We start from the raw sequence: 62,547 nt of genomic DNA, 5'->3' as shown, positions 1-62,547 counted from the left end.
CTGTCCACCTGTTCTCTTGACTCTGTGACCGTGTTCTCCGGTGGACAGAGACAGAGACAGAGAGAGACAGAGAGAACAGCGTCTTTGTCCACGTTCTCTGTGGGAAGCTGGTTTGTGTTTTGGTTTTTCCCATGTGTTCCCCATTTTATCATGGTTTGAAGTTTTTTTTCAATCACATTAGGTATCAAAAATCTCTTCCTCGGAGTATTTGTGAAAATGTGTTTTTCCTATCCGTTTGCGGTCTCACTGATCCAATGTAAGGAGTAATGTTCATGTCGGGCTACCGTGACAGCCGCCATTGACTGAGTCAGATGTCAAATCGTATGAAAGGCACGGTAGCCCAAATCTGCCACTGAATCGGGCACCTGCAGTTTGCATGACCGTTCACATTACTGATAACCGAATTAAAGTCATTGCAGCTCAAATCGGCCTGGGCAAGGCCCTAAATACAAGGTTGCACGGACTTATTTCCACTAAACCTACCAGAATATAGTTTCACGGTTGATTATTTAAATAATTATTCAATCAAAATTTCTTTTTTAATATCTCGTTATCATTTATAAGCAATTTTATAAATCAACTTTCCATTTGCTTGCCTTTTACTAGCAAAATAACTTTTCTAGTATTGGGTCAACATAGTGGTGTAGCAGTAGGAACCACATCTGGCAAAACCCCAATACCTACATACAGCAGAAAAGCAGCCACCAGGTGTCGCTACAGTCGCAGCACAGATGTCGCGCGCGTCGCCAATCGCCAAACTACCGACTTCCATAAGGCTGCATATGTACAGATATGTAACGGAAAGTCGCTCTTAAGGATTACGCTTACATCCTTTGCTTATCAGGTCGATGGTTGGAAATTGGGAGGGTCTCGGCTATTTTCGACCACGGATATGCCTTTATCACATGATCAGGAACATGCTGATAAGCGTTTTATGTGTCATAACAGCACAAAAGTATTTTTAATCATTTTTCAAAAATAGCCGTTCTGCCGTATCTTTCAGTGCAAGGTGCCGTCGGTCATCCCCGACGTGACGTCACGCCGGGGATTTCCAGATTTTCCTACTAGACTTCGACGCCCCCTGGGCCTGGGTACCTAAGTGACACCGGACCGGTCTCAATAGTGGGTTCCCGGGTTCAAAGTATTTTTAGTGGTAAGCATTACTTGGGTGATTTTATGTTTCATTTACATCAAAATCGTGAAACCCCAACAGAAGTATTATTGAAATTTGGCGCTTCACGTAATGCAAATTCACATAACTGCAAAACATGTTGTCAATTCAGTGCACTGTAACAAAATTATCACCATGCATTTATCGTGTCTGGTAATATCACGATATAGGCGGTAGACAGTAACGCTATAATATATTGGTGTCTCCACAAGCCGTTGAGCACATAGAACAAACCCGCTACCAGCGGGCCGCTAACATCTGATACCGGAACGGAAATCCCGGCAATTAATACGGCACGTGCGCCCGCCTCATTACGTTTCACTACCACCGCCGGCACCCGCGGCGGAGCTGAACACGGATACGCTGGACGACAATTGGACAATAACTGATGATAATAGTCCCGCGGCGCCAAGTTTCCACCAATTTGTCGCCAGGTTTAGAGATATTTAACTAATATTCGGAAAGTCCCAGCAGGTGGAATAAGGTGGCACATTTATCTGACACGGCAGTCTCGCTGCTTGATAGATATACATTACATATGTACGTAGGTGCCCTTATTTCGACGAAATCGTGATTACAGGGTCTTTCATAATGAATGTTACTTTTGAACATTTAGTTAGGAGCTCTTAATTTATCACTTCGGCGTGAATTTTATATGCGTATTGTTGCAAATTGATTAGGGTTTTGTCCAAAAAAATAAAAAAAAAATTCACAACGCCAATTTTCCTTCATGGAAAAGCAGAGTATGTCGACACCACTAAAACGCATTACGGATTACGGTCGACGGACAAGTCTTCATCCATTGGCTCTCCCCTGGGTCAACACTGAACCTCAGGCTGTGTAGCGGGGTTTCGCGGCGTTGCGGGGCTAACCGGGCAGTGTCTTCTGGTAGAGATAGAGAGCAAGAGAACTCCGTCGGTGCGCTCCTAGAAGCCCTTCTCTGTATCCTGCCCCTCGCGAACCCGTTCCGACTCAGACTCTATCTTTCCGGGGCGATCAATCATCGGAAACACATAGGCCAGGGTTAGGGAATGGGATGATAATAAATGATAACATAATAACCTTGATCACAATGAAATAAGAACTCAACTCTACATAACCCAAGGTCCCACTCTCAAACAACAGCGCCCTTCCTAGCTTGAGGGTCATCTCCCACCAGATATATGTATCAATCATTCGTCCATTTATCCATCCCCTTATAACCCTGCCATTCGTCCACTTATACCTCGTAATTTACCAGAGCTGACCATCTCCGGTCCCTCCCCTTTTTCCTAACTTCCCCCGGTGGTGCTAGGGCGCGCGCAAAGTCGTTATCGAGTCATTGGCCTTCAATTTCATTTAACCATTATCCCTTCATAACCACAATGTTCCGTACATCAGACAAACGCTTCATAATGCTCACGCTACACAATTAGAGATACGACCCACCACAGATTTCGGCACTCGACCCTCGCCTTACGTGACTTATTGCGGTCCATCCCATCGCCATGTCGAACTACCTACACAAAAAACATAAATGTCCTTCGGCCAGCGGTTCCGAGACTACGGCTCGCAGGACACTGTGTAGTCCGGTTTCCGTGGGGGACTTATTTGAAATTTGAGACCGGGGCTGGGTAACTAAGGTCCGTCCGGGCTGCCTGCGTCGTCTCCGTATAGCCGCGGTTTTCGGGCCAGCCCCCGGCGACCGAAAGGGATTAGTCGTTCGTCGGCTTTACACGAATCCATGACTACCAGTTATGCCAAATTGCCTATAAAAAAAAACGAAAACTAAGCGTACCACGGCCCGCGGTGGGCTTATCTAAACTTTGAAACCGGGCTGGGTAACTAGGTCCGTCCGGGCTGCCTGCATCGTCTCCGTATAGCCACGGCTTTTGAAACAGCACCGGCGACCGAACGGGTTAGCCTCCGTTGGCTTCACACAATCCACGACTACCAGCGTTATAGGTGTCCGAAGCCCTATCTATCCGTTGCTGGTAGTTAAGCTGTCGTCACAGACCTATCCGAAATGACCGCTGCACGGCCGGAGTAAATCGACTAACAGCGGGGTGGCCAGCACCGACTTACCGCGATCACCCGACTCGCATGCTTTGGTATTTAATGTTCACCCCCGTCCTGCAGCATCACACGTTTCTTCGCGGGACATTACTTAACCGGCGGCATACGTCTCCTCGCTGGGACGCCTGGGGTCCTAACCATCTCCGAAACTACCTACGTCGCTTATCGAATGTCATCCTGCGCTGATCACTCAATGGACCGATAGCGGACCTAACCTATCTTTTAAAACCGGGCGGGGTCACTAGGTCCCTCCGGGCTGCCTGCATCGTCTCCGTATAGCCACGGCTTTATGGGGCCCGCGCCGGCAACCGAACGGATTAGCCTTCGTCGGCTATGCACTCATCCTCAATAATCGATCCTCAACTCGCTCTCATCCTTTCCCTTCACTTCGCGACTTATTGCACGTATCCAGGGCTTACCCAAGCGAGGCCTACTATTTAAGTGGGGTCTATCCGAGCTGAGCTTCATTCAGGAAATCCGATTCCTCTACGTGTACAGTCTTCTTCCATTTCACTCGCTTCTCATCTCCCTCCTAACCCGTAGCCGCGTCGGTGGACTTTCCACGCACAGGGGCGTGACGTGCATCATCTATCTCACCGGTTCCGCAATCCCTATTCATCAGATGATTATGCAATTGGACAGGTGCGACTTTGTATATGCGTGGTGCTTGTGTGCGGGACATTGGTGAATTGCTTAGGAGGTAGTACCAGGAATCCACTGGCACGGGCTATGTCAAGGACACTTGGGATATGGTAAGGTAGGAAATGGGTTAGCCGCCTCAGCAGCACATGGAATTCAACCAGTGGAACCCACCAGTGTACAATGCGTTCGGTTAGGTCCAATGTGCGTGCACAGTCCTTGTATTCGAACCGTTGGATAATTTGACGAGGAAATAGTACCAGGAATCCACTGGCACGGGCTATGTCATGGAGCTTTGGAATATGGTGACGTAGGAAATAGGTTCGCCACCTCAGCAGCACTTGGAAATCAACCAGTGGAACCCACCAGTATAAAACGAATTCGGTTAGGTCCAGTATGCTTGCAGAATCTTTGTATTCGAACTGTTGAATGATTTGATGAGGAATTAGTACCAGGAATCCACTGGTACGGGCTATGTCAAGGAATTTTGGAATATGGTGACGTAGGAAATAGGTTAGCCGCCTCAGCAGCACTTGGAAGCAACCAGTGGAACCCACCAGTGTGAAATGCGTTCGGTTAGGTCCAGTATGCTTGCAGAATCTTTGTATTCGAACTGTTGAATGATTTGATAAGGAATTAGTACCAGGAATCCACTGGTACGGGCTATGTCAAGGAATTTCGGAATATGGTGACGTGGGAAATAGGTTAGCCGCCTCAGCAGCACTTGGAAGCAACCAGTGGAACCCACCAGTGTGAAATGCGTTCGGTTAGGTCCAGTGTGCGTGTAGAATCCTTGTAATTAGCCGTTTGATAATTTGATAAGGAAAGAGTACCAGGAATCCACTGGTACGAGCCATGTCAAGGAACTTGGAATGTGGTATAGCAGGAAATAGGTCAGCCGCCTTAGCAGCCCTCGGAAATCAACCAGTGGAACCCACCAGTATGAGACAAGTTGGGTTAGGTCCAGTGTGCGTGTAGAATCCTGGTAATTGTGTACTGTGTAAAATAAGCAGATAAAGAAAACTGATCGTTGTAAATTACTGTGACGAGCCAGACACCTTGAAAACGACCGCTTTCCCGACTGTGTGGCTGGCATATGGCCTGTTATGTTCTATCCTCCGGTCCCTGCCCTTCATCACTTGTCACACTCGTATTACGATATTTACAAGTCCCATTTATTTACATTCTCCCTGACACAACGCTTTTCATTCCTTTACATGCTAAATTTTACGAAGCGTTCTGGGACCAGGCCGTCCAGCAATTGGAACTCACACGCCGCGCGGTGCGGTACAAAGTCGCGTCGGCTGCCCGTCCCTTTCCCGACTCCCCACGGTGCATAATCCCCTCCGTCCGCCTTAATCACCACGGGCGCCGGACGAGGGTCCACTCCACGTCGGCACGCGTCCCGCACCACGCCCATAGTTAAATAATTGACCGAAATCGGACCGTTAAATTAAGCTACCTAGACTGAATGTCCCCAAAATAAAATGAACTACCTAAACTGAATGGCCTAAAATATTGCGGACGACACCAAAAAGGGAATATAATGTGGCTCACATAGCAGTAACGAGGGGGGGGGGGGGGTTACTCGAAGGATTTAGGGACTAGGTGCGCACCCGTGTTCACCGCGTGACCTTACTTGAGATGGAGTCGCTGACGTGATGGTCGTGTCCGTCCATGGCGCCCGGCCCGGCGGCCAGAGCCGCCGCCGCGCCGGCGCCGTGATGCCAGCCGCTGGTGTCTCGTGGGCTGTCCGCGATGTCAGACGAGAGACGTGGGCCGAGAGAGTGCCACCGGCGCGGGATGCGTCGTCCGAGAGAGAGCCAGAGGGCGCGGAATGCGTCGTCCGAGAGGGCTTTTCAGTTCCGTTTCATCAACTTATACTTCTGATGACGTCATACTTCAGAGGGCCGGGCAGCATCACCTTGTCCAATCTCCGTCCTCCATTCTCAGAAGCTGCACTCGGCTCCGCCCTCGAAAGTTCGTGATTTGCTGACAAAGTTCGGTTCCCCTCCGGCCATGGCAGTCGCACCCTTTCACGCAGCGATCGGGTGGAATTCGCCGCCGGCGCTCACGGCGCCTGAGGCGCCAGGTGGCGGGCCTGGCCCTCTGCTCCCCTTGTTTTGAAGTCAGGTCCGGCCAGATGTCCTATATTTTGTCGTTGGCGACCGAGTTCCATTTCATATTGTTTTCGTACAATCCGGGTCGGTCTCCGCTCCCCTTTCTTGTTTTGGTTCAAATCAGGGCCGGTCTGCCCTCCCCTCTCCTTGTTCTCTGGCGGGGTGCCGAGCGTGGGACAGAGTCTTGTTTTCCAAAGGCTAAACTGATTAATGGCTCGAGGCTGGCAGAATGGCGCGTTTCGGTATGCTATTTGTTGGCTTCAGATCCGGGTTCTCATGAAGTGGGGTGGTCATCTATAGAGGACCCCTGTTTGTCAGAGCCGACTGCGCCGTCTGTGTGGACGCCAGCTGGGACGGAGAGAGGGTATCACAGCCGATTTAGCCGGCTGACCGTGTCTGTGCGGCGCTCGCAGATGGCCGTGTTTCAGCTTGTGGCACAGCTTGCAGTTCAGCATGAAAGATGAAAAAAATGTAACGCATCTGCGTTACAGCTGCTCAAGGAATGCTTCTGCCTCAGGTCAGGGACAAGGTTCAAAGAGACGGCCTGTGGTTCCAGCAGGATGGTGCCACAGTGCACACCATGGCAGCTGTTGCGCCAGTGCCTGATCGAGAATTTCGAAGAGCGTGTTATCAGCCGCCTCACCGAGCGACCATGGCCACCACGGAGTCCTGACCTCTCCCCGCTGGACTACTGGCTTTGGGGAGTCGCATTGGCAGATCTGAGACAAAACCCTCCTGCAGCCATCCACTGTGAACCACAGTGGAGAGGTTTACTGGAAGCCTGGACCCAGACGTTGTGAGGCGCGGAGTCGACACCTTCGTCAGAGGGCCGAAACGTGTGCCTTAATTAAGGGCGATACAGTGGAAAATTCCGGAGAAGCATAAAAATGAAAGTTGTGTGTGCAAAAACGCTAATGTGTTTCTGTTTCATGTGATGGTACATATTACATGAGGAACATATATGTCCTGAGAAATAGCTCTTTCAAAAGTAACATTCATTAATCATTATGAAAGACCCTGTAGGTTGAAGTTTATGTCATCACTCATCAGTCAAATTAAAATCACAATTAAAGACGCGCTGCTCCCGGCCAAAAAATCATCAACTTAACTCTTGGCCCACTGCGGCAGCGAAGGCGGCTTGTATTTGGCCACAATGCGAAATCCGACTTTTCGGGCTTGTCCAGAAAAACCTCCCCGTCGCTGGAAGTTTTCCCTTCACATTTATTTCAACTCCCTGCGATCCATTTTTTTTTTTTTGAACTACTCCGCCACCCATTATTAGGTGACCATGAGTGCCCCCACCCTCAGCCCAGCGACTCACAGCACCTTACGTTAACACCAGACAAAAATAAAAAAGGATAAGTCGCGGCACTCCCAGCTAGGAAAATTAAAAAAAAAAAGTAAGCAAAAGAAGTGCGGGAACCGGTTAATAAATAAAGAGAGCCAAAGTAGTCATTGCTGAAAGCAGCGGATGACTGTTCTACTACATCTAAGAAAGAAGTCATACATACATGCATACATAATTGGTTAGTAGAGTGCATTCAGCCTTTCACTCCTAGAAGAAAAATCAGCAAATGGCAATCCAGTGGGGAAACATTTCCGGTCAATTCGAGCGCAGGTCAACAGCCAGACTTTCTAGGGCCCACCAGCTAAGCAGGGCTTGTTGCTGATGGACCCCTTCAAGTCCGGCGTTCCATTTGAGTGGGGAGATTTTACACACACTTTTAACTTCAGATCCAGGTCATTCGAAGTCAGGCGACCAGGTCAGGTCTAGAAGCCTCGAAGGAAATGTGGATGTTAGCCATGGCTACTCCGACACAACGTTTTTTTCGAAGCCTTTAGATGCTGACGTAGGTGTTCAAAAGCATAGCACCTTTTTCTCAGATTTCGCAAATCGTTGACATAGATTGAGGTCAACTTTGCGACCCCTTCATAATTCATTGGTGTAAGGTACTAGGAACTAGAGAAATTGATAATGCTTTTTTCGAGAATTCATGCTAAATGCCGTTACATATTTATTTTTTGTTGCTCTTGCATACGAATTCGTCAAAATGCATAGGTGATACAACATTTGACGAATGAGACCATGTTAGACACACGTTTAACCCTCGCCCGCACATGGGGGGGGGGTTGCCACCCCCCCCCCCCAGGTAGTCTTTCTGCTCTGCACTCAACATTTTTAGAGCTAGAAGGCTGATTTTTCGTATAGCTGCTCCTCTATCCTTTCTTGATGTCCACTGAAAATTTCAAGTTTCTGTGATTTTTGGTTTCGGAGTTATGACCTTGTTTTTCAGGTCATGTCATGACCCAAATGGCCAATTCTCAACATCTTTCACTTGCCATGGGCCTTGTGAGCTTTTGACACCCTGATTTCGGCCTTTTTTGCCAGTCTTACCTCCCACCTATCATGGAACATGTTGTTCGACGATGTACAGGGGTCAAGGTCAGGTTCAAGGTCAACCTAGGTCATCTAAGATAATTCATCATCATCATCATGTATTCTTATGTTCGTCCACATTCGATGGCTTTTCGGAACAAGTGTCAGGTTTACATAAAATCAGGTACCTATTAAAAGTAAAATATGCAGCATAAAAGTAAGATTGCACCCTACACTAAAAATATTAAAATACACATGAAACACGCCTAAAAGTTATCAACACCATTTAAAAAAAGTATCAGTGTCCTATTTAGGTGGAGGTCGTCAGCCACTTTCTCGCCCTTCTCCGACAGACTCTGGCAGAGCGGGACTCTCTCACTTCCGCAGGAGCGCGGTTCCAGAGTGAGACAGCACGACAAAAGAACGACTTCCGTGCGTGTTCACTGCGCACTCGAGGGATCTGCAGCGAGCCGGCTAGAGAGCCCCTCGTGTCCCTGGTGGAGACGTCACTGCGGTGTGCGATTTGGGCCGTGAGGCCGGTTGGCGCTTGGTCGTTATTGAGCAAGTAGTGCATTTGCGATGCGTCGCGCTCGGCCACAAGGTTGTCGAGTGACGGCCACTCCAGTTTCGCTAACAACGGCGTGACATGGTCGCGTCTCCTCGCCCCCTTCACCACCTGCGCACAGTGGTTTACCACTTTCTGTAGCCGATGGCGCTGGGTGGCGTTGCAACCAGCCCATACAGTAGAGCAGTAGGCGAGATGTGGAAAGATGAGCATTTCTACAATCATTTTCTTTACAGACTCCGGCAATTTGCCAGCCATTTTTGATAGGCCTCCGAGTGTGGCATAGCAGCGTCTGACTGTGCCAGACACATGCTTCTCAAAAGTCAGCCCTGCGTCTACATCCATCCCCAGCACTTTCACCGTTGAAGACGGTCTGATTGAAGCATCGCCAAGTTGAACAGAAAATTCAGAGGTTAACAACCTCCTGTTTGACTTGATAAGAATAAGATCCGTTTTAGTGGGGTTAATTTTTAGACTGTTTTCGTTAAACCAACTGTGCGCGGTGGCTACGGTGCGCTCAACACTCGCTTTCAGTTGAGACAGATCGTCGGGTCTACTCCGGTGCAAAAACTGGACATCATCGGCGTACATGACTATTTTGGACTCCTCTGTGTCTATGTAGGACACTAAATCGTTTGTAAAAATTAAAAATAACACTGGGCCGATCAGGGACCCCTGCACCACGCCATGCGTAATGGGCAGCGTGTCACCTGTACCACCTCTCACAGCCTGTCTGCGCCCGCCGAGCCAGTTCACAAACCAGTGGGTATCAATCCCGTACCAGCCGAGCTTCTCCAGGAGCCGGGGATGCCGAACGCTGTCGAACGCCTTGGACGTATCGGCCGTGGTAAGGCAGCCAATGAACCCACGGTCCATGCCGTCCATTAAATACCCAACAGCGTCCAGCATCGCCGACTCCGTGGATCGGAACTGCGTTATAGGCAAGCTGAATTTACTTTTTGTGAAGTTTTTTGACTGCATTTTTGGTAAAAGCTTCTCAGATCATGATTTCATGTAATATGGACCCAAAAACAATCGGTGCACACATCAGTATACACACAGACACACACAGACATACAAACACATATAATTGACCTTGACCTAACTTGACCTGAAATGACCTCAGCAGCAAAATTCTGGTCGGGTAGTGTGACAAAGAGGTTCTAGCTGGCTTGGCACCAGAAAACAGCATCGTCATCGGTATTTGATAAGCAGCGCACTTGATATCCAACGGTGACCCAAAACAGCAATATTTTTTAGTTTGACCTGACCTGGAAGGTCAATGACTGACCTGAGAAGGTAAAACTGGGTATCATTGGATTCGTCTCTTCCCAAAGAATCTTTTTGGTCTTTACTGCTAAGCTCTATCTCCAGCAGGAACGAAATGGCGCGGGGGGGGGTGGCAACCACCACCCCCCCCCCCCCCCATGTGCGTTCTAGGATGGGAAAATAGCATGTGCGGGCGAGGGTTAAGGAAACGTCAGCAAAATTAATTACTAAAAAAATAAAAAATAAAAAAACGTTTTCGCTTGACTGAACAATGAAAAGGTAAAAGTTAGATTAGGCTACGTTAGTTTTAAGGCAAAGTCAGATGACGTTGGTTTGGTTAGAATGTGGTCAAAGCTCCTATTGACTTTTTGAGGCCAGAATATACGCATCTCCTCGTGGTCATCGCGACTAGAATACACAGCAGCTCTATTTGTTCACGAATTATAAGCAAAATATTAGAGTAAATCAAATTAGGAAAAATATTGTTTCTACTGCCCTCCGGTGATCTGAGCAGCTGGAGCACCCTGAATGCACTGAACGACTTACCAGTTACCGGCTACCTGCCACCAGCAACGAACTACACACTCGGAGGTTACCGACATTAGCATCGCAGTCAGTCATCATGATGCATGAGGACTGAGGACTGAGGAGCATAACACTACGCTACAATCACGAGGGTGTCCTTGGGCAAGGTCATGTCCCCTCGACTCACTAAACGCAGGGATCGTCCGGGATTTGAACCCGGGACCTCTCGCACCCTAAGCGAGAATCATACCCCTAGACCAACGAGCCATGAATTCCGGTCGTATAGCCTCCACTGGCGGCTGGCGGTGGCTCCGTTCCTTTCACTAGTCTGACCGCCAGCCCTGGCAGATAGTTACAGCTCATGGCCACGCCCAAATCTCTCACAGACACCGCAGACACACATACACACAGACACAGGCGCTCTCACGTACACACAGACGCGCATACACACAGCCTCGGTCAGTGGACGGATGCCCCCCAATCCCACATACACACAGACACGCATACACACAGCCTCGGCCAGTGGACGGATGCCCCTCAATCCCACATACACACAGACACGCATGCATATACTTTCCTACATCGACAACGAGTGCAGCATCAATGCGCTTTGTTACAACCCCTCAGTCATTCCAAAATATACTAGAATGATAGATTTGCCATAGAGCCACAGCATGAATGTTGTTGTGGTAGTGTTGTTGTAGTGTTGTAGGTGCATGAATGGAAGGTGAATGGAAGGTGCCGGAAGGAGCCGATGCCCGATTATAAGTGTGTAGCATTGCTGAGCGGCTCCGCTGGTTGGGTAATACCTACAGTAGCCACTCCCCGGTAGGACTGGAAGCTAAATCGGATGCTACCGCCGGATATTTGAACATCTGTTTTCGGTTCTATGTAGTTCCAATCACACTATCAGCACACGGTAACTATGTGTGTACCGCCCAGTGCCCGGCGCGGGGGAAGCGCCTATCCACGGCACAGGAGTGGGTAAGGTGACAACTGACAGTCCTACTGAGATCCGGTCAGGGTTCACCACGCCGCGGAGCTGAACAGAGCACATCCCTACCTCTGCAGTGCACACGAGGTGTCGTGACAGGTCGACATCTTTTTAGGCGGGAGCGCCGCCGTTTTTGGTACACCTTATCATACATCAATTCTACACATGTTGTGAAAATTTCAGACCAAGCTCATTCAAGGTCAGGTAACCAGGTCACTTGAAGTGACCTCCCCTCATAAAAACTTTCAATGTCTGTCATAGCTACACCGAGTGACCGATCGCTTTGAAACTTTCAGCGATTGCTAAGAGCAATAGCATGTACAAAATGTTTATCTCATAATTTTGATATCGATGACCTAAGGTCAGGTCAATTTTGCGAACTCCCCATTATAACCCAGCCAGCAATTCGCTTGGGCTGAACTGTGGCAAGCGTCGGGCAGCTTGGGCTTAGCTTGGGTTTGCCCACTTTGATCAAAACCAATGTATTTTTTACTAGGGCTGAGCTGGGGCATGCCGCAGCTATGCCCACGTGCGGATAGCAGTAGCTCAGCCCGACATCTGCCCGCGCATCCAAAACAGGCTTAACTTGGGCGGAGCGCGGGCTGATCAAGCTGGCTGTGTCCTTCGGCTAACTGGAGTAAAGCCGGAGCTTAGCCATACTTGTTCGGCTGTTCGCGCATGCGCAGTTCTGCGCCAATCATGTGCAGCGTTTGTGACAGTCTGTGCGCTGTGCGACGAAACGACACACCGGTGTTGGGGCATTTGGTGGTTGATGTTTGGGCGCGTGTGACAGCGCGAAGAAGGGATAGTGCTCACCGCTCTTATCAAGTGGACTGGCATGGAGTTTTACGGTAGGTAAGTGTATTGAATGGTGCGCTTGATCGTATGTAAACGTCATGATTTTGACTGAGTTTGACGCCATGAAACATGAAGCTGAATAGCTGTTCAGCCTGGCGACTTATACCCTCGCTCAGAAAAGCTGCATTCCGTGCCTTTATATCTTTGTGAAATACCAGCACTTCTGACCCAGGAAAATGAAATACAAAACACAACTATTTATCTACTTATCACCGAGCACGCTCATTCTCTGTCCGCATTTAAAATCAAATGAACATTTTATACGGATCAATGCGAAGTGTTTTTACAGTATTAATGCATCAATAAGTTATTTTTCAAGCAAACATGCAATGTAAATTAAACCAATTAATCTCTTTTTCAGGTACGTACCATTAGAGCAAATGGTTCCAAAAAATGGAATAGTTATACAAACCAGGACCGGGTGGACGCCGCAGTTGCCCTCGCCAAGTGGTTTAGCGGAAACTGCCTGCTTATAATTAAGTAGGTATACCTACAATCTACATATACGGAAACTGCGCCGAAAGCTGGCCGACCACCTACTGCAGATGTGTGTGTGTGGAGGAGCCAGACGCTTCCAAAGCTCCCATTCACCAGAGTGAAGTTCTTTATAAACGATTGTTTGCTTATTGCTTTATGTCTTATGAGCGATTACTTGCTGTCCTTACTTTATGCTTTCAGTTGAGTGTTTAACCAAGTATTATGAACGGGGAGGGAGGCTAGCAGGCCTTGTGATTGTTTTATAGTTTTGATGGCGTTTTTCATGACTCATGCCATATTACTGCTGCAGTTTGCAGTCCACTGTTTCATGTATTTGTGTTTCATTTGACGTGTCTGTAGTCGTTTGAAATATACATTCAATCAAAGTCAACCACTACTTTCCTTTTGCAATGCTCGAGCCTCGATGACCGGTTAACAGAGCATATGAGTGACCGTAACAATTTTAAATATGCATTGAAACCACACAACCTGCTGAAAGTGCATTGGCTGCTCCTTGCTACTTGATCCAGTGTGAAGCAAAAGCAAGATGAAGTCAAGTCGAGACTTGAGAAAACAGGAGCCATCACTCGAGCCGAACCCGAGCAAAGCCACAGCAGTTTGCAATGTATAAACCCCATTCACTTCTATGGCTTAAAACCCTATTAGTGGCAGGCTCCTGGCTACCCCATATTAGTGGCAGGGGGGGCTGTTTACGACCCCCCTTGATATCTCGAGATCTAACCGGCCGATTTTCAAAATTCAAACGGCATTCGATTTGGCTCAACGAGATCTACATTTCTAAAAAAAAAATTAAAAAATGTCAATAGGGGGGTGGAGGGGGGGTAAAAACGGGCAAATTGCAGATACATTTTAGACTGTTTATCACGGCCAGGTTTCTGAACCAATCTTAACGCAACTTTTGCCGATCGATAGAGAATGAACCAGGAATTCACATGGATCCTAAAAATATGCATTTTCAAAAATCATAGGCGGATACAGATCATTGAGATTGGGGGTACACAAAAAGTATAGTAAATAAGGTTTTTGTTGGTACTGTTTCTAAAAAGGGTGGCAATGGTCTTGTCATGTTACAATTTTCTTATGAGAGAACGACTAAAATTGTATTGGTCATGCATAGGCGGTGTCAGGGCACCTATGTTGGGAGGTAAAAAATAACCCCCCTTTTTGGACGCCTGGATCCGCCTATTATAGCAAAAATGTGTCAAAAGAGGATGCACAATGACTTTGTATATGTTATCACATGATACCTTTCATTCACTGTTCGTAAAACTGGTGCAGCATCGTGATCTTCGCCCAAATGACTCGCTTCACGAATAGGACCCCCAATTCCCAGTGCTCTGGAGCCGCCCCTGGTAAAGTTATGAACTTGAAATTTTCAGGGAATGTGCCCAATTTAGTTTTAGGAAAAGTCAGAAAATTTCAGCATCGTAGCTTCAGCGGTTTCGGAGATATTCCCGAAAAACCTGAGGGGTGGATAAAAACAACCCCCCCCCCCCCTGCCACTAATAGGGTTAAGTCGGGATAGACAGGGCACACGGAGTGGGCTTGCCGGAGTTCAGCCCGCTCGGGCCCAGAGTAATCTCCATTATATAAATGGATTCACTGCTCGGGCTTAAATCGGGCTATCGCCAATCGTCGCTCAACTAGGGCTAAACTACGGCTGTCCGGAGCTCGCAGAGCGGGCATACCTCCGGCAGAGCATGGGCTTTAGTCGGCGTATTTGTGTCATACGCCGACTTTAGCCCAAGCCCTAGCCGACTTTAGCCCGACTAAAAATCTCGGGCAATCCGCACTTGAGCCTGCTTGGGCCCGGATCAAAATTGTTGGCTGGGAAGTCAATGGGAGAAAATTGAAATGCGCCTCTTTTGGATTAAAGACATTATAAACACTCCCAAACACCGAATTACAAGTGGTTTAGACACACTGAACTTGAAAATGGTGTCCGTGACCCTTGTTTATGCCCTGAGGTCATCTCAGGACACGAATGGTATCTAACAGTTTTTCGCAAATAACTTTTGATAGAGGCATGCTAGAGCGATGAAAACGCCTTAGATGTGTTCAGCTCGACGATACGGATCAACTGATATGGAACATGACCCTTTCCGGTCAGGTCATGACCTTGACCTGAGGTCAAATTTTCAAGTTGACCTTTCAGGGTCAAGTTATAGTTCATTCGATGCGTCTTGACGAGAGGAACACGATGCCGGTAAAAGTAAGCTCGTACAAGGCTTGGGTCAAAAGTTATTGCAGAAAAACTGTTTTCGAAAAAATCGGCTATTTTTGCAGTTTTTGCCCCTTGCAGGCAAAACCGTTGACGTTAGGTCAAATCTGAGAGAATTACTCAGAAAGGGCGTTAATAGGGCTATCGAATGCGCTTTTCCGCGGCGCTGTAGCTCTATTGGTTCCCGGGTTATGCGTTGGCTTCTTGGAAATTTTCGACATTCGACCTGGAAATCGGCGAAATTTTGCCTTCAATGACCTCTGGTGACCTGACCTTTGACCTGCCCAAAAAATTGACCGAAGAGATTTCGTCGTTATTTTTTACACTCTTTCGAACGCCGCCTTCCGCGTATCGCTACGTGGCCCAGGAGCCGACTTACAAGGGGGGTGTTCAAACACCCCCCCCCCCAGCAGGGCGTGGAAATCCAGGACCCCCAGCAGGGCGCGGGTTAAAAGGTGTAGTATGTAGATCGGGCACGGGCCAGGATCTACATACTACACCTTTTTTGGTTTTTAAGTTTTTGAAATTGCGCCTTGACCCGCGCCCTGGTGGGGTCTGTTTATAACGCGACCTGGTGGGGGGGGGGGCTATTTTTTGCCCCCCCCCCTCGTATCTCCGAAACTACTGGACGGATCCGGAAAATTCAAACGGCGTTCGAAAGGCCTGTCAAATTTGCCGAGAGAAACCAAATTTCATTGACCTCGGGGTCACCGATGACGTCACAGGTCAGGTCAAAGATGAAATGTTTCACCGTTCACGGGTCTGCTAGGGAATGCGCTATAACACCGAGGAAAACGCATTTTGTCGATAATCAGCGATAGGGCGTCAGTTGCCTAGCAGATATGTTGCTATTAGAGGTCACTGACAATACCAGGTCAGGTCACAGGTCAGGTCACCAAGGGTCACAGGTCAGGTCACATGAGCCTAACTTTACTAAGGTTGTGTGATGCATGTTTTATGGCCAATTTTTCATTTCCAACTCAATGGTGTTGGTTATAAGACTATCAGGTACGGCTTAGGTCACTTTCTGGTGAAGTTCAGGTCAAGGTCAGGTCAAGGTCTGGCCAAAAAAGGTCAAATTTTATAGTTGATAGTTTTGCATAAAATGGGTATCGATTCGATGCAGCTCGTCACGGGGAGTCTAATGGTGGTCTTTGTTTTGCGCTACGAGGTCTAGAATTGCTAAAAATTGAGTTGGAAAATTTGACGTCATCAATTTTGAACAGTTTTTTCGCTATAACTTCGCCAAAAAAAAGAGGTATCAATCTCAAATTTGGTATGTGGATAGAAGGCGGTATGGACTATCACATATATTCCGGTTTTTGCGAAATTCAAAAAACTTTTTGGATTTTTTGGCTATTATTTTCAAAAAATTTATTTTTTGATTTTTGGGGTTCAAAATCCAAAAATTTCAAAAATCCGAGATAGCAGTTTTGTAGCCCTGTCAATTCTACAGCTTTTATGTCTCTATCATTTTTCTGTATTTGCAAAGCTCTAGGCCTGACAGCTCTTCCCGCGAAACCCTTTTTTGGGTCGAAAACGGCAGAACATGACGTCACTCTGACGTCATTTCCGGCCAACTTATCATAGCCTTTGGAAAATTTTTTGGTCACAATGTGTAAAATTGGTGTCCGGGAGGGTACTGAAAGTTTGGTGACGATCGGCGCAGCGGTTCTGGAGATATATCGAAAAGTCTGGAGGGGGGGCAAAAAATAGCCCCCCCCCCACCAGGTCGCGGGTTAAAAGGTGAACCTAGTATGTAGATCCAGCCCAGGTACTGGCCAGGGGAAGCAACATAAGACAGAACTGAGAGTGACCTGTCGTTCCGTCACTTACGCGTCTGTAATGCTAATATTTTGAATCCGTCGAGCAGATGCCAGATGTGGCTATAGATTCTGTTGCAAAACAACAATTCTAACAATGGTCTAATGTCTGTGTCTGAAAGTGTACATGGTTTGCACGAGACTCAACCTAGTTTGCAAATTTACTATCAAATCGCAAATAGTTGCATCGACAATCCCAGCCACACCCGAATTGAATTTTAGTTTCAATTTGATCCTTACCAGATAGGTACCTCAATATAACCCAGGTAATACCATCGCCGATTTAGCAGCGCGGTGCCCCCCCCCCCAGTATATCCCTTCCCCCTCCCGGATTATCCATACCCTCTCCCCCTTCCGGTATATCCGTGTTTCTATCGGTGGGCCACTGCACGGGCTCTCCCCGCCGACTCCCACCGCTCTCCCCGCCGACTCCCACGGGCTCTCCCCGCCGACTCCCACCGCTCTCCCCGCGGCTCCCCGTTCTGCCCGTCCCGGCCCGGGTCGGAGGACAGTGCGGGTCCGGAGCCGACCGGTGAGGTCAGCCGGCCTTTTGGACGCGGCCCCCAGTGGGGGGTCGGCCCAGTAGCAGCCACCGACCATTGTTAGCCGTGGAAGGACCCAGTAATTCCTGAGCAGTGTGGGACACCCGTCAATGAGTCACGTGCGAGCATGGTCGCGTGGAGAACGGGCTGACTGTTGTTTTATGTTTTCTTTTAGAAAGCACGAGCTGCCAGGTTTCAGCGGCATTCCCCGCGAAGAATGTTGTTTTGGTCACGCCACGCTACACGAAGGGATTTACGCTACCTACTTCACAAAGTGTAAAACTCCCGAAATGAGTGTCCGTTGCCATTGTTACTATGTCTGTTTGCGGTCTCATTGTTACTCCTGTTCAAACAACAGCAACTATTTCATTGACCATTCACCCTCAATGTCGTGGACTCCCACCGTATCCAAAACTACCAAAACTACCGGCCCGGCCCGGCCAACAGATGTGGAGCTAAGTATTTCTAGCCGGACTGTCTACAAATCAACAATCGTATACTGGACTATCCGCTCAGTGATTAATGATAAATCGGTGAAATGTGAGGCCAGCATGAAGCCGTTTGGCAATGCGCGGCGGCTGTTTCCCCCTATTGTTCTCGCCTCTCGGTAGGTGGTTCTGGTACCTATACGTAAACCACCGCAGTACCGAGGCGGGGTGTCCCCAACCGCTAATAGACAGCGTAGGCTTCCTTTTCGCTTCGGTGACGTTCTATCCTAAAGTCTCAGCTGTAATCGTATTCGGTAATATCTAGAATAGGATCACTCAAACTTCTGCTAGCTGACGTCACACGACTGAAAATGATTCCGGAGCTCTGTCTGTTAGATTGAGATCCTGAACAAGTTTTGGAAGGGGCCACGCGGCGAACATACGATCACCATAAGACTGGACTCCATCATTTGTCTACCCGTCACAGAACCAGCACCGCTGCTGGTCCCTGCCTGACCCTTGCAGCCGCGCGCAGAAACAAGGCCAGGTCAGATCCTACCGAATGGGAGTCTGAAGTCAACAACCAGGAAGGACATGCAGTCATCGACTGCGACCATCGGACGGAGCTGCAGCCGACAATTGAGATTCGGTAGAGCACCTAACTCGAGAAAGTGATGAGACGAGTTATTGGACGAGCGAGGCAGACTCAACACCATTGAAAGATGCATGACAACATTATGTCGCAAACAGAGACATCTAAATCTTCGAAGTGTCCTCCGATTGGCCAAGTGAATAGGCAAGGTAAGGCTGAAAGCAGTGCCTACTGCCTATCTACCGCAGCGGGTTCCTCGGCCGGAGCGTCACGCCTTTTGGCCAGCGGTCCTTCTGGCATCAGTGACGAGAGAGGGCTGCGGCCGGCCACACGAAATCCGAGTCCCGAGAGAAAAATACAGCCATCTTCTTACTCGAATTGATTAAAATTATCACCCGTAGGCCGTAACGGGTAACCGAGGCGTACTGTTGGGACAATCCGGAGCGTAGCTACCTACGTAACGTAGTGCCACTCCCAACCAGTACCTACCTACTGCTCATAGGTGGGCAAGTCCGTTAAATCGCTAACCCGTTAATAAACGGAACTAAATTTTGGGTTAACGATTAACGGACTCGCTAATTTTTCCACGTGTAACGGACCGTTTTAGTTCCGTTACTTTTCGGCTCCGTTAATCGTTAAAATTTAGTCCGTTAATCCGTTAATCGTTACTTTTATTTCGAAGCAAAAAGTTTACTTTAAAGTTACTGGTGTGTATGAAACCTTCATGCGGCGAAGTTTTTCCTTTCTGGGTCTGGCAGCATTTGATTTATTTCAGTTGTGGCCAAATAACACAAGAACACAAGTTACTTGAGTGCGCCTCTTGAGCTGTTTGTGTGCGCCTCATCTCTGGTATTCAGTGTGTTGCGGCAATATACGTTGCAAATTGTGATGCACACGCCTGTCATTGGAAGTTGGAACGCTGCCTGGCTGAGAGGCGGAGAGAAAGGGTAGAGCTGTTTGTCAGGCGAGCTGAATCGTCGGTAACGCAGGTTGAAATCGGTCGCAACTCGCATCACACATATCATCACCATGTATCCACATATTATCCATGCCGTCACCGAGCAGGCGCAATTGTTGGCAGGTCTTCGAGAGCAGAACCGCGCTACGACAAGTGAGTGGCGCCTAGCCGTTAGCGTATGTTGGTCGAGTTTTCCTCAGAAAAAAAAAATGCACAAGCATTTTCATATTGTTTATTACCGTGTAAAATGTTAACGATTAACGGACTAAAGTAACTTCCGTTACTTTTGTTGTGAATTAACGGATTATCGTTTAACGGAACTAACTTTTTAGTTAACGGATTAACGATTAACGAAACTAACTTTTTGATTAACGATGCCCACCTATGCTACTGCTGAGTATGGCGCTGCATCCGCCATCTGAACGACGGACCTCATCAACGATCCTTCAGGCTTCTTTCAAAATAGCTAACAAATATAGGTTCTGTATTCTGAACTAGAGGTGGCAAAAGGTGCAAATTTTGGGAAGCAGACTCGAACCAGACCCGACTGGACATTTCTGGTACCAGTCGGACTCGGTCTAAGTTGGCATCGGAACCAGTTGGACCCGTTCCCCAAAAGTCAATTAATACAAATTATTAGTAGGTATTAATAGTTGCATCACGTAAAACAGCCTTTTCCTATGGGGAACACTCATGAGCTAGTGTGGTAAAGAAACATAGGTAGGTAGGGGAGAGCGGGGTCATTTGGCCGCCCGGGTCACTTTGGCCGCCCCATGTCTACGCGTTTTGACGGTTCCGAGCGATTATTTTTGTATATGGCACCATCCGCCGTCATAAGAACTACTTTGGAAAGAAACTAAGGAAACTCGACGACGCCCAGTTTTTTGTAAATCCAACGATATTTGAATTTTGGCTAAAAACGTAACTTTTTCTTCTTTACGAAAAGTTGCATGGTGTCCCTTATATGGGTGACATCAAAATTTTAACTCTATTGGTAGAACAATCTGGTGATTCAGGGAGCTGTCTGACCCTTTTGCAAGTTTAAGTAACAATTTTTGCTTGTCTGTGGACCCCTTTTGCTAAAAATGTAATATTGGGGTAAATTGGCCGCCCCATACGGGGCGAATTGGCCGCCCAGTGACTCGGTTGATTTTTTGCCTATTCTGCGAGCGACGCGCTGCGCTGGCTAAGTTCTGCCGCTGAGGATGGCAATGCGGCGCAGTCTAAATGCAATGGACGATCTAACCAAGATGTCCGCTGATTGGCTTTCGGCACCCGGCGGCAGATGGCGAACCCGGGACGTCACATTGACCTCTACCGGTGGCGCCGATTTTTCGTCGTGCCCTAAGACGCCACCTTCACGCGGAAGAACATCCGCGGGTTAAGAGCTTCGAAGCGGCCGGGATATCCCCGCTATACCGGGATATCTTCGACGACGAAGACTGCGCCGACGGCGGTCTTCGCACCGGTTGTCGCCCCAGCAGCTGCGCATCAACGTTCGAAAAGCCGGTCGGAAGAAAGGGCGTTCTAAAATCATGACTAACAGCCCGGAGCGGACGGCTTTGGAGGACGAGCAACAGGCACGTATGGCGAGGAGCAAACAGCGGGGTCCACAAGCTGGACCGTCGAACCATCGAACGTCGGGAGCTGAACCGTCGAAGAAACAGGGGCGCAAAGGTGAAAAACTGAAGCGCAGTGATGACTGGACATGTGTCCATGTCGTCGGGACCGTATTTTACAGTGGATGTGATCTGAAGTGCTGGGTCGAAGACTGCTGGAATCGTTTTTATTTCGTGTTTACGACAGAGTTTGAAATAAACAAACAATTCGTGCACAAAGGACTTTTTTGCAATGCGATTGTCTAAAGCAATCTACGATTTGGCAGCCATTACAGTTGGCCGTTGTTATCACTGGGCAGTGCTCAACTCATGAGTCGTAAGCTCGTAAATCAAATGTGGCTCCTCACTTGCACTGATTCAAATGAATCGAGTGTAAGCCTAGTCCTTTGAAAAATTAGGGATTTCAGGCGAATCAACGACGAGTCACGATGCTCATCATTTGTGTCAGCATTGGGGCATCTGAATCGTCACATCAGTCATGCGTCGAGTCAATCCAGAATTCATGAGTTAACCTTCCAGGCGGTGGGGGGGGCATTTTTTTTGCCCCCCCCCCTTTAGTTTTTTCGATATATCTCGAGAACCGCTGCGCCGATCGTCACCAAACTTTCGGTACCCTCCCGTGAGCAGCTAGCGCACATGGTGACTAACAATTTTTCCAAAGGCTATGATAGGTTGGACGCTAATGACGTCAGAGTGACGTCATTTTTGCCATTTTCGACCCAAAGAAAGGTTTCGCGGGAAGAGCTGTCAGGCCTACAGCTTTAGAGATATAGAAAAATGTTTCAGACACAAAAGGTGTAGAATTGAAAGGGCTACAAAACTTCAATTTCGGTTTTTCGAATTTTTTGGATTTAGACCCCCAAAAATTAAAAAATAGATTTTTTGAATATAATAGCCAAAAAATCAAAACAGTTTTTTGAATTTCGAAAAAACCGGAATATATGTGATAGCCCCTACCGCCTTCTACCTACATACCAAATTTGAGATCGATACCTCTTTTTTTGGCCAAGTTATAGCGAAAAAACTGTTCAAAATTGATGACGTCAAATTTTCAAACTCAATTTTTAGCAATTCTAGACCTCATAGCGCAAAACAAAGACCACCATTAGACTCTTCGTGACGAGCTGCATCGAATCGATACCCATTTTATGCAAAAATATCAACTTTGAAATTTGACCTTTTTTGACCTGACCTTGACCTGACCTCCACCAGAAGGTGACCTAAACCGTACCTGATGGTCTTAGAACCAACACCATTGAGTTGGAAATGAAAAACTGGCCATAAAACATGCATCGCATAACCTTAGTAAAGTTGGGCTCATGTTGTGACCCTTGGTGACCTTTGGTGACCTGACCTGTGACCTGACCTGGTATGACCAGTGACCTCTAATAGCAACATATGTACTAGACAACTGACGCCTTATCGCTGATTTTCGACAAAATGCGTTTTACTCGGTGTTATAGCGCTTTCCCTAGAAGCCCCGTGAACGGTGAAACATTTTATCTTTGACCTGACCTGTGACGTCATCGGTGACCCCGAGGTCAATGAAATTTGGTTTCCCTCGACAAATTTGACAGGGCTATCGAACGCCGTTTGAATTTTCCGGATCCGTCCAGTAGTTTCGGAGATACGGGGGGGGCAAAAAATGCCCCCCCCCCCCACCGCGCGGAAGGTGGCTGGTAGGCCCACCGCCTGCCGGGTTAACCCTATTAGTGGCAGGGGGGTTGTTTTCATCCGCCCCTCAGGTTTTTCGGGAATATCTCCAAAACCGCTAAAGCTACGATGCTGAAATTTTCTGACTTTTCCTAAAACTAAATTGGGCACATTCCCTGAAAATTTCAAGTTCATAACTTTACCAGAGGCGGCTCCAGAGCACTGGGAATTGGGGGGTCCTATTCGTGAAGCGAGTCATTTGGGCGAAGATCACGATGCTGATGTATTATAACTGTATGCACCAGTTTTACGAACAGTGAATGAAAGGTATCATGTGATAACATATACAAAGTTATTGTGCATCCTCTTTTGACACGTTTTTGCTATAATAGGCGGATCCAGGCGTCCAAAAAGGGGGGTTATGTTTTATCTCCCAACATAGGTGCCCTGACACCGCCTATGCATGACCAATACAATTGTAGTCGTTCTCTCATAAGAAAATTGTAACATAAAAAGACCATTATCACCCTTTTTAGAAACAGTACCAACAAAAACCTTATTTACAATACTTTTTGTGTACCCCCAATCTCAATGATCTGTATCCGCCTATGATTTTTAAAAATGCATATTTTTAGGATCCATGTGAATTTCTGGTTCATTCTCTATTGATCGGCAAAAGTTGCGTTGAGATTGGTTCATAAACCTGGCCGTGATGAACAGTCTAAAATGTATCTGCAATTTGCCCGTTTTTACCCCCCTCTACCCCCCTATTGATATTTTTTTTTTAGAAATGTAGATCACGTTGAGCGAAATCGAATGCCGTTTGAATTTTGAAAATCGGCCCGTTAGATCTCGAGATATCAAGGGGGGGTTGTTAACAGCCCCCCTGCCACTAATAGGGGTAGCCAGGAGCCTGCCACTAATAGGGTTAAGCACAATCTTGGGCGTCAATATTTCAGGTTATCTCAGCTCTGTAATAGGTATATCTCTGAATCACATGCCCGGCCAAATGACCCCACTCCCCCGGCCAAATGACCCCGGTACCGGGGTCATTTGGCCGCCGTGCAGTCTTTGAAAGAACGGTTAATTACCACCGAAACGAGATGTCCCGGCATGATGCAAGTAATAGGCCAGAACAACAATTGAACGCCCCACACCCCTCCATGGATAAATCGACCAAACGCGCACTGGTTTTCTCAAAATATCGTTTTTACAAAAAGGCGGCCAAATCGCCCCGTTCTCCCCTACACGAGCAAATGTTTTCTTTCCATTCACTTCAATATTTTGCAATCATGTGTAGTGTGCAAAATGTATGGTTTATGGCAGGACCCGGTTGGACCCGTCAGAAAATTTCCAGGAACCGGTCTGGACCCGTATGGGTCCAGCAGACTGGTTCTTTGGACCGGGTCCCCGGGTCCACATTTTGCCACCTCTATTCTGAACTAGTTTTTTATGATTGAATGTTTGATTATCCCTGTTTCTAGTCAGACTTCATAATTCATGTCAAAAATCTGAAACAACTAGGCATATCAAATGGCAAATGCATCACCAAACCCACCTTTGCTCCCCATCCTGTTTAGTACAAAATGGAAATATTATTGGCTGAGAAATACTTTATGTTAAGGCCAGTAAAATTTGTGCCTAGTTTGACATACGTGTACCATTGCAAAAGAGCATGCTTGAATTAGGGCAATTATGGCGCAGTTAATATAAATGTGTTTTTCTTATTCAAATCTGAATACGTCATTAGATAAAAGAACAATAAAAGCAAAAAAGTGACAGAGTATGTGTCATTCTCAAATATTCTAGATTAGTTTGCAAACATAGCCAATGAGTAATAAAAAAATCATCTTTTTTCTGGAAATTCACATGTTACAATAAATAAAAGTTTGTTATCGACGCGACAATTTGTTGAAATGATGTGACGTATTAAAACCAAACGAAATCAAGATCGAAAGGAAAATAGTTCTCATTCTCATATTTTCACTCGCTCCATTTCGAGGTTGGTGGTGTTGTTGGTGAGGTGGAGGTCCGTGCTGCGTGAATAAGTTATCGCGATATAGGGGCCTTCTGTCGAATTTTGTGCCCCTTATTAGACGTGCAAGTGCTGATTGGTACCAGGAAGCTCAATTAGCTGCAGTTGCAGTAATCAAACGTGTTTTGCGATCAAAATGAAGGAAAACGAGCCAGTCACTCATGATGCCAAGTCGCTTTGCAAAGCTTTTTTGGCTGGAGGTAAGCATGTTTTAAGTGATGTTTTGAGCTGTTAGAGTTTGAATACCAAGAACTTATTGCATGATATTTCTGTCCATACCAATTTTCCATAGAAATAATGTGAAATGGGCACATTCAGCCATAAGTGTATTATTTATTTCAATTTGTTTTTACTAGGTATCTGTAATATCAATTTTAACCCACACCAAAGCTATGTAAACCAGGTGAATGCTCTTAACGTAAAAGTGTTGAAATTAGTAGGTAGCTGCGATTGGGGCAAACTAGGTGGCCGTTGGGAGATGGAACATGATGGCCGGAGACGGGGTTAAATTGTTGTCGGCATTTAATGCTCAATGCAATTACTGCAGCAGCCATTGCTCTGGGTACTGGGTAGATTATTGTTCTCCTATTTCCAGGTGTTTTGGGAGGACCACTCCAGTTTCTCCAAGACTGACTGTTTCTCTCTTGTTGCCAGGTGTGGCAGGAATGTGCGCCAAGACCACGGTGGCGCCACTGGACAGGATAAAAATCCTCCTGCAGGCCCACAACAAGCACTATAAGCACCATGGTGAGAGCTATTGACTGTCCGCTCAAACACTAATAAATGACCCTCGCCAGACCTATTGGTTTTCTACATACATTGCCGTTTTACCCCTGGTGGAGCTAGCCTGTCGCAGAAAAAACGAGCATGTGTTACAAGATGCAGAGATTGGTACCCAATTTTTAGGTCCTAGGTCAACCGATGACCTCTGAGGTCAGGTCAAGTGCCCCAAGGTACGGTTCAGTTTTTGGTGAATAACTTCGCAAAAAAATGGCCGCAGAGCCGCGATTTTGGCAGCATCATGTTCGCCTTGCTCAGGCGCGTCAAATGATGTACTTTTTGTTTGGGTCAGGTCAACTTAGGGTGTTGACCTCAGGTCACGGTCAGCTCAGCACCCCCAGGTCACGAAGTTGGTCGAAAGAGGTCATGTCGCATTAGACCTGTCAAAAAAAACCAACTTTTCGATGGACAAGCTCCCCTGATGTTTTCCCATTGCTAGATGGCCCAATAGCTAGCACACCGAATTTCAGCCCTCTAGCTAAACCCTCGACCCTAGCGCAAGAGCGTCAAAGTTTTCCGGTGCGAAGTACACAGAGAAGGCCATTCTCCGGTGCGAGTCCTGCAGTTGTCGTGTCAGCAGCACTACGCATAAATGTAAAATAATGTGTGGTGAGATCCGTGTCATTGTCTGACACATCGACACATCTTCGCTCGTAAACTCGGCACAGGTGGTCTAACCCGTCTGATTTGTATTGAATAATACATTACCTAGGAATGGTAATGACACAAAACAAAACGACAAACACGAAACAAGTAACAACTGGCAAATCATTATGTCACTTTTCCGAGGTAGGCAGCTTTATCCTACTTTAGATATAAGGTAACCAAAACACAGCGTCTGGTTTCCACTGCTGCTCGTATTTGGTACGAAAGACATATGTTGATGAAACGATAAAACAAATGCATTTCTCAACAGACGATAAACAACCTAAATCACATCTTTTCTGTCACATTACAGCCAATGAAAGACGCACAGCACTGATCAGTCACAGAATCACAGTCTCATGGCCTCAGACGGCGGCTGACAAGGTGGCTTTGCTGTAGTCTGGGTACCGCTGACGGTGCGCCTCCACAACCTGTAGCAGCTCCTGCAGCTCGAAGTCGGAGGTCGTGATGTGGCCGCCGAAGTCACTAATGAGCTTTACTCCGCGCTCCGCAGTGTCGTTTGTGACCCGCAGGTGCAGGACGAATGTCGCCAGGCGATCAAAGTCCGGATCACCGTCCCACGGCAGCGGCTTTCGCAGAAATCCCGCGCTGATGCCGAGGACTCCGAACACTGTGCGGGATTCTGGTCCGATGAAGTCATCCAGTTCCATTGCCTTCACTTGGCCGGCCTCGGTGGGCAGAGTCGGGAGATCGGGCTTGTCCATTCTGGTTGCGGTTGCCTGCTCCGTCGCATACTCGTGTATGACGTCTGCCATCCGCCGTTTCGTTGGAGGATCCACCAGGGAGCTGACCAGCGCCAAGGTAACCAGCTCCTGCGTGAGGTACCAGGTGTGGCGACCGTACACCTCCATTGCCGCCTCCGCTACCTTAGGGTCCACCCTGCGGAGAACGTTGAGGTCCTGGTACCTGCTGAGGTCGCTGACAGCGGCATCCACAGCTGTTGTGCAGGTGAGCCACTCTTTGACGTAAAAGAGGCAGACAAACACAGCGAACCGCCGCAGCTTGTCGTGCATGTCCTTGGAGATGATGCCCAGCTCCAGTATCTGATGTCGGAACAGAAATTTCAGGTCCATTTGTTTATCCGCTTTATCCCTGAGCCGATCCTGCTGAATGTCCCGCACGGCGGTTTCGGTTGTCAGGTCACACAGTTTGTTGATGAATGTCTCGAATTGCCGCCTCTTCTTCCTCTCAATCGCAGAATCCCGGTTCCTGCTCTTCTTCAGCCCGGCCCACTGGTTGTGCAGCCTTATGATGACGTCTGTAGCTGTCGGGGCGGACAGTTGTAAGCGTTGCAGCAGCGTACAGAGCCAGCGCTTCATCGGCGACCTTGGACGCCATGCCTCCTGATGCTGACGACGCCTACCTCGATTTCCTCCAGGTAGAAGAGCCGTTGTAGACATTCTCTCCTGGTAGGCAGCTGGGTAGGGCGAAACGCCTCAATGGTTTTACCCACAAGCCATATGCTGGCTCTGCTTCGGGATCGGCGTGCTGGATGAGCCTTCCCCGATCTCCTCGGGCTGGTAAACCCAGTTTCTCTGCCGCCTCGAGTGGTCGGCATGGCACGAACGAGTGGCCAGGAACAGTCTGAAAGCGAGAGAAATAAGATGGGTCCGACTCCATTTCTATTACCGGTATACAAATGAATCCGAAATGTATCTACCAAAAATGAGCACGATTTAATTTGAAAGCGACCATCAATTAAATTATCTATATTAGCTGCTGGGTTATTGCAGCTGTTTTGTGTGAAGATTTTCATGGGAACCCAGCATAGCACAAAACAGAAAGCAGCCCATATTTAAAAGTGAGATGTGGAAATGAAACGACTGAAAATGTCCACTATTCATGCGACAAAACAAATTAGTGCTTTTATCGTTTTTGGTGCATATTTTATGCTGACGAGGCAACATTAAACAAACACACTAACCTCAGTTACGTAGCTGGTAGCGGTGCAGTAGAGTCGGTGGACGTGGCGCTGCGGTGCGGTCGGTGACCGGGGGACAAGTGACCGCGCCGACCGGTCGCGGCTCCCAGGTCAGCGTGGTCACGTGACCCAACCCCTCCGGTAATATGGCGAAGGCGGCACAGGGGCGGCGCGGGGATATAGGTGGGGGGGGGGGGGGGGGGCGCAGACCATGACACGGATCTCACCACACATTATTTTACATTTATGCGTAGTGCTGCTGACACGACAACTGCATGACTCACACCGGAGAATGACCTCTGTGTACTTCGCACCGGAAAACTTTGACGCTCTTGCGCTAGGGTCGAGGGTTTAGCTAGAGGGCTGAAATTCGGTGTGCTAGCTATTGGGCCATCTAGCAATGGGAAAACACCAGGGGAGCTTGTCCATCGAAAAGTTGGTTTTTTTTTTGGACAGGTCTAATGTCGCATATCATCATTTTATTCGGCAGGTCTTCCTGAGTCCATTGGTGGCTTTTGAATTTTGGTGGTGAATTTTGAGGCCTGGTCGGAATCGGCTGACAGAACTTTGACAGCCGAGAATAAGCCCCGCCCACACCACGCTGCTGATGGGCTTGTTCATAATCGGCTGACAGGAAACGTCAGCCCAGATGGCGCTGAGATGCTAAGATGGCGCTCGACAGATAGGGTTGAGAGTTGAGACTTGAGGAGAGGTAGCATTTTCGCGCTTTTTTCAACGACTATCTTCCGTTAGTCGTTACATTATATTTCTGAGGTTTATTTGCCGAGGCTATAGAAAAATTACAGGATTGATAATTGAGGCGGTGCTGGCATTTCGATTTGTAGGTACTGTTTTCAGGCTGACTCGCACATTGCGCCATGAAAAAGAAATAATTGCTATCTTTCGCGAAAAATATTTAATACAAAATACGTCAAAAACATCGTATATAAAAACTAACCGACTGCACTAAAAGCTGCGCTTTGACTTACATGCGCCACTTTCGAGCCACTTTGAATTTCGGCTGACGTGCTGCTGCCTTCTCCCAGCAGCCGAAAAGCCGGCTGTCAGCAGAGGTGTGACGTCACAGCGCGGGAAGGCGTGATACGTCATCAATATCTCAACCAATCAGGGGCTTGGATCTCAGCTGACAACAGCACAGCAGCCGATTCCGACCAGGCCTTTGAATATCAGCTGGTAAAATTCCGAGATCTTGGGGGGCGGAACACGAAACCCCTTACGGGTCGTAGGGTCCGCCGATAGCCCTACGGGACGCCGGTTAACCCATGTGATCTGATGTCACATGTCCAGTGCCTTCCCATAATCGATTGCCACATGATCAATTTTTGGTTTGACAATGACCCTTGCCTAAGATAATTCTCAAACATCACAAGATTTTCCTCAGCTGCCCATTTCTTCAGTGTTGACACTCCTGTGTTTCGGCAGGCGTGTTTAGCGGCCTGCTGAACATTGTCCGTCAGGAGCGGTTCCTGGCGCTCTACAAGGGAAACGGCGCCCAGATGGTGCGCGTCTTCCCCTACGCCGCCACCCAGTTCGCCGCCTTCGAGATCTACAAACAGGTCAGTCAGCTGAGCCGGCGGACGGCGACAAGGCCGAGGGGCAGGTTCGAACCTGGGTAGGGATGGTGTTTTAGACGAGCTCGCTGTAACGGAGCTGGGACGCATATTGTTAGTTTGGTTTTCTAGGCGGGGCTTTGAACAACCATGAACAATGTAACCTTAACGGCCTAACGTCGGTCACTTGACTAGTAAATAATGCGGTCCCTGGTCCAATCGGTGAACCCCACTCCTGGCTACAGACTGTGGGAACGTTCGTCACTTGTACCGGTACCGCCGTGTTCAATAATCGCACTATCATCGACCAACTACTGAACCCCTCCGCCGGAAATGGCCCTCCAAAACCCGGCGTATGCTAAGTGTGCAATGATGAGTGTCACCGCCGGACGCGTGGAATGACCTCAGGGGCAGCAATAGGGACTATGTCCCTTTGTAAAGTATTATTTTTCCCTTGTGATCGTGTGGGTGCTGGTACTACCATTTTCTTGCCGATATGCCCTTACATCTGGCCTCCACTATGGCCTGTTTGCGATGTTTAAACTAAGATTTGCATTTTGCATACAAACGACTGACGTAGGTATACACCCGTCAACTCTCTGCGGATATACCTACCATTGCCCAATGCCCTGCCGACCTTGCAGGTTCTTTGTGACCTCGCGGGCTGTGGCTGACGGATCTGCGTCGTTAAAACGTGATCTGCAATATTGGAGGCGCCCAGTGCTGTGACGCACGTTCGGTTCTGTGACGTCTGTCCTCAGTGGTGACGAGGAACAGGCTGAGAGAGTTGAAACCAACTCTAGAGCCTTGGCAGTCTTGCCTGCAAGGCAATTGTTTCCAGGAAGTGGTCCTCTGCAGACTCCGTATTGGTCACACATACGCGACGCACAGCTATCTCCTTTCAGGAGGTGAGCAGCCTTTGTGCAACAGGTGTTCCGTGCCTCTAACCGTCGCTCACGTTCTTTTATCTTGCCCACTCTTTGAACGGAACCGGACACGCTACCTGGGCTGTATTGCTCCTGGTACCACTATCCGCCACCTACTGGGTGACGAGTCACCCTGGGTTTTATCCGGCAATATTTTTTCCTTTATCCGTTCGGTCAACTTCCAAGTGATTTACTCAACCTGACCCAATTCCTCTCTAGTCTACTTTTCTAGTCAGTTGACTGTTACGACGCTCTTGCGTTGTGCTATCTTACCTTGTCGTTTTTATCAAGTCTTTTACTTTCTAGCCTTGGTATATAGAAGGTCTCTTGCAGTGCTGGAAATGAGGCCGCTTTCTGGTCCCGGCGTTTTATTCTCCTCGCGGGTTAATCCCGTCCAGCGTTTAGCCTTTCGGGACCCACTCAGGGTCGCGGTTGTTTTCGCCGCTCGCCCCGTCGAGATGCAAAGTTCATAGTCACACGAAGCTTATTTAGAGCCAGGCAAACCAGTCTAGTCTGGAGTTACTGTTAAATGTATGCATATAGATGAAAGAAAAATGTTTTGTAGAATCGATTAGTTTCGAAGTCTGATATTCAGAGGTCCCAAATAAACTTCGTGCGACTATCAACTTTGCATCTCGAATGGGCCGAGCGGCGAAAACAACCGCGGCTCTGAGAGGGTCCCGAAAGGCTAAGCGCTAGACGGGGCTAACTCACCCGGAGAATAAAACGCCGGGACCAGAAAGCGGCCTCATTTCCAGCACTGGTCTCTTGTTTTGAAACACTTGTTTTATTAGTGTGACGTTATGGGCGCAAAATGACCTTCGCAGTCGGCGCGCCCTAAAGCCCCAATAAACAACAACTACGTCATCGAGCACGTGATGCTGTATGCAAACGTCTTGTTGGACAGACGCGCCAGTGTTAACTTCATTTATTAATTCCAGATTCGTTCCTGTGCATAAACAGGGCCTCGGATACGTATTTTTTCCAACAAGCTTCTGTGCCTTAACTGCCCCGGTGACGTCTTGCAATGGAGTAGAGGTCTTGCAGATGTTTATAGTTGGCATTTCGTCCCGTTCCCAAGTTAAGATCTCAACTCTACAACGTTTCAGCCCGTCATCGTTAAGTGCTCTAGTTGCCAGAAGGGATGTTTATTTTAGCTCAATTAGCCATCTAACTGGCGGACGTCCTGATGTAGTAATTTGTTTCTCTGGGCATTTACGTATTGTCTCACTTGCGTCACATTCAGGATGGCTACTGGGCACTCGCAAGAACGCATTGCATCCCCAATGAGCTGGCCAACTCGCTGACATGTGTGAGACGTGGCGATGAATAAACACTTCCAATCGTCCCTTAGAGACGCTGATGCAGTCCAAAGTCGCACTGTTATGCCTGAAACAGACTCTTTCTGCAGTCAGGAAATCGCATGCGAGAGCCTATTCAAATACATGGAAGCACGGTCGCATCAATCGCACGCACCTCCCCGATGTGATTGATGCGGGAAGAATTATAATGTATTTGAATAGGCTCTCGCATGCGATTTCCTGAACGCGGAAAGAGTCTGTTTCACTGTTTCAGCCTTTAGGCAAGCGTGTGACGCCCGACACTTCCAATTACGTTACCTGACGCGAGACACTGAAGCGAGTTATCCATGATCGTGCGTTATACTACTGATACTACTTACTTGCACAGTGTATTTGTGCTGTTCACGACAGGTCTGATATTCTTTTTATTTTCGGCATTGTGATCCCAGTGGTACAGATAATTTGTGGCTTTTGGTACTACCAAAAGATAGTGACTACATAATACTGCAGCGTCATGGTTACGGATGCGTTCGTGAGCCACTACAACAATAAATAAACATTATTGGTCTCGGAAAACTGTGTCAGGGTCGCGGTCGTAGGTACCAGATGTGAGGATTCGCGATTAGGGTCCCCATAGCAACAGCCTTTTGAACTTGATGGATGAAATGATAACGATTTTCATTTTATTGTTTGCTGAAGTCCAGCTGGTATATACATCCTAAGTTTTTGCCACAAATATACCTATCCTCAGCGAGGACGAGCATTCTGGAAACAATGCTCAAGCCTCAAGTCCAGTTCTCTGTAAATTTCTGTTCAGCTCGCACCCCGCGGCCTCCCGCCGGTCGAGCCAGACCGTGTTATTCGCCGGCAGCCCACCGCGACCTGTTTACACGATCTCCTCGCGATGTCTGCCGTGATAACTCCAAGCCGCTCCCGCAGGTAAACGCTTGTGCGTGATCGGGGCGATGACCTTGAACCCGGGCAGTCAGCTGTTGTAGTTTTATGACGTCATCTATGCTGGCGTGTCGACCAACGACTCGCCGGGACCGTGTTGTGAGTTAGAGTTTGCTATCCGTGACTGCGCTTACTGGACTCTGTTTATGCGTAACCGAGCCCAACATTGTCCGAATTGCGGCGTGGCAGCGTGATTTCCAATGGTGGTCGAGCCCGTCGTAGTTTAAGCTCCCTTCTTTTTAGGCACTGAGCGGCTCCTTTCCTGTGTGTATGTATTTACCGCTGTACCACCACATCCCGTCCTTCGTCACTGTCGAGTTTCGCTGGATTCGTTAGTCGTCCGAGCCACTGCGGCTCTGTCCCGTGGAGCGTCGCCCCAGACCATATGTGGTAGCATGTCGCCTCACGTCTCTGCCGTCCGTCCGGCCGGGCGGCCGTCTGAACGGTGGTCTCAGTTGGAACGGTCTCAACACCTTTCGTCTCTGGCCGTCTGGCCGATCGTCGGAACGGTCTCTCCCACCCGGTTTCCTGTCGTCTGCCGCCGACCAGTCCGTGGCTGAGCGGTCAATCGCACCTTCCTTCCGCGGTCTGTCGTCGACTGAAGCGGCTGGCACGTCTGTCATCACATATGCCATCATGGCACGTCAGCACGCCACCGCTCATCCAGGGGTGCACTTTGCACTTTCAACCGGTTAGCTTAGCTGAGGGAAATTAATGAGCACTGGAACATGCCTTTTTTCTACGCCAATTAACACATCCCCAAAATAGGTATTAGGCATGTACCGTGCAGTGATTGCTACAAGTTAGCACGCTGGTTCGCTGAACAGTTAGTGAAGCGAGCAGTGTTAGCTGTCTAGTGACCAGTGTTAACGGTTTAATTTACGGTGTTTAACCGTTTGACGGCCCGCATCGGCTGGTGTTGGCGGCACGGTGTCTCCAGCGGCCGGCGCTGAGTGAGCGGCATCTGTCGCACGTGTAGCGGGCACCTGCCGCGCTCCGGTGAATAGGCCCCTGTCGGGTATCCAGGTCGGACGGACCAAACGGCCAGGGAGGCCGGTCCGGGTGTGGTTCCAGGTGTGGTGGACGCTGCTCTGAGGATGGAGGACCCTGATGGGCTATCATGGATGCCTGGCATTCCTGAAATGCTGAGTGTTGTTTGAGGTGAGACTTGTTTTAGTCCCAGTGCCACCGCACTTAGTGCGGCTTGCGTAATGAGTGAGACTTTTGGTGGTTTTGCCCACGGGTCAGGTGTCCCTCAGAATGTTCGGCTCTCCTTTTTGTGGCGTGGACGATTATCTAGTTCAAGCTGCATCTACAAGGCAGAACCACCACTTTCAAGTCATTTACGAACCGTCAACAGCTGCAATAGTAGTGACTCCAGTGGTGGACCCCCTTTTGGCCACTGGATTGGACTTCGTTTATGGTCCTCAACCACCAGGCCCCATTTCGAACACCCCACGCCGAGCCCCCGGCACTCCATGGTCACTAGCTGCGGCGGTCCGCAGTTGGCAGGGTGCACGAGCTTTGTCGCCCCGGGGCCGGCCAGCGTCACTATTTTATAGACGACGGCAGCTACCAGCACCTGGCACAGCGGCTGGGGGCTGTGCCCCAGGCCAAACCTCCCTGGAGGTGGCGATATCACTTCAGAAAGTCCTCGCTTCTCGTACAGTTGTGCTTTTACGATTTACTTGGGTTATTGAGTCACTTTTTGGAAGTGATGGAACGGATTTCAGTTTCACTTACCGTGGAAGGCGCTTTTACCATTGTTCCGTCAACTACAATGTAAAGTTCTCGTTAGGGCGTTAAATGACGTTTTGCTCTCTAATTCTGTGTCTCGGTGGCTGGCTTGTATTATCTGTCTCCGCTTTTTCGAGAACACGTAATGTACTGCTTTTGTCCTACTCATTAGGTCTTTTCTACTGTTCCGCAGTTATCAGCAGTAGGTGATAAAGATGTCAACGCGGTGACTGGACATTGTCGAGGTTATTCTCTAAAGCCGTGATATAACTTTCCTAATGAGTTTGCTAATATGACCCATATTTAGCACAAATTTCCCATGTAAAGCAGAATCAAATGCTGTTGCAAACGGATCGACCTGAGGCTCATTGCGTCCTTGGCGGACAGCCAATTGTTGAATAAGCTTGCTCGCCATATTTGACATCATCGATGACCCGACATATGATGTCAACACATTCAGATCCACATTAGTAGGATCTCCGTCTGGAAGTAAGTCGAATATCGGCGCATCTCCCAGCATTTTGCGGTGTTCACATTACGGAACCTCCGCTGAGCGTGACAGAGCACCATCTGCCCACTGCCGGCTCAGCTGAATGTCGGTCAGACTCTGACCTTGACCGGAATTCAGTCGGAACGAAACTGGCCACGTCACGGAACACACGTCTGGAGCCCGGTGGTAGAGCGGCCGGAATGCAGCAGCGACAGACGCGTGTAATCACGGAAACACACGTCTGGAGCGCGGCGGTAGAGCGGCTGAATTGTGCCCGCGACAGACACGAGCAGAGATGTCACGGAAACACACGTCTTGAGACCGGCGGTACAGCTGCCGGATTGTCTCAGCGACAGATGCGTGTAATCACGGAAACACACGTCGGGAGCCCGGCGGTAGAGCGGCCGGATTGTGCCCGCGACAGACACGGGCAGAGATGTCACGGAAACACAGCCGTCATATATTGAGACCGGCGGTTGAGCTGCCGGATTGTACCAGCGACAGACGCGTGTAATCACGGAAACACACGTCTTGAGACCGGTGGTACAGCTGCCGGATTGTCTCAGCCACAGATGCGTGTACTGATGCCACATTGGGAAGGCGAAATGCCCGTGCGATTAGGGGGGATGCTGTGTGTCAAACGCCTCCCTGGGCTAAGTTGTATTTTGCACGTTTGCTTTAGTTATGCTGCTCCTTTACATTTGCAAGTATTTATCAAATGATTTGTCTTGCTCGGGTCTGCAGCTTGGCTTCTTGTAAAGCTCCCAATGCATCCTCACGGAGCAGGCTGAATGTGAAACTCTGAGATGGCACGTGCAGGCCTACGATAGCTCACCAGACACCACTGCCATTATATAAACAGATCAGAGACGCATTATCAGCCCGAGTCGGCACCAGGTCAAAGTCAGACCATAGGGCGGTGCAGCGGCGCAAACTGCACGTGGCGGGCTATCGCAGGGCTGTTTATTCGCGCCGCTATTTATGTAGCGGCCACGCGGCACCTGAATACATTTGAATGGCTGGGTGGCTGGTAGTAGTGAATGGCGGCGACAGATCGACGGCGTGTTTGGTTTGTATATAGATGCTAGGTATCGAACCAGCAGCTGGTGAGGTACCGCAAAGACACACTCGAAGCGCGTGCTCGGGCTGGTACCTATGGTGACATAGAACGTTCATATTTTTTTTTTTTTGAAAATAAACTAGTTCAATGTGTTAAAATGTGGCTGTCGCATTCATACTTTTCGTCTGGCATCCATTAATTTCCTTCGTGTACCTATTAGGGAGGGACGATGAATGTTTTTCGTGGGCTTTATAGAATGGCGATAGTGAGTGTTAATTTCTGACAAATCTAGCATGGGGTCCACGGTGTCGCGTCGTCTTTGGATTGATCCCTGGGCTGGGAGGCAGCTATCCGACTTTGTTGGCTCAATTAACTGGCGAGGGTCAGGACGTGACTGACGGGTCACACTACCAGAACTGGCCCCGAGCTAGCTGTTAGGAGGTCCTCAGGTGTCGCACTATTGAACACACCCAGTTCATTCAGAGTATTTCTACACAGCCCGGCGCACAGGACAAAAACAGCAGAATACGGGCCTGGCCCATAGATACTGTCCTGAGCCTCAGAATCCTCCCAGAGCGCGCCGGCGCTCTGCACCTCCCAGTTTTGGTCAGACATTACATACATCTCCTGAAGATGGTTGATTCGCTCAGATATGCAGCATTCCGTCCTCTCCACTGGCCCTTCCGTGGTTCTCCAATTCAACATATTTTACTTCCCTCTGGTCCCCGCAGCCCTCCAATCCAAAACAGTTCCTTGTCTCGCACTGTTGCTCCGTGGCCCGGCAGTCCAGTCCACCCCCTTGCTCTGGTCCTGTCCTCGAGACCAGCATTCTTTCTGCTTCCGCCCTCCGTGGTCCTCCATGGTCCAGCCTGCCCTCCCCTCCCCGCCGGTCCTCCATGGTCCAGCCTGCCCTCCCGTCGGTCCTCCGTGGTCCTCCATGGTCCAGCCTGCCCTCCCCTCCCTGCCGGTCCTCCATGGTCCAGCCTGCCCTCCCGTCGGTCCTCCGTGGTCCTCCATGGTCCAGCCCGCCTCCCCTCCCGCCGGTCCTCCCTGCCGGTCCTCCATGGTCCAGCCTGCCCTCCCCTCCCCGGCGGTCCTCACGGGTCCCGTTGTATGCGACTCACCACCGGAATGCCTAATTCATTGACCACGTCTCGTATCCAGGCAGACGGCGTGCGTACAACGCGGGCCCGCGCCACACGCGCTGGATCACTGATTCTACGGAACGCGAATTGTGGGTGGTTTAGCTGCTCGACGTCGTGTGTTCAGAAACAGACGAAGTGTATGAGATATGATGAATCGCTCTTTTTGTAGTGATTTGATGGATTGCTCATACAAAACATAGTCCGTACAAATGGACGACGCTGACGGCTGGCACGGCTGTTTCTCAGGCGTAGACCTGTGTCGTAGCGGTGTGTGAGAGCGGCCCGCGGTGGCCTATATCGGCGTCCCGTTATATGGAAGGAAGGTGGGAGGCGATCGCGCGACGTGTGGACTCGGGGGGAAGGGGGATGGAGAGAGGGGGAGGAGAGGTGATGGAGAGAGGGGGTGCGGGCTGTGAACGATTGTGAGACAGGTAGAGAGGAAGAGAGAGATTAGTAATTCAGCAATGCAGAGAACGAAAATGAAATGGGGTGCATGATACAGGAGAAAGCTGACTAAGTTTTTTTTTTTCTTATAAGACCCAAGTAATACGTTGATAAGTATGCCATTGTTACTGATTCGTGACAAGGAATATTGCCAGAGATGCTCTTTTGCCAGCCAAATGTAGGGGAAGTGCTATGAGACTGAGAGATGGATGAAATACTCTGAGTCATTTCCGGCTGGGGGTCCTGGATTTCCACGCCCTGCTGGGGGGGGGGTGTTTGAACACCCCCCCCCCCCTTCTAACTCGGCTCCTGGGCCACGTAGCGATACGCGGAAGGCGGCGTTCGAAAGAGCGTCAAAAATAATGACGAAATCACTTTGGTCAATTTTTTGGTCAGGTCAAAGGTCAGGTCACCAGAGGTCATTGAAGGCAAAATTTCGCCGATTTCCAGGTCGAATGTCGACAATTTCCAAGAACCCAACGCATAACTCGGGAACCAATAGAGCTACAGCGCCACGGAAAAGCGCATTCGATAGCCCTATTAACGCCCTTTCTGAGTAATTCTCTCAGATTTGATCTAACGTCAACGGTTTTGCCTGCAGGGGGCAAAAACTGCAAAAATAGCCGATTTTTTCGGAAACAGTTTTTCTGCAATAACTTTTGACCCAAGCCTTGTACGAGCTTACTTTTACCGGCATCGTGTTCCTCTTGTCAAGACGCATCGAATGAACTATAACTTGACCTTGAAAGGTCAACTTGAAAATTTGACCTCAGGTCAAGGTCATGACCTGACCGGAAAGGGTCATGTTGCATATCAGTCGATCCGTATCGTCGAGCTGAACACATCTAAGGCGTTTTCATCGCTCTAGCATGCCTCTATCAAAAGTTATTTGCGAAAAACTGTTAGATACCATTCGTGACCTAAGATGACCTCAGGGCATAAACAGGGGTCACGGACACCATTTTCATGTTCAGTGTGTCTAAACCACTTGTAATTCAGTGTTTGGGAGTGTTTATAATGTCTTTCGTTCAAAGGAGGCGCATTTCAATTTTCTCCCATTGACTTATAATGGGGAGGTCGCAAAATTGACCTGACCTTAGGTCATCGATATCAAAATTCTGAGATATACATTTTGTACATGCTATTGCTCTTAGCAATCGCTGAAAGTTTCAAAGCGATCGGTCACTCGGTGTAGCTATGACAGGCATTGAAACTTTTTATGAGGTGAGGTCACTTCAAGTGACCTGGTGACCTGACCTTGAATGACCTTGGTCTGAAATTTTCACAACATGTGTAGAATTGATGTATGATAAGGTGTACCAAAAACGGCGGCGCTTCGCGCCGCCGTTTTTGAGATATTCGCGAAAAACCACAAGGGGGGGGGGTGTTCAAACACCCCCCCCCAGCAGGGCGCGGGTTAACCAATGTTAATGTACATAGTACATACGTAAGCGAGCTGACGTTTAGAAACTACTCCCGCATCACCAAACGTACAGGAGACAATAGTTGTCCCTAGTGTGAGGTGCTATTAGAATACTATTGTCATCACACAAGGGTCATGCTGCTCTTATGCTGGTTGCGGCTTTTCATTTGACCCACGCGAATGGCTCCCTCTGATTGAATGGCTCACTTTGATGGGTGAATGATCGTTTATTCAAGAGCACATGAGTGAGACCCCTGTGAACATCTGATAGCACGTGTATTGAGTCTGATAAGGGTCCTCCAAGCTGTCTGCTGTGTTCGGTAACTGACCTACTGTGGGATGTTTGGGTACATGTTGTGTTTGGGCGAGGATAATTCCGTATGCTTCTTGGCGTTGTCACCCCGACTCCCCCACCCCCTAATTGTCATGCACCTGTCACCGGTGGGCGGTGGGGAGCACCCACCATTCCCCCCCCCCACACACACACACACTTATTGTGAGGCATCGTATCAATTTATCTACCTACCTTCTGTCGGGCGTGTGGTCTCGATCCCGGCACAAACCGGCTGCTCTACTGTCACCATTTCTCAGACGTGAAGGCACGTCCCTCCCCCTCCCCTCACAGATGACCCGCTGGTCAGCGGCTAACTGTTCCCCGCCGGGAGGCGACATGTATGCTAACGCAGACGTGAGAGAATGCGGAGTTAAAACACACGGAGTTTGTACTAGCTTTGGCGGTAAAACTGCTCTCTTGCCCCTCACAACTGATTTCTAGCCACGACCAACGTCATAACCACTTGTAGACAATTTGGAAGCGTTACTATTGGTTTCTGAATCCTTCCTAAGCTAATTACTAAACCCTGGCTGTGTGGTCGGCACGTTCGTTGATGATCCGTATGTGCGAGACATTGCTGAGATCCAGCCGCGTCACTGACCGCTAACCGTCCCTCCCTCCATCTGTCATTACAGACGCTCCGCAGTCCGCAGTCTGCTGGGCCCCAATAGTCACAAAGGCACGTTAGTCTGGTCTCGGAGATTGACTCACTGTCCCTCTCTATTCACAGACTTTCCGCAGTCTGCTGGGCCCCAATAGTCATATAGGCACGTTAGTCTGGTCTCGGAGATTGACTAACTATCCCTCTTTGTTCACAGACTTTACGCAGTCTGCTGGGCCCCAATAATCACCTAGGCACGTTAGTCTGGTCTCGGAGATTGACTAACCATCCCTCCCTGTTCACAGACGTTCCGCAGTCTGCTGGGCCCCAACAGTCACCTAGGCACGTTAGTCTGGTCTGGGAGATTGACTAACTGTCCCTCTCTGTTCACAGACGTTCCGCAGTCTGCTGGGCCCGAACAGTCACATAGGCACGTTAGTCGGGTCCCGGAGATTGACTAACCATCCCTCTCTATTCACAGACGTTCCTCAGTCTGTTGGGCCCCAACAGTCACCTAGGCACGTTAGTCTGGTCCCGGAGATTGACTAACTATCCCTCTCTGTCCACAGACATTCCGCAGTCTGCTGGGTCCCAACAGTCACATAGGCACGTTCGCCAGTGGCTCGCTGGCCGGGGTGACGGCCGTGTTCTTCACGTATCCGCTGGACACGATCCGAGCGAGACTGGCCTTCCAGGTCACCGGGGAGCACAAGTACACCGGCATTCTGCACGTGGCCAGCTCTATAGTGAAGGAGGTGAGTACCCAGTACTGCACGAGTACACCGGCATACTGTACGTGGCCAGCTCTATAGTGAAGGAGGTGAGTACCCAGTACTGCACGAGTACACCGACATACTGCACGTGGCCAGCTGTATAGTGAAGGAGGTGAGTACCCAGTACTGCACAAGTACACCGGCATACTGCACGTGGCCAGCTCTATAGTGAAGGAGGTGAGTACCCAGTACTGCACAAGTACTCCGGCATACTGCACGTGGCCAGCTCTATAGTGAAGGAGGTGAGTAGTGAGTACCCAGTACTGCACAAGTACACCGGCATACTGCACGTGGCCAGCTCTTTAGTGAAGGAGGCGAGTACCGAGTACTGCACAAGTACACCGGCATACTGCACGTGGCCAGCTCTATAGTGAAGGAGGTGAGTACCCAGTACTGCACAAGTACACCGGCATACTGCACGTGGCCAGCTCTATAGTGAAGGAGGTGAGTAGTGAGTAGGGTGTGTCACTAATCGCAATGCAAGGTGCTCCATCGATTTTATTGTGCTCCACTCATGTGGAAAGGGCGTGGCATTGTTAATTTCCCGCAAATTTTAACCCCCAGGCGGCGCCGAGCGAGAGAAGTTTGCCCTATCTCACAACATAGGCGACCCTAGCGCCCCTGGCGGCTGTTTGCGAAACTAACAGGCCGTTGACTGTATGGGCTTATCCCTGCTTTCTGTAAGCGCGTCTAGGGACAAATAATAGTATGGGCAGATTGCAGAGAGTGCAAGCTAATGACGAATACCTATAATGAATACAATATATTGTCACAGGGGCCCAGGAACATTCTTCAAGTTGGGGTGCAAGCCCAAAATACCTGACATGACGCATATGAAATAGTAGCGTAGTCAGGGGGTCCCAGGAGGCACGTGCCATCTAGTCCCCCCCCCTATCGCATTCAGAGGACCCCTCGGGTCGGAGGGGCTCTGTGGCACCAGTTTACCGCTCAGGGTCTATGCTGGCCATATTTCGATTCAGAAAGAATAGGGCTCGTAACAGCACCTCGTGAGTCCAAAGAAGCCTCACTAAATTGTCCATGAGGGTTACACGCCGGCTTCTGAAGGCTACTGGCGGCCTCTGAGGGCCCTTTACCGGCCTCTTATGGCCGCTAGCGTGCCTCTGAGAGTCCTTGCCGGCCCAAGAGGGGCCATATCTAGGGCCTTACGCCAACCTGTAATCAGTAATGGCCTCACACCAATGTCTCAGACGGCCCCATTACGACGACTGTGAGACTGAGGGCCCTCACTGGTGCTTCTGAGAGCCCACCCGGCCATAAAGACCCCTGCGGTACCAACTGACCTCTGAGGGTCCACGCTGACTATATTTCAGCTGAGAAAGACCTCACAGGTCTCGTAAGAGCACCTCATGAGCCCCTAAGTAGCCACACTAAGATCTCCGTCAGGGTCTACGCCGGCTTCTGAGGATCCCATAACGGAGACCGTGAGGGCCCTCAGCAGGGCCTCTGAGGGTTCACAACCAGCACCTCTGAGAGACCCACACCAGTGGTTCTAAGGGCCCATAAGGACACCACTGAGGGTCCCCCAAGCCAGTGCCACACCATTTATGCAACCCTATATTGGTGGCTCTGGGGTACCCACACCTGCGCCAGTGAGGGTTCGGCAAAAGCATATCTGACGGCCACCTACCTGCAACTCTGAGGGCCCTACATCAGAGACTGAGGGCCGCACTGGCGTCTCAGAGTACCTTGTCGGTATCTAAGGGCCCCACAGGGCTTCTGAAGATGCCGCCGGCCTCTGTGGGCCCCTTGCCGGTCTGAGGTCCCCCTCCCCGGTCGTTGAGGGCCCCCTGCCGACTTTTAAAGGGTTCGCACCAGCAGCTCTAAGGGCCACACACCCACATGTAACGGACCCACACCAGTGTCTCTGAGGGTCCACAACGGCGTCTGTATTCTGTGAGGACCCTCACCGGTGCTTATGAGTGATTCACACTAGCACCTCTGAGGGGCCACACGGGCGTATGTGAGGACCCCACACCAGTGCCTCTAAAGGCCCCTAATTGGAGGCTCTGAAGGCCCTGCATCGGTGATACTGAGGGTCCTACCAAAGGCACAACACAAGCCATTAGTCTCCTTCTGAGTCCCACACGTCGCCCTCCCACCATAGGCGGCGGAACGGGGAGGGCACCGGGGCACCGTGCCCCCTCTGATTTGGGCATTTTAACATTAGCCCTATGGGCGTTGCATGGAAAGAATGGGACCAAAAGTCGGCAGTGTCCCCCCCCCCTCCCTCCACTTAATTGAAGGTGTTCCGCCGCTACTGCCTCCCACCGGAGCGAGTAAACCTGTATCAATCAACGACTTTACCACCGTTGTACGTCATAATGTTCTCATCACGCCAAATCAAATACCATCCGGAACCAAAATGGTCCAGTATAAAATCTGACCTACCAAAGTTATGATCAAGTTCAGATAAAATCAAAGTGGGATGATAATAGCAGGTGTTCTTAAATCGATGCCGAGTCAGCAGAAACCATTCACTTCACATGCAAGAGAAATACCTTGTGCTGATGTCTATATAAAAACAGACATGTAGGTCCATAAAAGGGTCCATAAAAAGTCCATAAAAAATAAAGAGATCCTTCATCGTTGCATCAATGTTGAGGGGGCGGCGCCCTCTCGGCTCTCAAGTTGGAGGGGGGGGGGCAAGCGCCCCCACTGCCCCCCCCCCTGTTCCCCGGGGTCTATGCAGTGAACGACGCTACAAAAAAAAAACATGTGACACCTAATAGCAGGCACTATAAACATGCGCTCGTACGTATCCCGTCAGACCAGGACGGGGATCGGGGGTAGTACTATGCAATATACATTAACACAGAACTATTTCGTGCTTTAAGATGCATAACATCACATTTTCACCAACATTCTGAGTGCCAGACAAGCCAACAGCAAGGCGTCATTTCGGTAAAATGCATTTAATGATGATCGTAAGCTCACAAAGCATAGCGGGCGTGTTAGTTCAAAACATTGCCGCTAGGGGCGCTGAGGTCGCTAATGCTGAGAGATAGGCCAAAGTGTCGGCGGTCGGCGCCGCATGGGTGTTAATATTTGGGGGAAATAAAAAATGTCACACGGTTTCTACGTGTCTGGGGCACGATAAAATCAGTGGAGCACCATGTTTTGCGAAAAAAGTGCCCAAAATGACACACCCTAGTAGTGAGTACCCAGTACTGCACAAGTACACCGGCATACTGCACGTGGCCAGCTCTATAGTGAAGGAGGTGAGTACCCAGTACTGCACAAGTACACCGGCATACTGCACGTGGCCAGCTCTATAGTGAAGGAGGTGAGTACCTGCAGCACTGCACAAGTACGCCGGCATTCTGCACGTGGCCAGCTCTATAGTGAAGGAGGTGAGTACCCAGTACTTACCGAGGACATGCCGTGTAACTGTCTACTGTCCGGTAGGTGGCATTCATTAAAGGGACTATCCCACCTTTAACATGGGGTTTGAGTTGAGATAGCCAAGTTTGCGGCGAGGTTCAGAAACCACTTTCTATCTAGGTTGCAACCCCCGCGGCCTCTTGGTGTTGAAGAAATTCGTTCCCTTCATTTGAAAATGGGCCTTGTACAAGGCCCTATCTTCAACATGGAGCGACCGTTAGTGTGACGTCACCTCGTTTAGTCATTCTGATTTAAATGGGTTTGTTCGTTGAAAAATCGCTTAAAACTTGGTCTGAACTTTGTTGTGGTGCCTACAGAGTAAAAAGAATCAGCTTTATGACAGTAATGTGGCCTGGGGACGGAGGTAATTTTGGGCTGTGACGTCACATATTTGAAAGTTTGTGTTTGAAATATGGGAAGCCTAAGATGTTTAATGAAAAATAAATGCCAGAACCGTGTTCCTGGTCATCCAATCTATAAAGTCGGGCACAATTTAACTGGTTTTAACAACATTTTAGAAGGTGGGATAGTCCCTTTAACTCGTTCATTCATTTACTTATTCGCTCACTCGCCCATTTTTCATGTATGTATTGATTCATTCATACGGGTTAGCTTACTGATCAGGTGCAATCAAAAGCGACTTAATTCATCTAATGAATACTTGTTCCTGTCGCGGATGTCTTCAGTGATCGATCGAATACATGTTTGTTGAACTGAGTGTTGTCTGTCTGTCTGTATGTCTGTCTGTCTGTCTGTCTGTCTGACTGTGTTTGTCTGTCTGTCTGTGTGACTGTCTGTCTGTCTGTCTGTCTCTCTGCCTCTGTCTGTTTCCAGGAGGGCGGCCCGCGCGCCCTCTACCGCCGGTTTGCCGCCACCATGTGTGTCTGTCTCTCTGTCTGACTATGGGGCTGACTGTATGTCTGTCTCCCCGCCACCAGGAGGGCGGCCCGCGCGCCCTCTACCGCCGGTTCGCCGCCACCATGTGTCTGTCTGTCTGTCTGTCTGTCTGTCTGTCTGTCTGTCTCTCTGTCTGTCTGTCTGTCTGTGTGACTGACTGTATGTCTGACTGTATGTCTGTCTCCCCGTCACCAGGAGGGCGGCCCGCGCGCCCTCTACCGCGGGTTCGCCGCCACCATGTGTCTGTCTCTCTGACTGTCTGTCTGTCTGTCTGTCTGTCTGTCTGTCTGTCTGTCTGTGTGACTGACTGTATGTCTGTCTGTCTGTCTGTCTGTGTGACTGACTGTCTGTCTGTGTGACTGACTGTATGTCTGACTGTATGTCTGTCTCCCCGCCACCAGGAGGGCGGCCCGCGCGCGCTGTACCGCGGGTTCGCCGCCACCATGTGCGGTATGGTCCCCTACGCCGGCCTCAGTTTCTACATCTTCGAGCGGATGAAGTACCTGTGTATGCGCTACCTGCCCACGTACACGTGTAACCCGTGTAAGGAGAACACCGGTGAGTCATGGTACACGTGTAACCCGTGTATGCGCTACCTGCCCACGTACACGTGTAACCCGTGTAAGGAGAACACCGGTGAGTCATGGTACACGTGTGACCCGTGTAAGGAGAACACCGGTGAGTCATGGTACACGTGTAACCCGTGTAATAAGAACACCGGTGAGTGGTGCACGGCACGGGGGAGACACGTGGCATAGGGCAGGGCACGGGCGAGGGAGGGAGGGGGAGACACTAGCCGGACTGCCGAACCCGGACGTCCAGGCTTTCACGGACGGCTCGGCCACAGCCGGCACAGAACGAGGCGGAGCAGGGGCAGTCTATAGGAGCGGCAGGGAAGTGAAGAGGATCCGAGCGCCAGCGGGGCGCTTCACGTCGAGCTACACAGCGGAGCTTATCGCTCTACGAGAGACACACAAATACATCGAGTCCATCCTCACCGATCAAGACCCTGCACTCAATATCCAGCTGTGCACCGACTCCCTATCATCCCTCATGCGTCTGAGGGAGGGCCCGGCCAACCAGACTGAACGGGTCGCTGACCAAGTCTGGCTATCCCTCCGGCGACTAGGACGACGCCACCGCGTGGACCTTCAGTGGGTTCCCGGTCACGCGGGAGTCGCCGGCAACGAGATCGCCGATGCCGTGGCCAGGGAGGCCGCTGAGCTGCCGCAGGACGGGACACCCATCACCTTCGCGGCGGCCAAGAGCCTGCTGAAGCGCCACGTAAGCAGAGTGGGTGGAGACTCCGACCGGCGCCCGCGACCCGCCCGCACCTAAGCCACGACTACCACGATGTCGTCGGCCCGGGCAGGGTCAGGCTGGCAGACAGGCTCGGCCTGTCTAGGAGAGAGGGCACCGCTCTGGCGCGCCTCCGGACCGGCCACTCTCCTGCCCTGCAAGCGTACCGTCACTTCATCGGGGTGGAGGAGGACGATGGGTGCCCGACCTGCGACGGCGGAGTCAGGGAGGACGCGGAACACTTCCTGACGTCGTGCTCCGCGACGGCCCGCGTCCGTCACGACGTTTTCGGGAGAGAGGACCCGACGCTGCGGGAGGTCTTCGCTGACCCATGCCGGGTTATCGAGTTCCTGCGGCGCCTGGGCCGACTATAGAGCGCCCACGGCGCTGGACACTATGGCGGGGTGCTGGGTTCTCCGGCCCTACCCGGCGTCTGAGTCCGCCGGAACCCGTCCGGGGGCCTGCTGCCCTCCCTGCGCGGACGTCGCAAGTGTCGCCCCCGAGGGGGGCTGGGGCCCTCCCGGGCCCCCCATGTGGGCCCACCGGGCCCGACGGCCGGAACGACAACAACAACAACGGACGCCATTTAATTGCGTCCCAGAAAAGCTATTTCTGGCACCTAAAAGCTGACTCGCCCCAAAATTGGTCCTCAGCACCTATTTGGTGGATACCAGCACCAATCATGGAAAATGACCTTAATTAGCTGTTTCTGGCACCTATTCATCGGTACGCCCTACTCTTTTTTCTGAATCTGGCACCTAAATGCTGAGCGTAGCACCAATCTAGTAGAAAAATGAACTACTGGCTGGTAGAATCATGTTGTTCTGGTATAATGACCCCTGGAGTCTAGCCTAAAGGTTGCCAGTGCAGCTACACTCTAACCCCGCGTTTGATGTCTCTCGGACGGTGAAGATTCTACGCCGTCCGGCCAATCACGTTTCATAACCGCAGCCGAGCCCCCGCTGACCTTGGACGGGATTGGCCGGACGGCAAAGAATCTTTGCCGTCCGGGAGACATCGAACGCCGCCTAAGACAGCCCCGTAGTGATCTCAGCATTGTATATGACGTTTAAGTAAGCAAATAATATTGATTTGTTTGAAAAACAATGTCATTTAAATATTTAAAAGTATTTATTTGTAATGCTTAAAGGGAAACATTTTTGTGAGTAATTGTCTCGATTTTGACCATTAAAACGGGTATTGTATTTTTGACGTCATCAAATAGCTCCAAAAAAGAAATGTACTGTTTTCATTCCGTTCAAGGCCGCTGAAGAAACGCGGGATCTTGCGTGGGACATTGTCCGTTGTTTGCCGCGCAGAGTTGTGCCGTGGTTGTGCCTTTTTCATCCGTTTCTTACTTATGTCATATGTGTGCATGAAGCTTTGATTTTGTTTTTGGTTATTGTGTGGCCGGTCAGTCAAACGCCCCTGTAGAAACCGGATGCTGCGTTTGATCGAGATGGAGTCAGACGATGATTGCAGGCCAGAAAGCTAATAATATTGAAAAGAGGGCCGGTTGCGTGGCATGTCTGTTCAGAGTTGACATTTTGCTTTACTCCAGTTTATGACCTGAGAGCCTGGCTGGAAGTGACGGATCCAAACTTTTCACGTTAAAATGGCTGAGGGTGCAATAATCTCTAGTCTCTACATAGCGGGCTGGTATAGGAGCGTCTTGCTATGCTGCACCATAGCTGGCTAGTGATTCTCTTTTGGCTAGAAATGGCATTAATCATTATCTCCACTGGCGAAAATGGCACTTGACATCACCGAATGCAACGTCCATGTTGTTAGGATACATAAAATCAGGAAGATTACGCGAATTAGGTAGGCAAACGTGGAATAAAATAGGTGCTGGATGTTTTGGTTTTGGTGCTGAATCAGCAAACAGCAAATACGGAGTTCAACTAGACGATCTGGCAACTTTAGGCTGTGTGGAAGCAATTAGGTGCCAGATTCAGATATTGGGGTCGAATAAGCATTTTGTGGCTGATCAGCAATTAGGTGCCAGAAACAGCTTTTTAGGGACCAGAAACAAATATTCCCCAACAACAACAAGGGAGGCAGGGTGCCGCTTCACTCGTGCAGCGTGTAGAATACGAGCCCGATATCATAACGCACGTGCCTATATTGTGACTGACGGAGTGAACAGAGGACGGGTGTCTTATTGAGGCGCTCTGAGGGGATAATTTGGATGGATTCTTTGTTTTGAACTTATTCTTTGGAGCGCTCTTGCGAGGAACATTATGAATATTAGAGAGAGAAAATATATGAAAAAATGACCTCTCCTCGACATTTAAAATTATTTGAATGGCCAAATATTTTTGTATTGATATTTCGACCAACAGGTCTTCTTCAGAATAAGACAATGTACACAATTGTACGAGAACGAGAATACAATAATTGATGCAGCAGACTTATTCCCGCGGTTTTCAAATTCAAAAATTAGCGCGGTTTATCTCGCGCTCATAAAACAGTGGTACAACCTTTTTAACAACTTCAAAATATCACAGAATATGCATGAAAACACATCGCTTGACACATCGAGTTCAAAGGTCAACACTCCAAAGTCAAAGGTCAAAGCACTAGGTTCAAATGCCAGACAAGAAGGTCGAGTTCAAGGTTAGAGTTCAACGTATTCATGACCATCAAGGTCAAACCATAGCCAGATAATGTAAATTATTACGGAGCGAGCGAAGCGAGCGTAGTCTTTCCTTAGATTAACGGAAATTTCTGAGTATGAGCGGCCGGCCGGCCGGCCGGCCGGCCGGCCGTGGTCACGCTTTTGCGAGGCTTATATCTCAGCAACCACTTGACCGATTTACACGCGGTAATTTTTGTAGGGTAGCTTCATTCCTTCTACCAAGTATTGGACTATTCCCGATGCATGTGGGTGACCCCTTATGCACGTGCCACGTGCAAAACGAAGAGGTGTCAGTTTTGTAATTGTTGCAATATCTCGGTAACTACTTGGCCGATTGCGCTGAAAGTTGGCATGTAGGTAGGCACCCACTAGGCACTGCATATACATGTGCCAGAGTTGGGGTGCTGCTGCACGTGCGCACGTGCAGGGGTCGTTTCCAGATCTCGAGAACGGCTGAACCGATGGCGCTCAAATTTGGTACACGGTTAGGGACCAGTTAGTAGGGTGCCGTGCACAAGCCAGTTGGGACCCATTTTGCACGTGCGCACGTGCAGGGCGCCGCTCCCAGATCTCGAGAACGGCTGGGCCGATTGTGCTCAAATTTGGCACGTCGCTAGAAACCGGTCAGTAGGGTGCCGTGCACAAGTCAGTTGGAGGTACCCCCTCGAAATTTCGCACGTGCAAGACTCACACCCTCGCTCGCTCCGTTAGTCGCCCCAAAAGGCGCTATACTGGTACAATATACACATATATACAGATCTTCATACACACTGATTGTTCACAAGTCCAGTAAAGCGCATTACAAATTTAGCAATACAAAATTGGCCATAGGGAGCATTTGACATTTCCACGATCACACTTCATACATTTCCAAATCTCTACTCACCCACATTTATATCTACATGATAGGCCATGAGGACACATTTGAGTTGAGCCTTGGGTCAAGCTGCCTGATGAGTAGTGATTCCGCTATTTTGCGGTCAGGATGGTCTCTTGCCCGGTACAAAACTTCAACATCTATGTGTGTGAGGTTGCCTGTAGTCTGTGGGTGACAGGTACGAAAATGGTCTCCTAAGGGTGTATCCTGTTTTTGGCTCGTCATATCACGTAAATGTTCATTGAACCGCAGCCTCAAGGGCCTTTTCGTTTCCCCAATGTACTCCATTTGACCTACATCCGAAGCACAAAGTTTGCAGTTTAGCCTATAAACTACGTTTTTTTGTGTGCATAGTCCGCGAAAATCTGTCTTACATAGATTACAGCTGTTGCCGCCCGGGCATTGAGGTTTGGAAAAGGCCGACCGCACTAACTGTTTCTTTAACTTTTTATCATTACGCCATGCTACTTTCACGTCCAGCCCCGATTTCTTGACCACTTTTTTCACCTTGCATAGCAAATCCTCATCGATGTACGGTAAGGTAAGGAAGCCATCCTCCCCCAACGTCTGTTTCGGTGCCCTACCCTTTGACCTCGCTTGTCTGACCTGCCTTAGAAGTTTTTTCAACAGCTGTGCCGAATAACCATTACCCAGTAGCAATGCCCTAATCTTGCTCACTCCAGATTCTGCCTTACTTGTGCTGGAAGCATTGTTGTAGGCTCTATGGAACATGTTCCTAATCATGCTATGCTTAGTAGCTGAGGGGTGTGCTGAGGTAGCATGTAACACTATGCCCGAGTTCGTTGGTTTGATATACAGTTCCGTCTCCAATTTGGCCCTACCTGCCTGGGATGTCTCGATAGTAACCAAAGTGTCCAAAAAGGGCACCCCTTTGTTATCTTTAGTGAAGTCCAAGGTGAAAGCTAGATTTGGATGTATGCTGTTCAGATAGTCTACAAAGCCTAACAGCGCCTCCTCCCCATGTATCCAAATGCCTGCATAGTCGTCAATATATCTTACCAGAAACTCAGGTTTCAGAGCTGCGTTTCCGAGAGCCTGCTGTTCAAACCTATCCAGAAAAATGATGGCTAAAGGTGGCGCACACGGGTTTCCCATGGCTATGCCTAGTTTCTGCCTATAGTAGCTATCCCCGAACGAAAACACATTATTGTTTAGGCACTGCTCCAAGAGGGCACAAATATCATCGTACGTTAAACCAAAAGTGTCAATATCCTTGCCATGAGCTAACAGTTTTTAGCTAACAGAAGCCATAGAAGCGGTTAGAGAAAAACTGTTAGCTCATGGCAAGGATATTGACACTTTTGGTTTAACGTACGATGATATTTGTGCCCTCTTGGAGCAGTGCCTAAACAATAATGTGTTTTCGTTCGGGGATAGCTACTATAGGCAGAAACTAGGCATAGCCATGGGAAACCCGTGTGCGCCACCTTTAGCCATCATTTTTCTGGATAGGTTTGAACAGCAGGCTCTCGGAAACGCAGCTCTGAAACCTGAGTTTCTGGTAAGATATATTGACGACTATGCAGGCATTTGGATACATGGGGAGGAGGCGCTGTTAGGCTTTGTAGACTATCTGAACAGCATACATCCAAATCTAGCTTTCACCTTGGACTTCACTAAAGATAACAAAGGGGTGCCCTTTTTGGACACTTTGGTTACTATCGAGACATCCCAGGCAGGTAGGGCCAAATTGGAGACGGAACTGTATATCAAACCAACGAACTCGGGCATAGTGTTACATGCTACCTCAGCACACCCCTCAGCTACTAAGCATAGCATGATTAGGAACATGTTCCATAGAGCCTACAACAATGCTTCCAGCACAAGTAAGGCAGAATCTGGAGTGAGCAAGATTAGGGCATTGCTACTGGGTAATGGTTATTCGGCACAGCTGTTGAAAAAACTTCTAAGGCAGGTCAGACAAGCGAGGTCAAAGGGTAGGGCACCGAAACAGACGTTGGGGGAGGATGGCTTCCTTACCTTACCGTACATCGATGAGGATTTGCTATGCAAGGTGAAAAAAATGGTCAAGAAATCGGGGCTGGACGTGAAAGTAGCATGGCGTAATGATAAAAAGTTAAAGAAACAGTTAGTGCGGTCGGCCTTTTCCAAACCTCAATGCCCGGGCGGCAACAGCTGTAATCTATGTAAGACAGATTTTCGCGGACTATGCACAAAAAAAACGTAGTTTATAGGCTAAAATGCAAACTTTGTGCTTCGGATGTAGGTCAAATGGAGTACATTGGGGAAACGAAAAGGCCCTTGAGGCTGCGGTTCAATGAACATTTACGTGATATGACGAGCCAAAAACAGGATACACCCTTAGGAGACCATTTTCGTACCTGTCACCCACAGACTACAGGCAACCTCACACACATAGATGTTGAAGTTTTGTACCGGGCAAGAGACCATCCTGACCGCAAAATAGCGGAATCACTACTCATCAGGCAGCTTGACCCAAGGCTCAACTCAAATGTGTCCTCATGGCCTATCATGTAGATATAAATGTGGGTGAGTAGAGATTTGGAAATGTATGAAGTGTGATCGTGGAAATGTCAAATGCTTCCTATGGCCAATTTTGTATTGCTAAATTTGTAATGCGTTTTACTGGACTTGTGAACAATCAGTGTGTATGAAGATCTGTATATATGTGTATATTGTATAATTTACATTATCTGGCTATGGTTTGACCTTGATGGTCATGAATACGTTGAACTCTAACCTTGAACTCGACCTTCTTGTCTGGCATTTGAACCTAGTGCTTTGACCTTTGACTTTGGAGTGTTGACCTTTGAACTCGATGTGTCAAGCGATGTGTTTTCATGCATATTCTGTGATATTTTGAAGTTGTTAAAAAGGTTGTACCACTGTTTTATGAGCGCGAGATAAACCGCGCTAATTTTTGAATTTGAAAACCGCGGGAATAAGTCTGCTGCATCAATTATTGTATTCTCGTTCTCGTACAATTGTGTACATTGTCTTATTCTGAAGAAGACCTGTTGGTCGAAATATCAATACAAAAATATTTGGCCATTCAAATAATTTTAAATGTCGAGGAGAGGTCATTTTTTCATATATTTTCTCTCTCTAAGATTCTTTGTTTTGTCTATCTGTTGGGCTTACTGAGTGAGTCGGAAGGACATGCAGTGGGAAATATGATGTGCTGCAAAGGTGCTCAGTGTTCCAGGATCGAAAGGCATGCCTTTAGTAGATCCGGAAATCGGAGCTGTAAGCTGTTGCGTCCCTCAAGTTAAGACTCGCTTACAGAGCTCTCTGAGATTGTGTTACATCTTCGAATCTCGAATCTGACTGTCAGGTATTTCATATCCGTAACGTAACCAATGATTCTATAGTAAACTTTTTATCCAAAACTTATTCAAAACAAGTGTTTGGTATTTCAGAAGGAATATTTGATAACTATTAGCTCCCTGTGTCGCCACTAGAATCAATTCATTCATCAAATCACACCGTCCAGTTCACCTCTTACGTCGGCCCTGGTGTCAGCGCCGCTAACCCGTAGTTCCCCGCGCCGCCGCCAGGTGGCCTGGTGCTGGCCGTGCCTGCCAAGCTGCTGTGCGGCGGAATGGCGGGCGCCTGTGCGCAGAGCGTCAGCTACCCGTTTGACGTCACTCGGCGCAGGATGCAGCTGGCCTACATGTCGCCAGAGACGAGAAAATTCGGGTGAGTTGGGCCGGGGACACTCGGCGGGTTGGGAGTGGGGAGGGCGAGTCTCACTCTGGGACACTCACGGAGTCGGGAGTGGGGTGAGGCGGGAGTCTCACTCTCACCGAGTCGGGAGTGTGGTGAGGCGGGAGGGTGAGCTGTGCTCAGAGACTCACTAACTCTGTTAGTTGGAGTGCGGCGAGTTTGTAGGGGCTAGTGAGGCGTGGTTAGAGGAGGCATTGGGGATCGAGTTTTGGTGTGCTGTAAGTGGGCATTTCTCTGTAATGATGTGTGGATTAGTTCGGAGACAAAGGCTTTGGGGTTTGCTGACAGGGAGAGTCTATTATCATTGCAAAATGTGTTTGTTTTAGGTCCGATTAGAGTAAATATTCAACAGATTATAACCAGATGGCTGATGAACAGCTTTTTCATTGTGAGACAATCTGTAAAAAGGTCTTCACCAGACAAATCACGATGTGGTCTCGGAGCGGTGCGTTAAGCTCAGCTCATTTCAGCGGTCATCGTTTAGCGCAGCTCATTCCTGCGGTCATGCAGTCGTTTATCCAGTTGATGTTCACTGGCGCCTTGGCTCAGTTATAGAATACTTGTTTATGCTTAGCTGGTGCTCTATGATATAGCTCCGTTTTTCCTCACGTGCTGAATGTCGTAGTGAATGGTGTTGACGTTTTTCAGGAGCCCAGGGAGCGTCGAAGGTTCAGATAGGGATTTAACGTTCCCGCGTGGATTGTGTTGGTCCTGATGTTTAAATTTGCTGAGGAATCTTTCAAATAGGGATTTGAACACTAACATATCGATTGAACTGCGGGTAATCTGGCGCTCTTGATTGTTCGGGATTGCCTTGAAGAGCCTTACTCCGAGGATATCTGAACTTCTTCTAAATATTTCCCTTTTATGTGCACCGCCTTTTCTACGGTTTTATCATTGCATGCCACCTGGTCATTTTACTTTGAACGCTCCTATCACATCACTCACTTTCAGAATGCGTCTCACTGTCTCTTGTAAACTGTGTCCCCATATCTGTGCTGTATTTCTCTTCCACCGGCTCCTGATCTTCACATGACGGGGGCGCCCGCTCTCTCCCCGCCCCTTGTCACCGCTGAATCTCACGCCATGCCCTGTGTCTGTCAGTCCATGACGTCACTAATGCCGTTTTCTTCTTTCATTCTGGCGCCCCTCTCCGACCTATCACACTGCGGACTACAGCGAGTAAGTGTCATGTCGTGTCGTTAAAATAGCGGCTTGGTTTGCTGGTTAGAATTATGCTGTCTGGTCTCGCTAACAATGCCCATGACTAGGCTGTTTGGCATGCTATCTAGCGCGTCTGGAATGCCGCATGCTTTTGTTCTTGGGCTTACTTATGGGAGGTGTGGTGTGAACGTTTACTCTAACATGTTGTTTAGTACAAACTGATGGTTGGCGTCATATGGACCCTTCTAGTCGTAGTCCAGTCCCTCCCTCTATCTACCGTCCTTTGCTGTGTTTGCATGGGGCGTTTATAAACCAATGTTACAAGTAAACCATTTCGTTTGAATATTACCGGTGTTTTTATAGCATCGGCTATCATAAGTATTCAAACAAAAGTTTAGTAGTGCGTTTTTGTGTTCTGCCCAATTTTCAATTTAGTGTTCTTGTGTATTTATGTTTTATCACGGTGCGACTTTAACCCGCGCGGGGCTGGGGTCTCCAGCCGAACGCGCAGGGCTGGGGGGGGGGGGGGGGGGAATTTTACCCCCGTTATCTCCCGAACTAATGGTCCGATTTGGAAAATTCAAACGCCAATTGAAGGATCTCATCACGAACAGCTAAAAACGTGTACTTTATTTAAAGTTTAAGGTCAAGGTCAAGGTCAGGTCAAGGGTACAAATTCCAAGTTTCTACAGTATCGGCCTTGCACCGTAGTTGCCGAAGAATGGAGTCATGGACTGAGACTGATTGCCCAAAACGTGTGCTTAGGCTACCAAGACAATATTCGTTGCATACAATATCATTCAGAGGTCAAGGTCAAGGTCAGGTCAGGTCAGGTCAGGTCACCAAAAACAAAATATAGAAAAGGGCATGTGCGACACATGTTTTATGGGTCATTTTTTCATAGAATTCAATAGGCTCACTCAATAGGTGATATGGACCACATCTGGATGAATTTCAGGTCGAGGTCAGGTCAAGGTCAGGTCAAGTGAGGTCAAATTTCGAAGTTGGTTGTTAAGGCCTAAAAAGGTGTCTATCTGATGCAGTTTTTCACGGCGAATCGAAAGGTGCTATTTTGTTTCCGTACGAGGTCTAGAAATTCCAAAAAATTCATTTAAAAAAAAAATTGTTTGTCGTGACGTCATAAAATTTTGAATAACTCCCACATTTTTGAACAGATTCTTCTAAAAATTGGTATGTAGGTGCACATGGATCACTTCTCTGACAAATATTCCGTTTTTTATACACGCAAAATTTTGGATTTTATAATTATTTTCCCAAAAAGTCAGTTTTTTGAAAAAATGGGCCAAAATCAAAAATTTTCAAAAAACCGAGATAGCCATTTGATAGACAAAGTAGAATCACGTATAACCTTATTGTTACGTCTTGATTCCCTTAAAAATGAAGATGTTAGCGGCGTTTCAAATTTTGCCGTTTTTTTAGACGAAAATGGCGAACATGACGTCACTTAAACGTCATTTTCTCAAACAATTTCCGAACGATTTCGCTCAAATTTTCAGGGAACGTGTCACATTGATGTAAGAAAAGGTACTGAAAGTTTGGCGGCGCTGCGCGCCGCCGTTTTTGATATATTGCAAAAATTCGCTAGGGTGGTAAAATTTGCCCCCCTTCCCCCAGCCCCGCGCGGGTTAATACGTGCTCATCATAAACATTAAATTAAGAGAAATAACAAAAAGTAGCTGTTGACCATCGAGTATGCACGGAGTTGGGTTTTTGTATTCATATCGGATTGCAGTTGTGCTCATTTTTCATTTGACTTGGATCGTTGTAGATGTTCTGTCGTTGAAGGCATCTGTAACATAGAAGCCAGAGGAAATGCCAGTTTAAATGCACATTGCACGGCATGAGTTGCTGGAAATGCTAACTTAATTGCTCTTTAACCCTCGCCCGTAAACGGCGATCTGCCACCTTCGCCCATGCAGGGGGGGGGGGTTGGTGCGACCCCCCCCTTGGCGTTTGAAAACGGAGCGTCGTAGAGCTTAGCGGAAAAAAACAACGGATTGCTCTCGCCGAGATCTCGCGATTGGTGGTATATTTTTTGGTCCTAGGTCAACATTTGACCTACTTTTGACCGGTCAAAGGTCAAATTTTCGGAAAAATAGATTTTTTTCATTTTTCCGCGGCGATTGCGGCAAAACGGTGGGAGATATCGACTTGAAACCTTCACTATCGTGTTCCTTGATCAATTCTCTATCGTTTGGTATGTATTTCGTTTCCCTAGCTCTAAAAATGGCGCGTTGGGAGCGCCGGAAGTCGGCAAGGTCACAGTCGGCGGCAGAAATTCGAAAAATCAAAATTTAAATTTTTGAAATCTGATTGTATTTTTGGATTTGGAAGGTCCATTTGCTCCCTATAGAAGCTAATATTGCTGCATATTCCCATTGAGGTGACAAGAATTAGCAAAATAGTGGTTCGGGCGCTTTTCAAAAATAGTACCGGACGCTGTTCCTCTTGTGACGTCATAGCTCCGTGACCTGACCTGACCCGGTCAAGTTTCTTATACCATATGATAGCCAATACTTGCCCCAACATGCATGGGAAGTTTCATCACGATCCATCAACCGATGTCCGTACCACCGGCAGGAAACCTCGGGCGTTGGCACTCAGTTTGTGAAAATCCGGCCGGAGGCTGTTCCCTTTGTGACGTCATAACTCCGTGACCTGACATGACCCGGTCAAATTTTTTTTATCAAAAGATGCGCAAGGTTTGCCCCATAAGGTACCCAAAATTTGGCGGCGCTGCGCGCCGCCGTTTTTGCACTATTTCCGAAAAACCTCAGGGGGGGGGGTTGCACCAACCCCCCCCCTACATGGGCGAGGGTTAATTTGCAAATGCTTTAAGTAACTTGTATATAGTTCGCTGCTCTAATAGCTACATAGATTGCCTATTTCTAATCACTTTTGAAAGATCGATTTATCTCTCAATAAGATTTTTATATCCCCTTTGTATATTTGTTTCCAAATGAGGTGGAAGTTTTCTATTTACGTTTCATACAATGCATAGCTATGCTTTTTGATGCATCCGTCCGATGCCTATGGCCCTGCACATTCGGATGATATTGTGTGCCAGATTTGATAGCATTTTTTTATTTGTAATTCAAGTCTTCCCATCTTTCTCATTGTATCGTTTTGCTCACCATGGTGGTAAATCTCCCTCTCCACTTGTATTAAAATAAACTCCATAGTCATGTACGTGATAAAGTCTCCCCGGGCTGGATTTGAACCCGCCTCTCTCTGTTGCAGCATGGGCATGGTGCAGACGCTGCGTATCATCCACAAAGAGAACGGCGTGGTGCGCGGCCTCTACCGGGGCATGTCCATCAACTATCTACGAGCGATCCCCATGGTCGCCGTATCTTTCAGTACGTACGAACTGATGAAGCAGACCCTCCACCTCGACACGGGCATCAAGGTCAAGGTCGGCTAGTGTGACGTCAGTGGCGTCCGGACCAATGGCGAGGCTCGTTCAAGTGTCGTCATCGGAGGCAGAGGTCGCGGGGTAGGAGCGACTGTACGAGCTAGATCATGGGCCAGTGGAACAACAGGGGTCAAACGGGCTGGGTAAGAGTGAACCGAGGAGATGGATCATTGCACGGACCTCTCGGTTTTCTCGTCATTGACCTCTTGTCCAGGGGGCGTAGCTGCTATTCCCTGTCGGTTTACCGAGGTGCTGAACGCCCGGCAGTGTTGGGGTGGGGAGCGGATCGGTTGTTCGGGACGCTTCCATTTGCGTGAATACTCAAATATTATGGAACTGGGGACAGCACTGAGGGCAGGGGAAGAGTTTGAAATAATTTCGGGATAAATGACGCACCATTCTTGCAAAAATCAAAATGACAAAAAGAAACTAATCTTAAAATAATAATTTGCCAATTTCCTTTACTGTGTCACTATTGAAGGAGGCCGAAAACGTATACCGGGAATTTTGAATGTTTTTTTAAGGTACGTTACTCCAGCACGAGTCGTTATCGTACATTTATCCTTGCACCTTGTGTCCTGGGCATGAGCTAAGACTGTCCATCCGCCAGCGGGAGGATGGCCCTCACCTACCCCGCGTGCCAGTGTTATTTATTACCGGGAGCGAGTGGGCGAGACAGATCAAACGCGCACAGCGGACCTACGCCTGTGTCACTCGCACATTGTTACACAATTGCACTACACTGTTGTACTTGTTATATGGGTGCTGCGAATGTTTTTAGTGAGAGATTGTTGGCTCTTTATGGTACGCACTGGTGGGATGTGTCTGTTTTATTGTTTGACTCGCGTCAGACCATTTTGTTCTGAAGTGTTGGAACCGTTTTCTACTAAATGTGTCACTGATTGTGATGTTTGAAAAAAACGCGAATATTTCTCGTACTGCTGTAAAGATCATGGCAAGGCGCAGGCATCACTAAGCATCATCATAAAGATCAGTAAATAAAGGGCAGTCTATGGAAAATGTCACGCTGTGTCACCTTTCATGCACTACAGCCAGTTAAAACGTCTCTTGACATATACCTTTAGGCTAGTCTTTCTCACTTGTTTGCTCTGTTTTATCGTTCCGTTTTGGCCTGGGTGTGGTACATCCGCCCGATTTTACAGATTCCTCCCCTCAAGACTCGTCCACGTTTGCCGCCTGTTTGCTCGACAGTTAAATCACCTTTTGTCTCCATATAACGCTGATCATTACACCAGGGCGAAGCTCAGGGCGGGCTGTTAAGTATCGGGCTGCGACGCCTGGCACGTTTGTGCTTTAGCTCATTAGGGCTTCCCCTTATCTCGTCGAAATGCGCGCCTCTGTGTCCGCACTACGTTTTGATGGCACCATAGCTTTGTCTACTTGTCTATCTAGCCGAGCCGTGACTTTGTGTGGCGGTCACCGAGGTGTATCTGTCCGTCTGTCTGTCTGTCTGTCTGTCTGTCTGTCTGTCTGTCTGTCTGTCTGTCTGTCTGTCTGTCTGTCTATCTGTCTGTCTGTCTGTCTGCGTTTGATTGTGTGTGTCCACCTGTGCCAGTTGTTGCTCACTCTGATCCTACCCACCTCCCCTGTGTACAGTGGGTCTATTTAAGATCTCCATAGCCACCACGTGGCGCTACGGTCGGGGTAGGGCGAGTCCAAATCCCGAGGGAAGTGAGGTCACCGGTCATTGTGGGGGAAGGAGGGAGGGGGAGTGACGCGGTATCACGGCGCATGGGGCGTGCGTAGCGCCGGGAGTGGGCCGCCCAGGGCCGCCCGCCACTGCGCCGAGGCTGAGGGGAGGGGATGATGGTTGCGGGTGCGTTCACTCCGGTATGGTGGTATTCTGTTCATGTGAAACCAGCAAGAATGCGACTGAAGGGAATCATTATCTCAAACAAACGGGCAAGCCAGAGGCAGCGTCAGTTCCAGCCAAAATGTTGAACAATGATAGGTAATTGAAATCTAGGACGCATTCATAGCATGCAACTATTCAGTCGATAGTTGCATGATGCTTTTCATAATGCATGATGAGACTGTTCTAAACTGTTATTTGAGTTAGATATTTTTCATTTGGCAAGATCAGTTTGGCGGGTTTTATCGGGTCGAAAAGAATCAGAAAAGAAAAAAAGATTTGAAATGGCTCCAGAAAAATGTCTAAAAATATGTTCTTAAAAAATGAAACTTTGCTAAACATTTATAAGCGATAATTTTGACTTTTTGAGAGGATATTGGGGAAATATATTCGGGAAAGATGTTATCGTGCTTATCTGTGTTGCAGTAGAAGGAAAGGTTTGGTTCGTGTCGAGATAAAACCAGACCCGGGAGTGGGGCTCGAACTCACGACATCGCATTCAGCTCACAGGTTACCCAACCTCAACGCTACGAGCACCTATCGCCCTGCGCAGCTTTCTCATTGTTTCGGCCACAGTGTCTGACGTCTGTCAATGTCACGAGGCGAAACCCCAATTTGAATATCCGTCCCGGTAACTCGGTCGGTAGAGCGTTGGAATCCATGTGCCATGTGGTGAGAGCGCACGTCCCGGTTGCAAAAGTCCGGGTTCGAAACGCGACGTGTGCTTGACGTTTTTGAGCGGCTCCTGACGGGTATGGTTGTGGTTGGTGGCAGGCCGCTGCCAGGCGAAGTCAGTGAGGGGACCACCGGCCGTGCGCGGCTATGTGCGCACGTTAGAATTTGGACTCTAAATTCTGCCGTAGACCAGGAATTGCTTGATCGGAGGGTAGAGAGCAGGGTCAACGCAACAATCTCAGCTTAGCGGGGACATTGTCCTTGTGATTCCTTTCTTTCAAAAGGTTCGGGCCAAATTTATATTAAAAAAGGGGGAGCCGAACTAGGTTGGGCGGGTTGAACCCGGTTGAACCGTTGTCTTACACCCAATCATGGTCAGCCAAAACAGAGGCTAATTTCGGGTCAAATATTTCTATCAACTGATCTTATTGATTTTAGCTTACACGTATAATAGCTTTTAGCTTTTTAAACTCCAGACTTCATGCACAAAAATGAGGCATTCGTCCACTTTTCCTCATCTTCTCTTAGCGATTTGATTTGACCTTAAATTTGATCTTTTGATTTGATCTTCCTCGCAAAAAAAAAAACACCTGCGTGATAGGTAATTATTTGCCAAAGGGCGCTCTACGCATGAAACACCAGCCGGTCAAAAAACTGGCGAACGATACGATCTTTCTATTGCTTGAATTATATTCAATGAAAATTTCAGGAGACATTGTGGTAGACGCTGCCGCTGTCCTTGCAGGTTCCCCATAACCAGTAGTCCAGCGGGTTGAGGTCAGGACTGTGAGGAGCCCACTGCTTTTCGCTTCCCTTGGTGATCACGCTACAAGCTTTGTTCATGCAAGATGTAGCGCCAACCGCACACGGCCCGAGAGACACTGCAGCTGCTCCAAGAGCTCTTCGGTTGCCGCGTGATCTCCAAGGGAAGCGAAAAGCAGTGGGCTCCTCACAGTCCTGACCTCAACCCGCTGGACTACTGGTTTTGGCTTTTGAGGAGCCTGCAAGGACAGCGTCTATCGCAACAAGCCCGGTAGCCTGAAGGAGCTGCGTGTCAGCGTCGATCAATACGTGCGTGAAGTGACAGCAGGCACCGCGGAGAGGGTGAGCGTCAGCTTCTGGAGCGCGTTTCCGGATGGCCTTCAGCTTAGCGGTGCCCACTTCAAGCACATGCGCAAATAAAGAGACGCACAGATCCCGTTTTTTGAAATGATGATGACAACGTCAGTTCGATTGAAACTTTTCCATAAAATCGGTAACATACAATTTGTCAAACGATTTTCTTTAAGTTGTGAAAGTTTCTTTTTTGTATCTTTTACCACTTTCGAGAAATTACTGCTTAAAAGTGACACACTTTTTTGGCCCACCTGTAAATAATCTTAATCCTTACAGCTACTGGGCACCCGGAGCATTCGCTAGCATTCCATTGCCAGCTGCATTACCAACATCACATTTGCATTGCTTTGGGTTCACCATAGTAGACAGT

At 48.8% G+C, this 62,547-nt stretch overlaps 1 protein-coding gene and 1 non-coding gene across 3 annotated transcripts; one reads left to right on the top strand and one right to left on the bottom strand.

Annotated features, from left to right (window-relative positions):
• Nucleotides 1-10,916: 10,916 nt before the first annotated feature.
• Nucleotides 10,917-10,988, bottom strand: Trnap-agg. The gene has a single exon. It is a non-coding gene; the product is annotated as a tRNA-Pro (tRNA).
• Nucleotides 10,989-24,902: 13,914 nt separating this feature from the next.
• Nucleotides 24,903-59,374, top strand: LOC122373686 (graves disease carrier protein-like). Of its 2 annotated transcripts, XM_043351990.1 has the most exons (8): nucleotides 24,910-25,142; nucleotides 25,597-25,689; nucleotides 29,753-29,886; nucleotides 40,865-41,050; nucleotides 45,769-45,925; nucleotides 53,745-53,886; nucleotides 55,093-55,095; nucleotides 58,339-59,374. In XM_043351990.1, the coding sequence occupies exons 1-8, from the start codon at nucleotides 25,079-25,081 to the stop codon at nucleotides 58,520-58,522; spliced, it is 963 nt and encodes a 320-aa protein (XP_043207925.1). In that variant the 5' UTR covers nucleotides 24,910-25,078; the 3' UTR covers nucleotides 58,523-59,374. The 2 variants fall into 2 exon arrangements, with proteins under 2 accessions (XP_043207926.1, XP_043207925.1); XM_043351991.1 differs by lacking the exon at nucleotides 55,093-55,095 and having other exon boundaries at nucleotides 24,903-25,142.
• Nucleotides 59,375-62,547: the final 3,173 nt, after the last annotated feature.

The sequence above is a fragment of the Amphibalanus amphitrite genome, unplaced genomic scaffold, assembly GCF_019059575.1.
Source record: "Amphibalanus amphitrite isolate SeventyFive unplaced genomic scaffold, NRLGWU_Aamphi_draft 001535F_arrow, whole genome shotgun sequence".
Taxonomy (NCBI): Eukaryota; Metazoa; Arthropoda; class Thecostraca; order Balanomorpha; family Balanidae; genus Amphibalanus; species Amphibalanus amphitrite.
This window is presented reverse-complemented; position numbering and strand designations above follow the sequence as displayed.

Excerpts from the sequence above, each read along its gene's own strand:
- LOC122373686 (XM_043351990.1), top strand. The coding sequence starts at position 25,079 with ATGAAGGAAAACGAGCCAGTCACTCATGATGCCAAGTCGCTTTGCAAA. Across the intron at positions 29,887-40,864 it reads CCTTCGAGATCTACAAACAG|ACATTCCGCAGTCTGCTGGG; the intron begins GTCAGTCAGCTG and ends CTCTGTCCACAG. Across the intron at positions 41,051-45,768 it reads CCAGCTCTATAGTGAAGGAG|GAGGGCGGCCCGCGCGCGCT; the intron begins GTGAGTACCCAG and ends CCCCGCCACCAG.